Source organism: Arvicanthis niloticus, chromosome 14 (assembly GCF_011762505.2).
Source record: "Arvicanthis niloticus isolate mArvNil1 chromosome 14, mArvNil1.pat.X, whole genome shotgun sequence".
Lineage (NCBI taxonomy): Eukaryota > Metazoa > Chordata > Mammalia > Rodentia > Muridae > Arvicanthis > Arvicanthis niloticus.
In genome coordinates, this window is record NC_047671.1 from 54,708,731 (window position 1) to 54,780,819 (window position 72,089).

The following is a 72,089-nucleotide window of genomic DNA, read 5'->3' on the forward strand; positions in this document are numbered from 1 at the left end:
CCTGCACAGGAGCTTCGCAAGATCAATTCAGCCAATATTCTAGAACAAACTAGGGAGGGCCTCATGAGGATCCAACCATAGCTGAGGAGCTACTGGCGATTGATGGGGACGGGAAGGGGAGGTTGTCATTTTTCTTTGGGAAGCAAGGACACTGGTAGTTTTCTCACACTCCTGTGGCTGGCCCCGTATGCCACTCCTGTGGTTGGATATATATGCTACATGTGCAAAGTTGTCAAAATAAATAAATAAATAGATAAATAAATAAATAGCATTCTAAAATGATGCAGCCTTCAAATGTGAGTATTTTCAAGCCCAGGTGAAGTTAACAGGTACTGTGAGAATGTTTCAATAGGCCGATGAAAGCCAGCCTGGCAACACCAAGGAAAGAGCCAAGAAGGGGTAGGGCAAGAACTCGTCAAGGCAGCCTGTAGAAATGCACATAAGTACACATACAGAGATGCAGGGCATAGTAGTGCAGCAGCTATGGATGCCACATGTGAAGAGCTCCAAACTCCGGAGCCCCTTCCTCAAGTCTTAGGACATTGCGGCCACCCAAAAATCACAAGAAACCATACCTGGATGCAATCAGCAGAGGTTTATTAGGGGAGGAGCCGGCGGTCAAAAACGACAAGCTCTTTAGCTCCAAGAGCAGGGTTTTTGGCCCCGAGTGGTGGGTTAAAGGTTCTTTTATAGCATGGGGTGGGGGGAGGAAGGCATTTTCGCGCGCTTACACATTAATGGTTGCATTTTCGCGCGCTTACACATGATTGGTTGTTTTACAAATTTTGAACATAGCACTGGGAAGACCAAGGGAGGGGTAACCAAGAACAGTGGAACATTTCAGAGAATCTAGCCCAAATGATCTAGAATCATGTGAGATCACTCTGCACACTCATTCTTCTCAAAAATGTGGTTTTCACCATGCTATTGTGTCCTATCCTGCCATTTCAGATTACTATCTACTTTTTCCGGCTATAGGGCTATGGCCCCACCTAGGTGGTAGCATCTTTATCTGCAGTCAGGAATGCCTTCCTGCCTTGGGTGAGGCTTGGGGAATGTAATCCAGCAAGTGTTCTTCACCTGGAATGTGAAGGCCTGAAATCTTATTTTCAGTTCCGAGTTCTGTAAGGCGAAAAATCTACACATATTTCATAAAATGGCCTTTATAATTTTTCACTCTACACATGGAAAGCACCAAGTGTGAAAGGGATCCCTGTGGAATCCAATGTTTTACAAAGCTTTCATGGGTCGTGGGAAGAACCTGAAAGATAGCATGGTAGAAATGAGCAGTGTTACCCATTTAACAACTACCTGGTGAATCTCTGTAGTGATCCAGGTACCCAGCGCCAGGCAAAGAAACAATAACTATAGACAATTATGCCTTGTCCCTGTGTTACCCTGTTCAATTCATAATCCATCCAGGGAAGATGCTGCAATTATCACGGAAGGGAGAAGAATATGAGTGAGACTGGAGATGATGGAAACCCTTGTGTCCTAGCACAGTACTGTAGATTAGAGTTTTATAGATTCATTTCTCCCCAGATGAAATACTCCTTCTACAAAGACTCATGAGACTACAGAAGTAAACAAACTTCACAGGTCTGAAAAAGCTAAGTCTTAGGGCTTCACAATGACTGTGTCCCAGCTTTTAAAAAGAATCAAGCAGCCTCTGTGAGGATGCTGACCAGCAGAGTGGCGGAAGGGAGCCTGGGCAGTAGAGTACCGCAGTACTCTGGGCATACAGGCTTCTGGAGTCATCACTCAAGCTGGAGCAGGCTTTCTGGTGACACAGCTGCCTGAGTCACCCTTGCGTCTGTAAGTAGCTTCTCACTTGAATCCCTGTGAATAACCTCTGTGAACTCATCAGCTCACCGAGTTACACTGACGCAATCTTTCCGTCTGTCAGCTCACTATCTGGGGTCTCATGTCTGCCCAGGAAAAGTCTTAAGCAACTCAGAGTCCAGAGGACATCTGCAGAGATTTCCAGCTTCTTGCAACCTGCAACAAAGAATGGGATCAGAGATACAGGGATAATGGTAGACCAGAGAAAGTTTGTTAAGGAAGAGAAAGGCTCCCTCAGAATGGAGGAGGTCAGAGAGCTGGGAGAGGTCTAAGGCTTGGAGTTATGAACCATTGTGGTCAGAAACATAGCCCTTGCCCTCTGCATTTGCATATCCGGGCTTTTCTCAAGCTCTGTCCCTTCCTTATATGCAGGGAGGGAAGGACTTTTAGTCTTTCTGCCAAGTGGCTTCTTTCCTATGTTAATCTTTTTTTATTTAAATATGTTTGCATATCTGTGTATCTACTGAGTGAGTGCTGATGCTGGTGTTTATAGACAATTATAAACTGCCCAACGTGGGTGTTGAAAACTGAGTTCTAGTCTTCTGCCAAAGCAATGAACACTTGTAACTACTAAGCCATCTCTCCAGCGGATTCTATGCTACTCTTGATGGCTTTCTCTCTCCCTCTCCATCTCTCTCTCTCCCTCTCCCTCCCTCTTGCTCGCCCTCTCCCTCTCCCTTCCTCTCTTCCACCCCCAGTCTCCTGCCAGCATTTAATAGAAACCACTCTTTGAGTTCAGTTCAAATACCACTTAAATCTGAGGTTGAAGAAACAAAGAGAGCATAGGGTCATCTGAAGGTAAGTACATCACTCACCCTTAAAGAGCCTGCTTCCTGGGGAGCATAGTTAATATGTTGAGATACCTGGAGGAGTCCTCCAGGCCAGAGGTATTCTTCCTTGTAATCACCAATTAGTGCCCATCAAAGGTGCTATTTTCCTGGACAGCTGGTAAGGATCAGGATTCCAGTAGGCTGGAGGTTTCTCTAAAGCCCTCCAGTTACTAGCAGCAGAATTCAGAGCAGCATGAATAGTGCCTGCTTGGAATCCATCCCTTCTTTTATATAATCCAATTTTTTTAGCACCTGTATAGTTTGATTTTTTTTTATTTCACACCCAAGCACTTTAACAAGCATGTGATAGCAGTTCATCAGCAAACAATCAAGGTAATTTATTTTATTATTAAGGGAGTTTATGAAAGGACAATTAGTTTTGCCCCTTGGTCTTAGGTAATTCTCAGGCTTCAATCCATCTCAACACAGCCACACTGGCTCTTGTTGCTACAGAGAGTGACAACAGGCCCAGGTCCGAGACAGTAGCCAAAGTGTGTGTGTGTGTGGGGGGGGTGCTGCCCTTGGCCTTCTGCCCACTAGCATTTGGCCATGCAAGTCCATTAACTCCCATTTTCTATTAAAGAATCACTGTACTGTAATATCAGACTGAGGCAGGGGAGGAAGATGGAAATTCATGGCGCCCAGGGAGAAGGAGCCCTCTATAGAGTCTTGTAGAAGACCCATACCAACTAAGAAGCAAGAACTCCAACATAATTTATATTTGCTATGATGGTTGCAGACACAGGGGTGTGTGTGTGTGTGTGTGCATCCACTGCAACCCTGTTGAGTGTCCCTAGAGTTCACCTTGTGGACTGGAACCCTGTCTGTTCTCCCAAAGTATACTTTAACTACTGTAGTCCCTCAGTCCCCCTAGAGGACACCTCACTACTGTACCCTGTCAGTCTCCCTAAAGATCAATTTACCTCCTGTAATCCTGCTGAGTGCCCCTACAGTCCACCTTGCTGACTGTAACCCTGTCTCTTCCCCTCATGGACCACCTGTGATCTCATTTAGGTTCCTAAGCCACTGTGTGAAGAAGATAGTTTCCAACCCCACAAAATCCTATATATAAACGTCGTGAAGATACTGGATTGTGACTCTCTGAGAGGCCCACACCCATGCTCACTGTCTTCTGAATGACCTCTTTCTTTTTCCTAGCCCATGTGCTTAACAAAAAAATCTATATCCAGAAATCTGAGACTATCAAGATGGCTCAGTAGGTAAAATAATAAATAAATAAATAAATAAATACCAAAACCAAAACCAAAAATTTGTCACAAGGCTTGATGACCTGAGTTTGATCTCTGGAACAAAACTCACAGTGGAAGAAAATAAACAACTCCTAAAAGTTGTCTTAGCAGCTCCACAAATGGGACGGACACACACACACACACACACACAGACACACAGCACATATACAATGATAATAAAATACATACTCTTAAAATGTGCTTTAAGAACCTCAACTCTGCTTCATACTGGTTGTCAATGAAATCCTTTTCTGTCTCAAGGTGAAAGACTTGTTTTTACCAGAGAAGAGGGGAGAAGAGGGCCTTACAGGACCACTGAAACTCCTTGGGAGTCTGCAGGTGACCCTGCGAAGCTGGCTCTCCATCCCCAGGACCAGACAGATCCTTCTTTTGTGAATCGCCTCCGTATCCTGTGAATTAATTGATGCCAAGAACTGTGAATTAAATGATGCAACTCATGAGTGAAACTGTCCTGAGGGCTAGGGAGATGACTTACTTAGCACTCTGCAAGCATGAGGACTGAATACAGATCTCCGTGATGCATAGAAGTCAGGTGTGTCATTCGTGCTTATAAACATAGCGCTGAGAACCAGAACTTCCTGGTGATCTCCAGAGCTTGCTGGCCAACCAACCTAGGCAACTGGTGACTTTCAGGTTCAATGACAGTCTCTGTCTCAAAAAACAAGGTGGAGAAGAATTGAGGAAGACACCCAGCCTCAAATTGTGACCACTCTATGAACATGCACACATGCACTTGTGTACACACACACACACACACACACATACACACACAAATAAGCAAGTTAGGGAAACAAACACTACTAGAGTCAGCGTGATCTGATTTGTTGGCTTGCATCTGCTTCTGTTTCCGGATGACAGCACCTAAGAGGTTTAGAAGGAAGCAGCCTTTTCCTGTTGTTGACTGCAGCTAAACTTTCTCCAAGGCAACAGGGTGGAAATGAAAAACTAGCAGTTATCTCAGCACTCTTGGAAATTAGTCAGCATTGGCCACAGCACCTGCTTGCTGCCGAGGACAGTAAAGGCTGGGACTCACCTTTCACTTCCTGGGAAGGAAAGTTCCTCTCTGCACAGAGCCTTCTAACATGGCAAACTATGGTGAACATTCTTACTCTTTACACAGAAGGTCTGACAGTGATGAGGAAGGTGAGGAAACACGGGCCAGTGCTTCTTCCCCAGACCCCAGCCCTGGAGCCACTAAACACCCTGTGATTTCTAAAGCACTTTCTGTGCTCCCCTTTGCAACACTGTTCTGCTACAGACTGATGCATAACCAGTGAACCAGTGGCAGTGGAAGAATCATCCTGGAGAAGCTATTGACAGTTGGTGGCTGTTAAGAGAGGGGTCAGGTTTCTCCCTGTAGGCTTCAGAGATGGTTTAGCAGTTAAGCAGACTGCTTGTGAAGCAGACCAGAACTCAGTTCCCAGCACACACAGCAGATGGCTCGTAACTGCTCTAACCCCAGCTCTAGGTGATCCAATATTCTCTTTGGTCTCTGCAAGCACCCATGAACATGAGGCACACACACACACACACACACACACACACACACACACACACACTAAATCTTTAAGAAAAATCATCTTGCTTTTATTGTCAAAAAAAAAAACCAATTAACTAAGGATTGCACAAATAGGAAGAAGAGATTTTTTGTGTGTGTGTGAATTTTCATGTTTGTGTTTGGTTTAGCCCACCTCATGCTCCTATAAAAATTGATATGATTGCGAGTATTAGAATTTAAACTGCTTACAGCTTATTCAGAGCAGTCAGAAGCTTAGTTAGTCGCCAATTATTATGCTAAATGATAAGGTATTGGCTTACACTGATGGGGGGGTAGTGGCTTTTGAACCAAGAATCTCATACACATTAGGTGAGCACTCTACCACTGAGCTGTATTCTCAGCAAGTTAGTGTTGCATTGTCTGAGGAAAAGCAGCCACCTCTCATTTACTAAGCACAAGGGGTCTCTGTGCCTGCCCCTGTAAGTCTCTTTTGGCCCCTCCTTCCTGGTCCTTGTACGGACAAAGCTTTAGTGGTCCATCTACTTCTCATTGAATTCTCACTCTAGAGAGTATCCACGGGCTGCGAACCACCCACCATCTTCAGCACTGACTTGAGTAAAATGTACACTCATCCCTACCTCCAGCTCTCCTGTCTCTTGGACTCCAGTGCTACAAGGCCAAGCCCCTTAGAAAACAGCTCACTTTCTCTTCTTGGCCTTGATCACACCCCACCCACCACTAGCTCCAGGGTCCACTTACGATGTGGTAGGAGAACAGGTCAAAGAAACGCACCAAGAAACTCATAGCTAGAAAAATTGGTGCTCTGTGTGCTGTACAGAGTGGCCTATGACAGCTGCGTTTTCAGTTTGGGATGAGTGAGTTTCTTAAGCATATAGCAAGTAAAAGTGAAACAACAAAATAACAGATAGAGGCAAGAAAAACAATACCAAACGTCATCAAATCAGGACTTTATCACATTCTGCAGAGGCTAGGGAAGCCACAAAGCAAGGAAATAGGTTCTGCAGAATCCTGGTCAGGCTGGACTGGAGGGGCAAGGGCGGGGTGGGAGGGGTAGCTTCTCTGCCGATCTTTAATGAAACAGCTCTCTGAGAAAATCTTAGCTTGTGTGCATTCCTTTCCTCAGGGTGGGCTTGTACTCATACACTTTCAGGGTGAACCACAGCTGTGTATATGAACCTTGGTGAGTAGGAAGGGGTTTTTCTTAACATGAAGTTTCATTGACTAAGGCTTAAGGTATTGGAGATACCTCGTTTGCATGGGGAGGTATTCCAGGAAGTTGAGCCTGTAATTACACTAGGGGGATTGCATAACATTCCCCAGGTAGAGTGTGGGTTGGGCTCCCAGGCTAAGCAGAGAAGAGGAAGCCCATTAAGAAAAGGGAGGAGCCCTCAATGGACTCTTGTAGAAGACCCATGCCAACTGAGAAGCAAGAATTCCAACATAATTTATATTTGCTGTGATGGTTGCAGACACAGAGTTTGTGTGTGTGTGTGTGTGTGTGTGTGTGTGTGTGTGTGTGTGTGTGTGTGTGTATTCCTAAAAGAACCAGCTTACGGTCTGTGTATACATGAACTCAGTTGTGCAGAACATTGCTCATTTCCCACATACTGTCCAGGAATCTCAAGCAACTCCATCAACTTTGTTTATAGGAGACAGAGCCGGTTTCCTGTACTCCTGTCGTGTGGAGTTCACCTCATCCACTGCAACCCTGTTGAGTGTCCCTAGAGTTCACCTTGTGGACTGGAACCCTGTCTGTCCTCCCAAAGTATACTTTAACTACTGTAGTCCCTCAGTCCCCCTAGAGGACACCTCACTACTGTACCCTGTCAGTCTCCCTAAAGATCAATTTACCTCCTGTAATCCTGCTGAGTGCCCCTACAGTCCACCTTGCTGACTGTAACCCTGTCTCTTCCCCTCATGGACCACCTGTGATCTCATTTAGGTTCCTAAGCCACTGTGTGAAGAAGATAGTTTCCAACCCCACAAAATCCTATATATAAACGTCGTGAAGATACTGGATTGTGACTCTCTGAGAGGCCCACACCCATGCTCACTGTCTTCTGAATGACCTCTTTCTTTTTCCTAGCCCATGTACTTAACAAAAAAAATCTATATCCAGAAATCTGAGACTATCAAGATGGCTCAGCAGGTAAAATAATAAATAAATAAATAAATAAATACCAAAACCAAAACCAAAAATTTGTCACAAGGCTTGATGACCTGAGTTTGATCTCTGGAACAAAACTCACAGTGGAAGAAAATAAACAACTCCTAAAAGTTGTCTTAGCAGCTCCACAAATGGGACGGACACACACACACACAGACACACAGCACATATACAATGATAATAAAATACATACTCTTAAAATGTGCTTTAAGAACCTCAACTCTGCTTCATACTGGTTGTCAATGAAATCCTTTTCTGTCTCAAGGTGAAAGACTTGTTTTTACCAGAGAAGAGGGGAGAAGAGGGCCTTACAGGACCACTGAAACTCCTTGGGAGTCTGCAGGTGACCCTGCGAAGCTGGCTCTCCATCCCCAGGACCAGACAGATCCCTCTTTTATGAATCGCCTCCGTATCCTGTGAATTAATTGATGCCAAGAACTGTGAATTAAATGATGCAACTCATGAGTGAAACTGTCCTGAGGGCTGGGGAGATGACTTACTCAGCACTCTGCAAGCATGAGGACTGAATACAGATCTCCGTGATGCATAGAAGTCAGGTGTGTCATTCATGCTTATAAACATGGCGTTGAGAAACAGAACGTGCTGATGATCTCCAACCAGGGGGTTTTGGATGAAACAAAGAAAGTCCTCATCATTTCCAGACTCTGCTTTTATCGAGCTTAAACAGCACATGAGCATTTCCCAACGTAATGTGACAGGCTTTTTCTTCCCCTCGGTGAGCCGGTTATATGTCAGTTTAGACCAGATTAAAGGTAGATAAAGGCAGATTTATTAGGAGGCAGCTCTCGGTGGGTTCACCAATCTCACAGATGGAAGTCACTAAAGTTGTGAATCAGGGCTAAAGCAAGGGGGTTTTAAAGAGTTTAGGTGAGGACTGATGACGTGCCAGCTAAGAGCTGAAACTATGTCCATACATGGTCAAAAACTGAGCCCCTCAGCGAGCACTCTTGGGTGGATTGCTGGAGACTCGAAGACAGGAGTTTTCTCTGAGCAGCAGGAGAATTTTCTCTTTGCGGGTGGGGTTGGGGAAAGGGGGACAAACAAGGTTTCCCAGCTTGTGCAGGGATGAGTAGGGGTTCCAGCCTAACATAATATACCACCCTAACCCCACTAGGGCTGCATGCAAGAACAGAACATATGCAAAACAACAACAATAAAATGTGATGTCCAAATGCAGGAGAAGGCTGGCCTTGTGTAAATAACGCACAAGGCCTCACTATACTCCTAGCTGGAAAGCTAAGCTTTTTGCCATTCTCTGGCCAGGTTCCATTTTCAATATTGTCTCTCTATATATTGCTAAATTTTATCCGTTACTGTCCATGTGTGCCCATGTGCTCATGTGCCCACCTGTCTATGGCATAAGAAACAGGAAATCTCAGCAGGTGCCCTATGGACTGAAAGGCTCATCTTTAATAATGCCGCTTCTTCCTGACTTTTATCCATGATCTCCTGAGTCAGGAGTCAGAGCAAACACGGCAGGGCTCAGGCAGTAATGTGTTTTATACTTTCTGTGAACACATGAGCCATGGCACACAGAGCATCATCCACAGAAGAGAACACGCTCACCATTCGCATGGCATCCAGCTGAGATGAGCACAAGCCACGTCATAATTGGAGGAGCTGAAGTGTAAGCAGAAACCTTGCCTGCAATCAGACTTGGGGGTGGACAAAGAAAGCTCTCCTGGAAATCTGCAAGAACAGCCATAGGAGTCAGAGAGGCAAGCAGTAGCTCAGCAGCCAGGATGCCTGGATTTTACAACAGGCCCCACCGTCTGTCCTGTGGTTCTGATGGAGTAAATCAGACTCTCTATGTCTTATTTGCCAAGGCTTTAAAGTTGTTACCCGATTTGTTTCTCTTTGTGTATTTTAAAATTGCATGTGTTTATGTGTGTCTGTGTGTGGACTGTACCTGTGACCACAAAGGTCAGAAGAGGCTGCTGGCTGCTTCTGAACTGATTGACTTCAGTACTGGGAGCGCAACTTCAATCCTCTGCAAAAGCAGCTTAGACTCTTAACCATTTCTCTAGTTCCCTTCCTTGACTTTAAATGTAGCAAATGCCGGCACCTACAAAGAGCCCCTGCCAAGATTGCCAGGAGCCTTACATAGAGATAGCACTAGGAAACGCTGTCGACCTGGAAGCACCCATTGCAAGCAGCCACGATTTCCCCCATAGCTGAGATTATTTTCCTCAACTTCGGATTGGGTCTTGGCTAAATCTTAGCAGTTTTAGTGGCATCTGAGAGCCATAATGTCTCACATAAAACTCATTCCTATACATCATCCACTCCAAGGCTGGGGGTGCAGTGCAGAAGAGGAGTTGGAAGGAAAGAAAGAGTTAGAGGGTTGTTGGCACATGGTCCAAGAATGGAGTCCTGGGAGAATTCTGAGTGCTTGGGAGAAAACTCCAACAAGAGTCTTGTGACCGCTTCAATTTTTTTTTTCCTTCAAAACACAGAACTGTTCTTGGAATATGTTTTCATGCTCCTCCCAGGTGTAGTGCACAGGAATAAGTTTACTCCAGCTGATTTTATTCATGTGCCTCTATGGAAAAACATGTTTTTGCTTGTGTGTCTTGTCCTTGTGCTTGAGCACCTTACTCGTGTGATTCTTCTTTGCTCTCAGAGTATAAATTGCCTGGTGCTCTGAATGAAGTTAGCTACTGCATGAGACTTTAGTCCACCTCATTTTAGACCCCGCTCTCCCAGGTTCTTGCTGCCAACTAGAGAGGTAAATTTCCGTGGTCCTAGGAATGACTTCTTGTCCAAGAGTCTGAAAGTAAGCATGTTGCAGAAAAATAAAGGGCATGAGAGTAGAAATATTATTTAGGAATTGTTAATAAGTTATTTCTCAAAAGAAAAGTTATTTCTCCATCGGTGAAATGAGCCAATTCAAATCAGATTAGATTAGATTAAATGCAGGTTCACTGAGAAGCTGCCCTTGAGCTAGTTCACTACCCTCAAGGACCTATAGCTAAAAGATTTATTGATTAGCTGCTAGCAGGATGAATAATCTGTGAGCTAAATTCGGGATAACCATGTAAAAAGAGTTAGTTTAGGGAAGGGTTTTTAAAGGGGAAAAACCACAAGAAGACCTTCAATATCTATGCAAGCAAACAAAACCAGTCAGCTCTGTCAAATTAAATAGTTAAGGCAACTGAAAACAACCTTTGGATATCTGCATAAGCAAGTTACAGAAGCAAAAAAGCAGTTAGTCATATCATAACATGTAGGCAGTCAGGGCCGGACATCTTTGGATGGGGGGTGAGGGGGGGGTCACTAAGTCAGGGTTATTGGGATCTTATCTTCTAGTGTCTGGAGTCAGAGACAGTCGGCTGGTGGGTACCAAGATGGATACCTAGCATAAAATGGAACTTCTTTAACAGCAGCAACAGGAAACTAGATGTCTGCAGATAACAGTACAGCCTTACATCAGAATCCCAGAGGCCTTTTCTGTGATTCACGCACCTTATAGGCGCCTTCCAAAGGCTCCAAACCTGTTGAACAACTTTCTCCTATTCTAAACCTGACAAAAAGTAAGCAACTTTCTGATTTACTTTATAGATGAGCCAGAGTAACATACCTAAATGAGAACTATGCTGTCTGTAGAATCCAAGTAGGCCCACTAGGATTTGTGCTTCTTTCTTGATGGTGGAAGACCCATGTGTCCTTCTGGGAAGGAGGAGAGAATGGCAAGCAGCAAAACTCTCTCAGGCATCTTATCAAGGTCCTTCCTCAGGAGAATAAGCTGGTTTCTAGACTTGAGCTAGTTTACAGACCCAGAACCACTTAAATGAAGAGACACCCAGGCTGCCCTGAGAAAGGAATATCTCTGAATGCCCCACACTACTGGACTCTAAAATTTCACTGAGGTAAAAAGCCCTTGAACTTTGTTTGGATATATTTACCATCCCCTGATGAACATAAGCTTTACCCACAAATCCAAAGTGGTTCCTTCTAAAATTCCACTAGTCACCTGACCTCTGTAATTCCTACCTTAACTGAAAGACCACAATATTTTGGAGGAGTGTCTCTCAGAATCAGCTTCAATTCATACCAAATAGACCCTTGAAAGTCTGATTGTTTCCTTTATCTCACTGTACAGTTCCGACTGTGTAGGTCTGTACATCCCTCTGGGAAAAAAAACTAGAGAAAGGCTAACAGTAAAACACTTAATGTATTTTATCAGGATCCTTCTTCGGGGGAACCAATCTGTCTGTTTATTAAAGGGATTCTGGGTCTAACTGACACAAATCTGGAAGTTGGTTCATTGACCAATTCATTGGTTCATTACTTTTTTTTTTTTTTTTTTTTTTTTTTTTTGCCATGAGCCAATGTAACCTTTCATTTGTTTGAGAAATTTTCTAACTATACAGATCAAACAAAAATATTCTAGTCTTCTTATCTATTCATGGCTTCTGGGCTAGTCTCAAGAGTTCATTTGTGTCATACCATCTTAAAAATCACTTTGCCTGTGCTGCCTATAATGGGTCAGGCCATTATGGACATCCCTTTGTGTATGCTGCCCATTGAGATAACTGACCCCTGCTACTCCAAAGCCCAGTTAAATCCATTGCATTTAATTATCCATTTGAGCAACAGCAACCAGCAACCCTAGGGTCTGGCACATGGACAAGTACCATGCCAGAGCTCTTCGTACATTCTGGTACCCCTCTTACAACTTTGTGTTTTGTAGAATTAATGAAGGGCATATCTTCTGGACCTTCCTATTGTGGAGGATTTGGTTTCACACAATGCACCCACCCTAGTGTTTCAATGTCCCTAAACCTCAAAATCCCTTCATCACCACTAAGCCAAGGGACAGCAGGCATCTCCAACTCCTTCTCAGTAGGCCATCTATGACAAATGCTACAGCCAACTATTCAAACTTTTAACACCCTTTGAACCAAGTGAGCTTTCATCATAAACATAGAATCTCCGCTCAGTTGACCATATCAATAAACTCCAACTTATTGCATTTTATGTTCTACCCATCATATCCAGTTTTATGTTCCTTCCATCATCATCCCACACCCTTAAAATCCATCCCTACACTTATTCCCCAGATTTCTGCTTGAATGAATTAGCAGACTTTTTAGTATTGTAGTTCACCTCCTCATAGGCTACACTATCCATCTCCCCTCTAGGAGCCTGTTTAACCCTTTGTCTGGTTATAGCCTAGAGGCAACCATTGGAATGCTTGGGAGACATCAGTATTGTCTTGCTTGGCACCTCCTTTAGAGATGGTTACTGCTGGCTTAACAGATGACAGGGATGAATTTCCTTAGAAAGTGGGGTTTGATATGCACCCTCTGCTAAGAGTGGAGAGAGTACTTTCTTAGGCTAGATAATCCTCCAGACCTTCAATTTCAAAATCCACAGCCTCAGTTGGGTCCTCTGACAGGCCCCAAGTTACAGCATCCCATTTCTTACCAATCAGAAACTCTGTGAGGCTGGGCCTCTTTTCTCTGTAGTTCAGCCAATCTTATTATGAGGACTTCAGTTTGATTTTTCTGTACCTTGAGCTCTGCGGCTGCTGGGGAGAAGACTCTCTTTCGGGGCACACATAGAAACCTGTAAACTGTTTTTGTAAGTTGGACCCGGACAGTTGTTTCACCAAATTCCCCATTTTCCTTTGCTACTGTACCATGAGCTACCAGAATTTGGTTAATGTTGTCCCTAAACTCATTTTTTCCTTTCATCAGTTTGTCCAGCAACACTAGAAGCAAACAGCCAGTATCCTTGTTTTTCTTATTTCTCCACAAATTAACCAAGTTTTATGTACAGAGTCACTAAATTCCTTGTTGCACATAGCAAGACTTCCTAACATTTCTAACCAACTGTTCTCCATACTCCCAGGGGAGCCTTCAATGACTGTGGGTACTGGCAAACTGACAAGCCTGCTCCATGTACTGAAGAAATTCATCTTTATAATTCTATTTCCCTATAATTATCTGTGATACCACAGTAAATATTAGTCAGGGTTCCCTGGGGGAATGGAACTGATTGTATATATACATTATACAATTTCTCATATATATATAATAATTTCAGAGTGTCTGAAGAGACCCCTAGCTTCCACCAACAGCAAAGCTGAGAATGTCACCAGACAGCATCTGAGGCCTACAGCTGCTTTGTTGTAACTAACACATTTGACATTCCTGCCAACCTTTTCAAATATGTGATTGCTCTATACCTTTCTTTCTTATGTTACACTGAAAACGTCATTACATTGTTACTAAACTGATGTGTGGTATTTGGGATAACTTAAATTTGTGTCCCCAAGCTATGGTTACTCATATTTGGCAACAGGAGTTCTTGATTTTCCACAACCAGAGACTCATCACATCTCATTTGTTTGTTTGTTTGTTTGTGTGTTTAAAACAGAATCTCCACTGGTTTCCAACTCACTGTACAACATAAGACAACTTCACACTCGTAATTCTCTTGTCTCTGCCTCCCATATTCTGAGCTTACAGCAATGCATCTCCAGCCTTGGCAGCCAACGAATAATATCACTTGGGTTGGCTCAATGCCTCAGCCTGTGAAGGCACTGGTTGCCTGGCCTGACAATGTGAGTTCGATCCCCAGATCCCACAGGGTGGATAGAGAGGATCAAACCCACAAGCTGTTCTCTGACCTCATCAGACACACTCTCTAAATAAATGTAAAGAAAATTGAAAGAAAGTGTCTCCCAAGTTGCTGAGCTTCTGTGATTTTGACCTGTGCTGCCTTAAGCAAGCCAGTTGTCAAGAAGTCAGCTCAATGGTAGCCGCGTTCTATACTTACACTAATGCGTTTTTGTTAGTACAATGAAATACCTGGGCCTAGGTAACGTTATCCGTAAGAATATTTATTCTGTCCATTAGATGTTCATTTGTTTGTTGTTTGTTGGCTGGCCTCAAGCTACTGGGTCCCAGAGGATGACCTTAAACTTCTGATCTTGCACTTCTTTACTGCTAGGAGTACAGATATTGCCATGCACCAAGTCTTTGTGTTATAAGGGTTAGACCAATAGCTTGACCCTGACATCCTGAGACAGGAGGTCTAGAGCTGTGTCTGCTCTTTTAGTAGCACCCGCCTGGAAACAACATGGGAAGATGACATTTACAACCACTCAGAGCACTTTAGCAACTTTCTTGAAAATATAAGTGAAAATTAGTTATATAGGAAATACTGGCATGAGGCAAACTGTGCAAAATAAAGAGAAACATCTCAAGGGCTGATTACTTAAAGGCATTTTTTTCATCAGTCACACTGGTAAATGAAAACTGAGGGTTTCATTTACCCTCATTTCATGAGCCTCTCTCAGCTCTTGATGAGCTTGTGCTTGAGTCCGGTGGGGGTGGAGGTGAGGTGGCACTTTGAGCTCCAGAAAACTCTGCAACCACCAAAACTGCCCGAAGCCAGTGGCTTCTGGAGTGTTGTTTACAAACTCAAAGAATGAAACTCAGGCACCACAGAGGGTGAGTTTTAGGAAGTTTATTACAGATGCATGGGCGAAGGCACAGGAGAGAGAAAAGGCAGAGCTGTGCACAGCAGCAGTAAGTCCCTGGAGACCGAGCAGAAGAATTGCTCTACTGTGGCTTTCTAAAGCACTTAAGGAAGAAACATGAAGTGGTGGGGGGGGGGGTCAATGCAGTTGGCTCAACCTGCAAGGTGTCTAATTTTAGTGACACCCTCATATACAGCTTCCAGGCGAAGGGTAAGGGCTGAAAAGGAATCAGGGAGCAGAGCTCTCCCTGTGTTTCTGGACTCCAGTAAAGAAGATTCTTAGAACTGCTGCTGTAGACTCTCTAGCCTCCTGATAAGTTTCCATCTTCTGTTCCCAACAACATGATTGAAATTATAAATAAATACAGAATCAAATTACAGGATATGGGCTTTAGGAAGCACAGAAGAAAACACAAGATCTTGGTGTTGGGTTATAGATGGATCCGGTGGTTCAAGGGGACAAAGGATATGTTACTGGGAACTACATAGTTTATTAGAAGAGTTATTCATACCACAGACAGACAGACAGAGGAGCAACAACATGTTGGGATCTCTGGAGGCAGCCAGAATGCTTGCAGCCAGGAAGGGAGTGTCCACTGGCACTTTCTGAGGACTGGAAAGCTATAGAGCAAAGCCTGAAGTCAGGCTTTCTGATTTGCAGGCAGGATGTAGGTAGTGCCAATATTGCCAAAACCTCACTTCCAGGCAATAAATCCTGTCTGTGCTAGCTAGTGACTCACGGGCAACATCTCAGTAGGATGTGAGCCTCAGTGTGTGAAAGGAAATCTGAGCAGAGGCCAGACTTCAGCATTGCAAAGTACAATGAAGCGAACACCCTCAAAAATGTGGTGATTAAGCATCCAAGATTTTAACACTGTTTCTGGAACTGGAGGTGGAGTGCAAGAAGAGAGGAGGGAGGAGAGGAGGGAAGGAGGGAAAGAAAAAGGGTGGGATGGAGGAAAGGAGGGAGGAAAAGAGAGAAGGAAAAAGACAGAGGGGGAAGGGAAAGGGAAGGGGAAGGTGTGGGAGGGGAGGGGGAAGGAAAGGGGGTGAAAGGAGAGGAGGAGGGGAAGAACCACCTGTAGAAACATCAGCGCTTGCTACAGCCATAAGAACAGGCAAACTTTAATATTAATCAGCGTTCAGTGCAAACAGGAGCCCGGGAGAGCCTGACAGACCAGCAGTTTAAGTTAGTGTAAGTTCTGTGGAGTCTTAAAATACATAAACTAAGGCTCCATTCCAGGATAGATCTCAGCCTCAGGGCGAAACTACTGTGGACAAAACCCACACTAGAAGAGAAGTAAATGAAGCGGAAGATAAATTTTTTCAGAAAAGTAAAACTTTTACTTTTCTTCTTTTTACCTCTTTCAAGAAATGCTTTCCTTAAAACATTTACCTCTGGGGTTCCCCAGTGTCGGGGTCTTCCTAAATCTTTCTCTCTAAACCCTCCTTCCCCACCATGTAGCCACTCATCTGCCATGTGTCTGACTCCAGCTTAAACAGTGTCTGGCCTTTCCCTTCTCCCCTCATCCCCTCGAGGAAGCCACTAAGTTTTTCAGTTTACCTGCCCTGAATTTTTTTTTTCCTAATAAAACTGTCCTTGAGCTTTGAGTCCATTCTTAAGTTCTTCTATTGACCAATTTAAGAGCCTCAAGAGGGGACCCACATTACCCTGTGTCAGAAGATTTGAGAAAATATAGTAGAATTCAGGGCACTCTAATAAAATCATCTCAGAAGCAAAAAATATAATAATGAAAAGAAGACAAGAAAAAATAAGCATAAAACAACATGACTTGTGGTTAAATTCCTTAGAAAGTAATGGACTGGAAGCAAAGCCTATACAGAACAGATAGTAGAGATTGACTTAGGATTTCAAAAGTAAGCAACAAATGAAAAAATTACTAAAGATATAATTCAAGGAAACTTTTCTGAGTCAAAATATTACATGAATCTACACAACATCTTTCATGCCTATAAACTGTTACCAGAGTGGTTAGAGTCACAGCCTGGTCCCTGGTAGCCCCAGAAAGCTAGGTTTAGCTACCTGTTCCAGACAGGCCAATTGGACAGAGATTTAGTCATTGTGACCACTCTGACAAGCCGAATAAAGAGGCCCAGTGACTCTTCACCCCAAGTTTATCTCTGGGGTCTGGACATGAGGCTTGGGTTTAAATAGACAGAAGTATGCATAACTAAGAAGTCCTGGCCAAGGTGTGGTCAGGCAACCATCACTGTCTTTGCTTCAATCCCTAGTGGCTTGACAAATTGTCAGAACTGTGTGAAGTCTCTTCTTGGGACAACAGTCCCTCCTTTTGTTTCCACTAGCATTCAGCCTTTTTCTTCTTCAAGTACTAGATTTCTGGAGAAATATGAGTTTCTTAAAAGCCATTGAATCAGTCTGATAACCAGATGGAGGAACACAGTGTCTCTTTAGATTATCTTTATTCTTGACAAGATGAGTATAAAACTATAACCAAGAACACTAGCAGATGCCTACACATTATGTGTGTTATAGTAAATATTATTGTAGTAAAATTTCTGTTTCAAGTGTGGTGGTTTGAATGAGAATATCCCCCAGTATCCTCAAATATCTGAACACTTGGTCCCTAGTTGGTAGAACTGTTTGGAAAGGATTAGGAGGCGTGGTCTTGTTAGAGATGTGTCCTGGGAGGCAGGCTTGGAGGTTTCAAAAGCTTATAGCATTCCCAGTCACCTCTGCCTTCTGTTTGTGGATCAGATGTAAGCTGTCAGCTACTGCTCCAGCATCATGCCTGCCTGCTGCCTGCCTGCCTGCCTGCTACCTGCCTGCCTGCTACTTGCCTGCCTGCTACCTGCCTGCCTGCCTGCCTGCTGCTCCACTTCCTGCCATGAGGGTCAAGGACCCTAATCCTCTGAAACCCTGAGCCATTAAATGCTTTCTTTTATTAGTTGCCTTGGTCATTGTGTTTTGTCACAATATTAGAAGAGTAACTAAGACACCAAGTAAAGGAAAAGGAGAAGGAAGGAAGGAAAAAAAAAAGGAAGGAGAAAGGAAGGAAGGAGAAAGGAAGGAGGGAGAAAGGGAAGGAGGGAGAGGGGAGGGAAAGATTAGAGGGAGGGAAGGAAGGGAGGAAGAAAGGAAGGAAGGAAGCAAAGTATGGAAGGAAATAAAGAGGAACTAAGAAGAGATAGAAGGAGGGAAGGAGCAGGTTACTTGGGGATTTCTGGCAAAAGTTCAAATAATATAAAAATTTATATATTACATATTATATATAAATTATATATAAATTATATGTAGCAATTGCTGCACCAATTGGATTCTTTGACCCAGAATTTTTCATCAGAGTATTTTTAAATGTTTAAGAAAATAAAACCAGTGATTGTATCTAGTCCAACTAATCTGTAAGTTGAACATCACTGGTGAAACTTGATTCTTATGCAAGAATACAGGGAGTGGTGTTTTCATGATTCTCCCCTGAGAATCTAAGGAGTGAGCTTTAAACAGCCTGGCTGAAAATCCAGCACCACACAGGGTGTGAATGTACAGCTCTGGTACGTGGCCACAAGTCATGGCTGTAAGGAATGCAGGACAGTGCACACTCATTTCTGGCTGTGACAATGGGGAATTATTTTCATTTTAAAGTAAGTGGCAGAAGTGGGTGGAAAGACAGCTCAGTGGTTAAGAGCATGTATTATTCCCCACCTCCCAGAGAATCTAAGCTCTGTTCTGAAAGTCAACATAGTTTTGTTTTGTTTTAAATAAGCACTTGTAACTCTAGCTCCAGGGGATCCATGTCCTCTTCTGTATTCTGTAGGAACTACATTCAAGTGTGTACACACACACACACACACACACACACACACACACAAACAATTAAAAATGAAAGAAATCTTTTTAAAATAAGCAGACATTTGGGCCTGAGAGATGGTTAGTAAAGTGCTGACTGCACAATTGTTAAGAGCTGAAGTTAGATCATATAATGTCACATAAAGTCACATAGTGGCCTGTTTGATGCCATGCACACCTATAACCCCAGTGCTATGGAAGACTGAGGCTGGAAGACCACTAGAGCTAACTCCAGGTTCAGTGGTAGACTCTATCTCAAAGGAATAAGGCTGAGAATAACAGAGAAGGGTACTGATGTCCTCCTGTGGTCTCTGCAGATGCACAAGCACGTGTACCTCTAAACAATATATGTATACAACACACACATACATACACACACATATACACACATACACATATAAATACACACACACAAACACATACACACACACACACAGAGGTGTGACTAACCTACACACACACACACACACACAGAGGTGTGACTGACCTAAGGGTAGTGTGGTGACTCAATGTTCTACTGTCCACAGAAATGGTAAAAATACTGGCAGGAGTAAATTAATCATCGGCTATTTCAGAACACTGGAAAACATGTTCATCAGCTCCATCTTAGGTGATAAATCAGCTTAAGAGTGGAAATGTTTATTTTGGTATAGAGCTGAAAAGAATTCACAATTGTTGCATCATTAACATTGGTAGCTAAGCATGTCATAATTAAACATATCTGGAAAGGTCATTAATTAACTGGACACTATTAACAATGAAAAGAGAACCAAGTAGAATAAGTCACTCACAGGACCAGAATGAAAACCCAGGGCGATTCTAACTAAATTCTAACTATAAACAATCAGCTATTTCCAGAGCATAAGGGAGCCTACAGATATGACAGCAATTAGGACACAAAATGCATGTGTCTATGTGGAAACCAAAGGATTTTGAGTGTCTTCTGCGCTCTCTCTCTCTCTCTCTCTCTCTCTCTCTCTCTCTCTCTCTCTCTCTCTCTTTCTCTTTTCCCTTGAGACAGGACCTCTCACTAAACCTAGAGTTTACAGTTTTAGCTACACTAGTGTCTTAGGGTTTCTATTGCAGTGATGAAACACCATGACCAAAGGAAACTTGCAGAGGGACCGGGTTGTATTTTAATCTTACACTTCCATCACAGAGGAAAGTCAGGGCAGGATCCTGGAGGCAGGAGCAGATGCAGAGGCTATGAAGGAGTGCTGCTTAGTGGTCTGCTTGTTTAGTTTGCTCTCTTATACACTCTCAGGACCATCTAACTGGGTGAGGAAAGACCCACAATGGTCTGAGCTCCCCCATGTCAATCACTAGTTAAGAAAATGTCCCACAGGCAAGCCTACAGACCAGTCTTCCTAAGACTCGTTTCAGTTGAGAGCCCCTCTTCCCAAAGACTCTAGCTTGTGTCAAGTTGACATAAAACTACCCAGAACAACTATCTAACCAGTAAGCCCCAAGAACTGCTGGTTTCATGGCTGTCTAAGAATCACACTGGCAGACCGATAGTATCCATGGGATAATGTTCAGTGAGGCATTTTTAGGTACACAGAGGCCAGGAGAAGCAGAGGTATCTCTAGAACCTGTGAAGAGAATCCTCATTGCTTTGTCTATCACAGTTTTATTTTATTCTGAGAATATTACAAACTATGATGGCTAGCTGGAGGGTGGTGGCACTTGGGCATCTCAGCACTTGGGAGGCAGAGGCAGGTGGATGTCTGAGTTCAAGGCCAGCTTAGTCTACAAAGTAAGTTCCAGGACAACCATGGCTACACAGAGAAACCATGACTGAGAGATGTGGAGAGAGAGGGAGAGAGAGAGAGAGAGAGAGAGAGAGAGAGAGAGAGAGAGAGAGAGAGAGAGAGAGAGAGATTGACTAGAGTCATAGAATTGTTCTGTGGCTATCTTCTTCAAGTAGAAACTTTCTCTTCTGGAGAGAAGAAGGCTCAAAAGCCTGGAGAAGCTAATACAGCTCCTGAGCCTTGGGGCCTCAGTTATAAGATTCAAAACGTCCCTCCCTTAGGTTTCTCAAGGAGAAATTATTGCTGGAGAAAAGGAGACTGTCTGGTGGAGCCTCCCCCAAGTTGTGCAGTGAGCTCTAGGAATCAGCTTTGTGAATGGCCCATCCCCGTCTCTAGAGTAACACTTGTCTTTGAGTTGTCAACACTCCTGTAAAGAACCCAATAAACTCACTGGATCAGCAAGCTAAACTTACTTGAATCATTTCTTTGTCTTTTCCTGGTGCCCTATTTGGGGCAAGCAGAATTTTTTATGTCTCCCCAGAAAATGTCATATGACAGAGATATTGATGTAGAAGAAGAAATAATTTACAGCATTGCACTTTAAATTTTCCACAAAAATCTTCAGAGCCCAGGGGCAAAGTTAGGTATTTGTTCTGCCGCGTCTGTTTTGAATTGCAGAAAGTAAAGCCCAAATATTCTTAGAATGTTTTAATCTATAAGTCAGCTGTGTTTCAAGTAGAAGAGGTGATACACAGAGGATGAAGAGCCCTGTGTAGGTATGAGGAAGACATTTGGAATCAGTTGGGCATTCCCTCTCCGTACATCAGGAACAGTACTGGGATCGCATCTAGCTTTCCCTTCCGTGTTTCTTCCAGAGCATCCTTCCTACGGGGCTTCAGGTTGAATCCCTTTCTTTTCTTGTAATGACTTTCACTGATTGTCAATGTCTGTACTTTCTCACTTCATTGCTGCTCTAACCATGCTAGCAGTAAAGAGGTCATTCTAGAGAGTCACAGATGCCCACTTGCTCCTGTTAAACAACAGACCACAAGAAATAGGAAATTTCTTGAAGTCTCTTTCTAGAAGAAGCTAAAGCCTGGTACCAGCCAGAGGAGGATGTGGTGGGTTGAATAGAAATGTCTCCCATAAGTTCACATATGCGAATGCTTGCTCATTAGCAAGTGGCACTACTTGACAGGGAATTTAGGAGGTGTGGCCTTGTTGGTGAAAGTGTGTCACTGGGGGTGGGTTTGGGGCTTCAAATGTTCAAATCAGACCCAGTGTCTCTACCTGCTGCCTGCAGATCCAGATGTAGAAATCTCAGCTCCTTCTCCAGGCATGCTGCCATGCTTCCTACCATGATGGACTAATTCTGAACTGTAAGTAAATCCCAATTAAATGCTTTTCTTTATAATAGAGTTGCCATGGTCATGATGCCTCCTCACAGCAATAGAACACTGAAGGAGGCAGAGCGGCTTGTCTCCTAGGAAGAGATTTCACTCATCTTTAATAACTTATCAAACCCTCTTGTGGGAGAGACACAGACAATGTTGGGTCAATGATGGAAAAGACTATTCTTTACAAGGTCCTCTAAACTCTGTACACTGGCTTAGGGGTAGGGTATTGATGGACTTTTAAATTCCTCTTCCCAATGTGATCATGTTAAGTAAATCTCTTTTCCAGAATTACTTGTTGCTCACAAAGTACTCAGTGTCTTTAATTGGCAAGCAACCAATCCCAACTTAATAAGGCTTCCAGCTCAGGCTCTGACCCTAACAACCCTGGCAACATCTATGTCCTTTCTTCCTTACACTTGCTCCCATGAGATGCAGGGCATAGTGACAAGGCCCATAGATTTCTCACGTCCAGAAACCAGAGAAGCAAAGCACCCATGTGCCCTCCATGTTTGAATGGATGGCTCACAAAGCCTCCCTTAGCTCACAGCGAAAGGTAAACCAAGGGCAAAGCCAACCTCACCACTTCCCTCTTCTCCTTCCCCTTCCTTATTCCTTCTCCCTTCCCAACTCAATGTCTCTGATCCCAGTGCAGGAGCGTGTGGAATTTACCTTTCAAAGCCTCTTTGCTGTATTCCTTATGATATTGGCCAGAAATTAATAACCCAGAGAAATGGGTGGAATGGGATGTCTTTGAACACAATAGAGATTTTCTGGCTTTGGGTGAGAATAGCTTATGGGGAAGGAGGCCAGAGTGGCAGATAATCAAAGAACACCAAAGCTACTCCAGACAAACAACTTATAGGTCCTTTGTCTGACAAACTTGAAGAATAGTTTCTTTTTCTGGACAATAGTTCCAGAACAGTTTTGTTATAGGTAAGGACTTAAGAGAAATGAAGCAAGCAAGGCTCCCATAAAACAGTAACAGGTCAAGAAAGGGTTGCCACTGGAAGTCTCCGTTTAGAGATTTAAAAGTCTTTAGTGTGCAGAGACATAGGGAGGTAAACTAGTAGATCTAACAAGTCCAACCACATACTCTACAAGCTGTTCACTCAATTGAACCATCCTGGTATCCAGGCTGGAGTTTGGGGTGTATCTTTAAGGGTCAATGAAGTACCTGATACACATAGCTTCCTGTAATTGTGTTCATTAGGTTGATATGTAAAAAGATAAGAAAGATGAAAGATAAGAAGTTAAAATGTGAACCAATGCGACTCAATTTTTTTTTGACACAATTGTCATAATTACCAATAGAATCAGTGACATTTCTGGCTTCTATTCAAGACAAAGCTACTTGTCAAGGACGAGAAGCAGAGTTGCTCGTGGTCAAGGTCTGTGCCACAAACTGAATGGTTTAGATCCTTATAAACTCATCGCATCTGACAAAGCTTGGCCTGGAGCATTCAGTGTAATTTCCCAGATTACGATGTTTTATTTTTTAAATCTATGTGCCTCCTATAGATGTCTTCATTCCACGAGGTGTTCGGGAAGCTTCTAATAACAATCTTGTAGGAAAGTGGCATCAGACGAGACGTTGAATGGGGCTCTCAACATAACTATGGACTTGACTCTCCAAAGCACTGCATGACATAGTGAGCCCTGTGAGGGGCCGTTTAAATCATGCCATCGTCCACTCCAGCATCAAACGGAAGCACGAAGGCATGAGACTTAGTAGCTGTTACTAAGTAACTTGAATAATTGAAGGCCTATCTCTAGACTCACTCTGCATTCCACAGTAAGATTCCCACTGCCAATAAAAAATAAGCTTCTAACTGTAGAAATCTATAATAATAATATAGAATCATGGGATGGTGTTTTCCTCTTTTAAAGGGGAAGATGTTATACCTAGTCGAAGACAGTTTGGACCTGAATACTTCACTGACAAAGTAAAAGAAAATGTGTTTGTTTGTTTGTTTGTTTGTTTGTTAAGTAACCAGACAGATATTAGTAGTCTTGGAAGCCATTAAAGATAGACTCCTCTCTCATAACCAGCTTAGACACCATGTCTCCTTTCCCCAGTAACACTAGAAAGTGAAATACTATAACTGCTCTCAAGACTTAAAATGTATAGGAATCCGTAGAGGTATCTGGGCTTTATTGAGCCATATTATGGGAAAGCTACTTTCTCCTGGTCAAAAGAATAGATTGGCATTTCTGTCATTGGTCTTAGGCAGAAACACTATGTTCTAATCTGCCTCAAAGATTAGAAGATTATACATTATGTGTCTCCTTCTTAAGAGTTAATCCAATTGAGTCTGTCAATCACCTGACCAAGAGAACACCTCAGGAAAGCTGATTCATAATGAAGTCATGCTAAGGAAAGGGGAGAAATAATTATTCCCCTGATGAGAGTGTCTTCCCCCAGGTAGTTCCTGACTGGTTTCCACTGATAAACTCAAAAGCCATGACTTCGACCCTTTCACCCCTTCCTTGAACACCAGCCATTTTTCTAAGCATGCTTTCCCTGACACTGTACTTTCTCAGTGTTTCTGTGAAAACTCTCTCCCCCTTTACTGCGGACACTAGCTCAAAGGGTATTTCCCTTCTCTCAGGAGCTTCTGGTATTTACCGTTGCCTGGCCTGTTATTATTCTATTCAAAAGCTCTAATAAATGGCTCTGGAACTTCTTTTTTTTTTTTTTTTGTTATAAAACTGCTTTAATGGAAAGTCTTCCTCCTCCCCCAATACACCATCTGGGATGGGGTAATGTGGCCAGGGCTGGCCCCAGGACAATACTGAGCCTGTAGTCGGTACCAAAGTATACATCTGTCACCATAAAAAACTGCTGCACCGTCTCAGCCCCATAGGTATAAAATCATAAATATTTACACTCTTCCACGCCTTTCACAGAACCAGGGTGCAGGGAACCCCTCCCATAGAAACAGGCTAGGATGGAGGTGGGCGTCAGGGAGGGACATTAAGGCCTAGAGGTCAGCCCTTCAACTGGGCAGCCAGAGGCGGGCAGAAAACTTTGGTCCAAAATTTGAAGGTAGAAACCCACAAGCCTCAGACCTTTTTCTCCAGCCCTGGCCTGGGCCCACCTGCAAGTTGGTCACTGGAAGGAAGGGGCACAGGGGGACACAGAAGCTTAGAGTACACACATACAATTGTATCACTGCTATAAAAAGTTACTTAAAACTATATCTCTTGCATATAAATGGAAAAGACTCGGGTATTTGGTCAAGTGGAAATATTGCTAGGCACAGGTGTCTGTGACCACACGGAATAGAATACAAAGGTCACATGAGGCTCGGCAGCTGAGGACGGCCTGGGCCCTCTGGGCTGACCAGGGACATGGGAGAATCATGTCACTTGATTATAGGGTGTAGGGGAGTGGCCCCAGCTCTTGCACAGCATTGGGGAGCCACCTGGCTCACCTGCAGGTCTAGAGACAACTGGTGGTCTTAGAGGGTGGGTGTGCGGCCGTGAGGCGCGCTAGTTTGTAAGGCACAGAAAGCGGCTGTGTTCGGGGCACCGCTGTGGCCTCACGCCTGAGCCCCTCAAGGCATGGTGCCGGGACTGGCTGGGCCTCTGTGGCCCAAGCCATTCCTGCCACGGCAAAGTGGGCTAGATTTAATTTTTTTAAAAACAAGTAAACTGATCTCTCTTTAAAAAAATAAAATCTCTGGTCTGTAAGGTCACTTCAGCTGCTTTTAAAGTGGCTTTCTTTTTTGGAATGGTGGAAGCGGCTGCGGCTGCAGCTCCTAGATGGTGGACTTGGAGAAGGACACTCGCAGGTGGTGGTTCTCGCCCAGGTCATGGTTGTGCAGCTCAATCAGAGCCTGCACGGCCTCCTCCACAGAGCCCATCTGGATCAGTGCCATCTTGCGGTCCTTCTGGAAGAACTTGAAGCCTTTGACCACACCACCATTGCTGGAGAAGAGGCTCTTGAGGTCATCCTCTGACACTGGAACTTCTAAGTCACTTTTCAAATGATGTTTTCTCAATAAGACTTTGAACCTGCAACAAAGAATCCTTGTGACATATCCATACATGTAGATGTGTCTGGGTCGAGACACTAACATTGGCTTCCACATAGCAAACTGATTGCCTTATTTTATTTATACTCACTTACGGGTAAACAGGAATGTTTGCAGAGAGAGGTTACACAGGACTCTGGAAGTTTTCATTTCTTAATCACTGGGTCTGGGTCAGCTTGGATTTACTAACTGAGACAATTTCATTACATTAGATAAAAGTTAATCCATTGTAAATTGCCCTGGTTTTTTATGGTTTGGCAGAAATTCATTTATAGTAACTGAGGAGGAAGAGGAGGAGGAGGAGGAAGAAGAGGAGGAGGCAGAAGAGGAGGAGGAATAGGAGGAGGAGGAGGGCACATAATAAGCACACTAACCCTGATGGTCACCATGATGGGAGAAGGTAGCATGTACATTTAGAAGAAAACTAGACAATCAAAGCACATTCAAACAGAAGCACTGTACCTGCCCCTTTGCCTTCCTAGATATCACCACATCAAAAGTCTTTGCAGAATTTCTACCCTGGTTTCCCTCAATGGACAATCCCTAAAATGTTCCACCAGAGGGGCTGAAGAGATATATCAGTCCATAAAGTAATGGCCATGCATGCAAGTCTGAGAACATGACTTTGAACTCCTAGCACCCACATAAGAAATAGCAGTGATGGTGGGTGTCTGTAACCCCAGAACTTGGAAGAAGGAGGCAGGTAGATCCCTGGAACTCATCTGCCAGCCTTTCTCGTAAAATTGATAAACTTTGGGCTTGATGAGAGACCTGTCTCAAAATATAAGGTTTAATGGTTGAGAAAGACACCTGTTTATCAGTCTAGTTGGTGGTGTGAACCTGACAGAGCAGGCCCTAAAATTGGGGCAGACTAAAGTCTCAGGCAGTAACCAACTTCATTCAGAGCATTGGAAAATTTATACACTGAGGGTTAAGAAGAATCACATGAGTAAGAATCACAAGGAGAAGCCACACAGGGCAAAAACATCCCCTCCCCCATAGAGGCACATGAAGAGCAAAGGCTGAAATAAACTCACTATTTATTATCTGCTTCACCCAGGAGTATTATGAAAGCACATTCCAAGAACGATTCTGTTTCGAAGAAACTGAGGTCCTCTTGTTTTCTTGGAGTTTTCTCACAAGCACTCAGAATTCTCCTCACGTGACTCCATTCTTGGACCATGTTCCAACAACACCCAACTATCCACTTCTGGCTGCCATAGCCATGTGCACACACATACACATGAAAGTGCACCCATACGTACATGAACATATATACATATCACAAATACATAAAAATATCCCATCAGAATGGGCCATCTGTCCTGACTGTAGATGGTTATATGCAGTCACTTGATAGGGCCAACACATTTCATGCCTACACCTTTGTTGTTTCTCATTCCTCCTACTTCTTAAATTGTCTTTGACCATGAGCCACCCTCAGACAAAACCTTCAGAGAGTACACTCATGTACTCTCATTTAATGCTCCACGTACAGTTTATTAAGCTCTCTGCAGTCAATAGAGTTCAAGCATTAAGGCATGTAGTTAATTTCTCTGATTGCCTCTTTTATGCGTGCGGTGTGTGTGCATGTGCACATGTGTGCAGGTGTGATCATCTGTGTGTGGGGTGTGGAGGCCAGAGGTTGACTTCATATATCTCCCTTCACCTTATTATTGAAACAGGGTCTCTTACTGAACCCAGAATGTCACATTTTGGTTGCACTGGCTGGCCAGTAAGCCTTGGGCGTCCGTCTGCCTCTGTCTCCTACCCCTGAGCTCTGTGGTTACATGCTGATGGTATGCTGCACTCTTTACATGGCTTATGGGGATATGAACGTTCTCATGCTTGCACACCAAGCACTGTATTTCCTAAACCCCAATCGACACTTTTCATCACCACTCTCAAACTCTGCTTGTCCTTCAGTGAAATTTCACGAAGAGTCATTTGGGGTTATTGAAAGTTAGCACAAGCTGAAGCAATCATCTTACTTAGAACCCCATGTGTTCCCTTCCCATCTTGAGGCAGGCACATGACTGCAGGAATGCAGATAGGAGACAATAGTGCTGGTTCCATTATTCTTACTCGTCTCCTTTACTGGATGCTGAGCAACCCTGAATCACTGCTGGAATTAGAAGTGGATCTTTGTCTGCTCCATTCTGCTTTACGCTTTGAAGGCTATGTGCTCGAATGGCTCATGACACTATAAACACCACCCTCAGGTTTCCAGTTCTCCATTCCAGTGGCCAGGCTTCCTACAGCCTATCCATCTGAGATTCCTACTGTTGTGTAGTGCCCAGGTAGTTCCATGAAGCATGGCCTCCCTGCCTAGGATCCATCATATGAAGCTCATGCTGTTAGGGCCCACGCATACCTCCTTAAACACCTGATCCCAAGCTGGTTCACCCATGTCATATGTGTGCATCCATTTCATGTGTGTTTCAAAGGCTGATCCCATGTTAGAATGACTTCCTGCCCCTAGAAGCATTGCAAGTATGGCTGCTGTGTCACATGTGCGTCAGTAGGTGGCATAGAGGAGAGAGGCTATGTCTGTGCTCAGTGTTCTGACCTATGAGCATCTGAACAATAGCTTAACTTTTCCTGGGAAAAGCAAGCCTGAAATGACCACAAGTCTCACACAACACGGACCCCTACAGCTTCCAGGACTGGGAACAAGCCAGAGATTAGAAGAACCCCACCTGGGGCTGAGGGATTCAGGCAGGAGTGAGCCTGAGACAGAAAACCTTTGCAAGGGGACACTTAGGTTGGCCTGGGGATGAGCAAGCCCAAGATGACCCCCAAACCCAAACCATAGGGCCAGGACAGGGAGCTAGCCCAAAATGATCTCAAGTCAGCCATCACACAGGCTTGGGGGTGCAGATCATACCCGAGATGACCCTTCCCAGTACCATAATGCAGAAGCAGGGCTTAGCACTCCTGAGACCACTCCTGAGACAACCCAGGCACTCAGAGATCCTAAGTGCCAGCAAGAGAAAGAAGTAAGTGTTAGAAAAATGGAAGAGAAAAAAAACAAGGATGTGGGCACAATGAAGACAGGCAGAACTGGATGGAGACTCTAGGAAGTGATACTACTTGGCGCCATGATGGGGTCCTGGCCTATGCTGCCACGGGGACTGCATTTGAGTCTGTGGCCATGCAGCAGCAGAGGTCTGTGGCCACCAAAGGCCAGGTGGATGTCCCTGATTTAGCCTGCCACCTGGGGACATGTTGATGTCTGAGGGCTGTGCAGAATTGTCCCTACCGCTCACCTGGGCATTGTGGGAGAGCTGGCCCTGGAGGCATGAGAGCTGCAGAGCTGATCCAACCACTAGCAAGCTGTAGTACATGGAAGAGCAGGCCCCACACACTGTGGGAGTTATGTGTGAACCAGCCGAGGATACCAGTGTGTAAGATGGCCATGTCGCTCATCTTCCCTGTGGTGGCGTGGATGAGGGAGAGATCCCTCCTCCCTTGCAGATAACCACCTGCAGCAGGCAGGAAACCTGTTCCTGGTGTCATGAGAGCAGGAGAGCTGTCCCTGCACCCTCACTATCTGCAGTACTTGGGCAAGGAGAACAGTCCCTGCACTTCTCATGGGAAGCACAGTAGAGCTGACCCTGGTGGGGGGGCATAGGTCGGCTGGTCCCAAAACACGAGCATGGCAGAGTGGGCCTCACCACTTGTCTGCTGTGTGGTGACAATGGCAAGTGGGAGATGAACACCCACCTCTCGCCCCTTGCCACCAGTAACAGGTAGGAGAGCTGGTCCTGAGGTGATCAGAACCAGTGCTCTCTTTGCTCCTCCTATGCTGCAGCACACTAGACCTGGCCCTGGATGTGGAGGTTGTGGGTGAGGTAGCCCCAAGGGCATGCGTATGGGTGAGCCAGCTCTGCTTGTCTTCTGGCAGGCAGGAGAGCTGGCCCTGGGGTCATAAGATTGAGAAAATTGGCCATGTCCCTTACCATATGCAACACAGAGAGAATGGGCCCTGTACCTCACCTGTGGAGCAGGGTAGAGCTGGCCCTGAATGTGGGAGTTTCTAGTGAGCCAGCCCTAAGGGCATGAGAGCAAAAGAGCACAGATACTTCTCAGGCTGAGATCCAGGCCTTTGAATTGAGCCACCCCAGCTCAATTCCATCTATGAACTGCTGGAGCACATGAAGGGCCAGTCCTACAGATTCAAAACTATAGGATCTCCATGACACAGGGCAACAACAGGATATCTGAGAGGAGTCCCAGTGAGGATCCAGTATCAATAGAGTAAGGGAAGCCAGAAGCCTCTTACCAGACCAAAGAGTCATTTGAACCTTGCAATGAACATTTGCAAGTAAAGTATAGACAAAAGGGTCTACTGTGGGACACACTGTGACACACTACAGCTTCCACGATGAGATGTTTTTCCCCTCTGTTGGTGGGAAAGGTTGCAAGGGTAGAAGATGAGTATGAGGAGAGGGGGAGATGAGAGGGATTTGGGTGCACAATGGGAAATTCACCAAAAACCAATAAAGTAAAAAAAAAAAATGAATATCATGACTTTGCCTTGTGCCACAGTGGGCTGCTCCTCTGTAGAGTCTTGCCATCCTCCTTGCATATTTTGGTCATCTCAAACTTCCTCCATCTTATCAGGAGTAGGTGTCGTGTTGTGCTGTGTGCCTACTATGTCCATCTTCCTGAGAATACAGTGCCTTTCTTGAGACCATTTTCTCATGTTAGTATTTAAATAAAGAAGACAAAGACTCACGAAGAAGACAATTCTCTGTGCGTGTCCACAAGGGAGTTTCTAGAATGGGTTGACATAGGTATGTGTAGGTGGTGTCACTCTGTGCACTGGGTGTCTGGACTGAAAAAAGGAGAAAGTGAGATGGGCCCCAGCAATCAATCATCTCTCTGCTTCCTGATGTGAAAGCCATGTGACCACCCAGCTTACACTGCTGCTGCCATACCTTCCTACCATGATGAACTGTAACCTCAAACTGGAAGTCAGAATAAGGCTTTCCTTCCTTAAGTTTTGTTTTTTAACCAGGTATTCGGTCACAGCAATGGGAAAAATGATTCACATCCCATGCAAAGACAGTCCTGCATAACAGGTGCTTACTGTCAATGTGTTGAACAAACAGAGAGACCACTTACAACCCAAAAAGGATGAAGAAAGTCATCTGGACCCAGGTGGATATGGTGGAAATTGTGTCGAGACAGGAAGAACAGGTAGTCAGAGTGGTGAGTGAGATGAGTTGAGTGTGAGTAGCAAGGAGACACTGATATCAGAGACTTTAGGCAGAACCAACGTCTGGCACTGGCTGATTAGGCTATTGAGGCACCACAATTATCATGTTCAACTTCAAGACATGATTTACATTTTAAGAACATAAGCACATCACAATTTTTGAGCTAAATATGATCTCTATATGTATACTACATATGTATACTAACTGTGCTACTGAGACATAAACATATAAAACATGTAACATTGCACAGAGAAACAAAACTCTTGCCTATAACAAGAGCAATCTCATGGGATGGGAAGCCAACTGACTTCTCTACAAGCATAATGTAAGGGTTTCCAAGAGGTGCCTGACCCATGTGTCATGGCGTCTAAAGTCAATAGATCTAGGCTGTAGAGTCTAGATCTGTTAAAAAGCATTTTCTATTCATAGTATTCTCTATCTTTTGTATCACATTTGCCTTCATTTCCCATTAGATTCTAGGTGTCACACAGAACAGGGTTTCTATTATAGCCCTAGGGGTACTAAGTGTCAGCCCTTCTAAGGAATGTTTCCTTGAGGAGACTCTTTCTTGAATAAACAGTCATTGCCTTTCTTCCTGGTTATGACTCATTGTCCCAGAATAGGAAATAACCTGAGGCAAAAAAACAAAAAAAAAAACAAAAAAAAACAATCTATTAGAGGAGGTCACTGTGAGACAAGCCCAGGATGTTCCTCAATTTAGGATGAATAACACAACTTGGTCCTTGGGTTAGACAAGTGTGATGATATGATCCATCTGGATAACTCAGTAAGAGTGGTTCTTAGGAATACTGAAGTCATTCTCTAGAGTTGCTGAGAGGATTTTCAATCCACACTACTCTAGATATTCATGTCCTATCACTTGAACATGAATCTCATTTGCTGAAGCTTATGTTAAAATGTGCTCCTTACTGTAAATTGTCATGATGTAGCACCAAGTGGAACCTTTAAAATGTGGTTAGGCTCTGCCATTGTGAGCAGATAAGTCTATGGTTTGATGGATGAATGGGTTAATGGGCTATCTCAGGAGGGGGTCTGCTGTCAGTCACACCCAGATGGACTATCTTCTCATGTGCTTCACTCTATACCCATGGGGTTCTATAAGCCATCTTGGGTCTTGATCAGCAAGTAGAAAATCATCACACATGGCCTCTTGATCTTGGACGAGAGCTATGGGCTCAAACAAGGTTCTTGTCTCTGTAACTTACTCAACTTGTAGTTGTGTGTAATTTACAATAGGTTAAAATATCAGACTACCTTAGGATCCCCAAGGCTTGGAAATACCATGACACAGAGGAACAGAATCCACGAGAACTGAAGGGTTTTCATTTTGTAGCAATTTCATCCAAATGGAAACATTTCTTCCTGTGAGGTGGATGACATCTTATGAGACTAGGAAGTAAATTGACATCACAATTTCAGGATAGTTGGTACTAACAAGAGTTTTAATATCCTCCCACTCCCACCCCTATGGTTATAAAGCAGTATGATATTGCTAGGGATGGGAGACTCGTCTCTGGAAGAGACTCTGATCTGATATACTTCTTTCAAATTGTGCAGTTAGAGTCTGGTGTCACTGCTGGGATGCCTGAGCACCACCAACAAGATCAAGGAAGACAGATTAATGCAAGATTCTGAGAGGCTCCGGTCTGGCTGGAATGGCCAAATTGTTACAGTGTTGGATTCTAAAGATCCAAAACCAGCTCCCACCCCCACCCCCTTGAGACACTCACAGACAGGATTCGCTGCAATAACATGAGGATTATTGATGATAAGATGATAAGATGACAACCAGTATACTGGAGTTCTCCTGCATGCAGGCAAGAAGAACCCCGAATTAAAGCTGAGGACAGCTTATATACTATTTTTACAGAATTTATGAAGGCAGTTATACAATTACTTCTTAAACATTAACCATAAAGGCCAAACTCCAACAGCCATTCCCAGGCCTGGTTTCTAAGTAACTCAAATTTGTACCTTATCTTTTACAACAAAGAGAGTCAGCTTAAGTAGCTTCTGTTTGCCCAGGTTTACTGTGTTAAGGGCTCATAAACTCTTATCTTGGGTCTTTCTTTCTGGAATGTTTGTTTGAGTCTTTGGAATGTGCTCTTTCTGGGATGTGCCTTGGGAGCAGCTAATATTTGACTCAAATTTAAGGATCATTTAATTTTAAGTTCAAGCTGAGACCTGAAATTCTTGCATTTGGTTCTTACAACAGCTCTCAGAAGGGAAGCCCATGCAGGGCAGGTAGCCAGGGTCTTTCTGCTATCTCTATCATTAGTTAACAGTGCTGATGCTAGCAGCAACAGCAGCAGCAGGTGAGCAAGCCACTAAGCAAGTGGCTGGGAATAGTTACAACTGACAACAAAGGGCAGCTAGTAGTTGTAGGCATCTGATAGCCACAGCAGCAAGTAGATGGGGGAGGAGCAGATTCGAGGTCCAGTGATAAATGCTTTGGGGAAAGAAAATTCTCCCCCAAGTGTTACAGCTCAAAAAAAGTCACCCTCAGACAATTCTTGGTGAAATAACTCGTACACTTTATTCCATGTGTATCAGGACCTTATAAACATTTTGGGAGTAGGATGGAATCCAGAGGTAGATGCTTCCCATGGCTCAGTCTGAGATGTTAGGATGCTCTATTTGCATGGGGGAAGGACATCAGGTGTTGTCCCTACATGACTGACTGTCTTGACCCTCTTAATGGAGTGTCATGGTTATGTGTTCCAGGACAGGTAGGTCTTGGCAGGGAGCTGGTTCTATGTCTGCTGATCTCAATTCTGAGATTCCCTGGAGTTTTGAACCTGCTAAACTTTACCAGGTCTTCTGTCTGGACTCATGGTCCACTTGCCTCACTGTCCTGTCTGGTAAAATTGTAACTTTGGTGTGTCTTTCATTCCCTTCTGGGGATGAGTCAAACAAATATCACGCCAGGAAAAGTCTCACATAACAGACTCTCTTCAAATAGAGTTAACAGATAAGACCTACACCATCTAGTTTACATTTGAATTTCAGATAATAAGCAAGTAGTATACAAGTGTACCTATGGTTCATTCTATTGTTAATAAAGTTGAACTCTTTAGAGTTAACTCTAAAGTAATGTTTCCTATGTGAAGAGGAGTGGAGATTCATGGCTGAGAAGTATAGAAGAATCTGGCTTGGAGTAACCCTCACATTCAGACTCTCTCATGAAACACATAATAGGAAATACCAAAGGGACACTAAGGTGAAAGTCTCAGGTGTGGCCTGTCTGGGTGGCTCATTCATTTCCTGTTGTGTTAAGTGCTAATGTTGACCTTTTAGGTCTCACACAAAGTTCAGTGGAACAAATGGAAACCATTACAGGTTTCCTCTATGGGCTGGGTGAGAATGTTTTGCCTCCAGGATGTGGAGACTCTACATCCTCCCCAAGGCTTCTTTCTCTCAAGAAAAGCATAAATTCTTGCTCTGTGGAGATGCTGAAAGAGAACTACTGAGCAACTGGCCTCAAGGTATACATTAAAAAACATGAGGACCTCTGATGGTGATTCTCTATCGAGGAAGATCACAGGATAAAAGCACACTGCTGTGGCCTGGGGAGAATTGGTAAAGTCCTTGACTTATAAGCATAAGTACCCAAGTTCAATTCCCACATGTGCATGCAGGCATGCACTTATAACCACAGTGTAACAGTGATGCAGGTACCACGTTAAGAACAACAGCTCCACATGACTGCTCTCATTTTAGATGTCAACTTCAAGTTTTGAGTGTCCCCTCAATGACTTTTCTTATTGTCAACCTAAAAATCACAAAGTGCTCTTTCTACAGTGTTCTCTCTACACAGCCTTTCACAACAGTAGCACCCTTGCAGCTGGCAAATCTCTAAGTCCCCTTGTGTTGGGAGCTGACTTTAAGCAGAAAAAAAAGCAGCTAGAAAGCAGGTATCAACTTTGCAGCCATCTGGAACCATATACCCTGATAGAGACTTGTTTTTCAACAGCCTACAACTGCGAAGCACACTCTGATAAATATCTTGTTTATCCCACATAGCTTGTTTTGCTGTTTAGTGACCCCAGCTGCATGGTGCACGTGGTAAAATGTTTTCACCTGTGTTCTCCTGCTTGTGCTTATAAATACCCAGGATTTCCTTGTAATAGGAGAAATAGGAGTATATAGGTGGCAGTCAGTAGGAGGTGTGATATAGTCTGTGGGAGACAGTAAACTTGACTTGACTACAGACCCTCTGGCTTGTCTCTATTCTTCGAATCTCTTCCCCTTCTTCCCCCCACTCTCTCTCTAGCTAGACCTTGACCTGCGGAACAAATCGGGCCGTTACACCCTTGTACTTCTGATTGGCCATCTTCAATTTCCAGCCTTCTACTCATCTTCTATGTCTTCTAATTCATTCTAATTCATTAGTTCATGTTTTCTAATGACCGGCTCCATTTGTATTCTAAGGGCTGACTATGCATCATCTGACACAAAACAAAAGCTCAGGATATCTCAGGTGTTTTGTTGTTTGTTGGTTTTTTTTGTTCTTTGATTTTTGGGTTTTTTTTTTTTTTCATGTTTTGTTTTGTTTGATTCTCTGTTTTGGAAACTGGAGAGAAAGATTAGATAAATTCTTTATTTACAACATTATTAAACAAGAGACAAAACATTACTAAAAGGAAGCCTTCTCACCCTTAGAGAGGCAATGAAGTGAGAAAGGAGGCACTGACTGGCTCTTCCTGAGGTCCGTGGGTACTGACTGCCAACACACAGTGTAGGATTAGAAGCACAGCTCTAGTTGAAGATGGCTGTACTAGCTGGTTTTGTATGTCAAGTTGACACTGTTGAACTCTAAGATCCAAAACTGGAGGACACACTCCCGCAGAAACACTCACAGACAAGGGATTTGCTGCAAAAAAACATGAGGTTTAAAGATAATAATCAGTGCACTGGGGCTCCCTTGCACACAGGCAAGAGCAACCCTGAGCTGAAGCTAAAAACAGTTTTTATACAGTTTAAGGGGTAGACAGTGACTAGGCACAATATGATTGGCAGAACAGTGTGACTTTTAAACTGGTCTTTGGGGATTGAGGTGGCAAGGACCTCCCTTGTCTGTGTCAAGGGTTGGTCCATCTTGGGGAATGTGTCTACTGTGCTCTGGGTCTTCCCCACCTGCAGGTGGGTTCCCTTCCCTGTTGTCTGAGGAATGTTAATCAGCCTCTTCTTCTTCCTCTGAATGTTAATCCATCAGGGTAATCCAGCAGGTGTCCTCCCTGGGTCAAAGGAATATGCTTCTCCCAGGATGTGTCCTGGGGCAGTTAATTTTTAAGTTTAACCAAATTCCTACAACACAAGGTGGAGTTGTCACAGAGAAAGGAACCTCCCTTGAGAAAATGCCTCCATGAGATCCAGCTGTAAAGCATTTTCTTAATTAGTGATCAAGTGGGAAGGGCCCAGCCCATTGTGGGTGATGCCATCCCTGGGCTGCTAATCCTGGGCTTTATAAGAAAGCAAGCTGAGCATGCCAGGGGAAGCAATTCAGTAAGCAGCTCCCTTCCTTGGTGTCAGCTCCTGCCTCCAAGTCCCTGTCCTGACTTCCTTTGGTGATGAACAGCAATGTGGAAAGTGTAAGCTGAATAAACCCTTTCCTCTCTAACTTGCTTCTTGATCATGCTGGTTTGTGCAGGAATACAAACCCTGATTAAGACAAACTGGTACTTGAACTGGATTATTCCCGTGACAGCCTGACCATGTTTTGAGAAGGACTGTGGAAGGACTTTGGAACTTTGAGCTAGAAGAGCCATTGGGATGTTAAAAGCTCTGTGGGATGTTCTGTAGGAGCTTGGAAGATAATGTTGAGAACAGTAGCTTATGAAATTTCAGAGAGAAAATTAAAGACTCTTATCAGGGTCATTGCTATCTTGATTGTGAAATTTTGTTAGCTGGGGCTGAAGAATCAGCTGTGATTAACAAGATACCAGAACTACTAAATGGAAACCTTTGAGTTACTGGGACCATTGATACTGGTTAGCTGGAACTAAGAGATTAGCAGTGATTAAGAAGAGATCAGCATCACTAGGGGGAAATCTTTTGGGAAGTGTTTTCTGAGAGCACAGAGAAGCTGTGTTCCAGAGGCAACCATGGATGTACCTTGTATTGGCAGCCATACTTGGTAATGTATAAGAGTCATCCGGGTAGTATTGGTTTTGAAATATGAAGGGGTAGCAGCTGATGCTTGGCACTGTGAGAGGTCAAGAGAGGCCATTGGGGAAGGCATAGCCTCAGTGGCATTTGAAGGCCCAGCTCTGAAGGAGTCATGCAGAGAAGTTGAGGCTTAGCACCATGAAAAGAGCCTAGGAGAGGCTATTTGTGAAAGTGCAGTCCAGTTGCAGCAGACGACAGCAGTGTTTTGGAGATGTCAGTACCATGAGATGACCACCAAGAGCAGCAACAGCAGTGGAGTGTGGGCAGCTGGAGCCTAGAATACAGGATGTGTGCTACAAAGGACAGCTGGAGAAGTGACCCAAGCCCTTAGAGGAGCCCAGAAGTTGTGAGTGGATCCCAGACATTGAACAGTTAGAGTTTGATTTTGCTTTTGATTGTGACTCTGCTGATATTTTTCCCTCTTGAAAGAAGAAAGTATTTTAGTGGAGCCCACAGTTAAGAGACTTTGAATTGTAAAAATATTTTGAATTTCAAAAGAGATTGGATAGTTTAAAGGGATTTAAATTTTAATATGTAAGAATTTGTAAAGACTGTAGAACTTTTAAAGCTATTTAGATCTTGGGTATGACAAGGAAAGCAAGGGTTGAGGCTTAATAGTGATGGGTGTGTGTGCAAACCCTTTCTGAATAAACACTTTCCTCTCCAATTTGCTTCTTGATCATGCTGGTTTGTGCAGGAATACAAACCCTGACAAAGACAATGACCTTGAACTTCTGCTCTTTCCACCCACAATCCCAAGTGCTGAGGACGTGTGCCGCCACACCCAGGTTATTCCATGCTGGTGGGGAACCCAGGTCTTTCTGAATGCTAAGCGATCACTCTGCCAACCATGTTCCATCTCCTTTCCCTGAAATGGGTTATAAACTGGTGTATCTAATAAATGTTTTGTGAGCACCTACTATGTGTCAGGCAACCTTTCTAATACTAAATATGCAGTAACAAGCTGAAATTCCTATACTTTTAACGTTTTTTAAATCTAATATGACCCAAGTATACACATATACAAACACATTTAGAATTTGTAGCAGTCCTCTTGTCTTCAGCTGACAGGTCCCAAGACCCCACCCCCACCCTCTCTAGAGGCTTAAAACCATAATCACTGCTGAATTCCACACTTGATGCACTTTCTTGTGTACACACATGCACAAATGTAAAGGCTTTTTTTTTTTTTTTTTTTGTCCTTGGCAGGTACTGTATCACACTAATGTTTACAGTGAAGGGTGGAGTGGCTATACTAGTCAAAGCTCAATGTTTCTCTTTCTTTCACAAGTTCTTGGATGGACAATCATCCCTATAGTAAATCTTAGAAACCTCAACATTCTTTTTTAATTTTTTGTCTTAATTAAGTCAATAACCTCTACCTGTTTACACATAGAAGTCACTTTACATTTTCTCTCTGACGCCATGTTGTGGAACCACTTAAGTACAAGTATGACATCTCAAGCAGTCAACTTCGTAATTAAAAGGGGTCTAAGTGAATAACAGGTAGGTGGTGTATACGAGTGGAAACGCCAGACAAAAACATCATTGATAGCTCAGGTAGAACAGAGCCATCCTTCATATGATCCAAACCACATTAGAACCCAGATAATGGGCTTGGGAAAATCACTGTATCTCTATTCCTTTTCCCAAGATGTTTACGTAGAATAAATCTTTCTCTTCTCTTTACTATTAATTTCATCTGTAACTGGCTTATTGTGGATGAGTGGTCAAGTTGATGTTAGCAGTGCCAGGACCCTTACCTAAAAACTCCTATAACAGCCTTGTGTTGAGAGATGCATCTAAATTTGTCCCTGTTGTCAGACAGAAGCCCAGCTATTAGTAGGGTTTTGCCTCTTTCAGAGAATTAAGCCTTCTGTTAGAGAACCAATGTGCCACTCAGTGACAAACAGTAGCATATCTGGGTCTCCAGGGCTCACATATGCATAGGTTTTTTACCTGCTCAGGGGGTCTTTCTGTGCACACAGAGCCCAGGCACACACTCAGTAGAGAGTGAGGATATTCATTAGAAGCAAGTGTGCAGTGGACACAGGGACAGAGAGAAGAGAAGCTCACCTTATTCCCCCTGAGAAGCTCTCTCCTCTCTCCTGGACTGACTATGAAAGGGCAGTCAGGAAGAGGAACAGTGTCGAGAAAGTACACAGACTTCTCATTTGCTTTATTGGCATCAAAAAAAAAAAAAAAAAAAAAAAAAAAAAAAAAAAAAAAAAAAAACTGAGAAAGAATCTACCACCTATGATTCTGGCCCTGATTGCAAAACAGTCTGTTGTTTAGTTCTGGGGCTGTGGTTAGCACAATGTCAGGCTGGCCTGCAGTGCAGCCACAGCCAAAGAGAGCAGAGCATCAGAATCTGTGTCAGATGCCTGTTAAAAAGGAAATGGCTATGGAAAGAGATAGCAAAGGCCAATGTGATGGGAGGGAAGAGGGGGTGGAGAGGAAGGGAGCTGGAACAGAAAGGGGGAAGCTGAAGAATGCCATGAAGGAAATGGACAGGCTTTCACACAGAGAGATTGTTGGTCAAAGTGCCTTTCACTACAAAAAGTGTCAAGTAGGTGGTAGGCATGGTCATTGCTGAGCTATTTTTGGGGGGGGAGGGGGAACAGGATGTCCATATGAACTGAGCTCAGTAAACATAGACAAGTACCAAGCCCATGCAGCTCCACCGCCCAGCACAGATTCCAAAGCTACATCTTAGACCCTTAAGACTTAGAGGAAGGAGCTAGTTTCTTAAGTAAGTGAGAGCAGTGCCCGAGGAGGCCAGAAGAGGGTGGAAGATTCCTGGAACTGGAGTTGTAGGTGGTTGTGAGTTCACCAGTATGAGTACTGATTCTCTGCAAAAGCAAGTGTTCTTAACTGCTGAGCCGTCTTTCCAGCCCTAACTGCACAATTACAGATAACGTCTGTCAACATCAAAAGGTGGCACAGCCACTCAGGGCATTTTGCTAGCTGTAGATAGATACACCAGCATCAAGATGACATTAGCATGACCCATTTCGTATCAGAGTAATGATTATAAGAGAAAATTAAAAGGCATTGTATAATATTATCAAGAACGCAGGCAGGCGTGGTTCTTGCTCCATAGGCCTGTACAATGGGTAATTAGATAAACCAGATGAGGTAGTAACAGTTCAGAAAAACCACTGGGAATCTCAAAACTGAGGGTAAACTTCACATGCTCTCAATGCAAAAAAGTAATAAGTAATAAATATGCAATGTCAGATGTGTTAGTCAAGGTGCAAATGTATACATATAACAAAATATCACATACCTCACATAAATATAAACAATAATTTGTTAATTATGATTAATTATTTTTAAAACTAAGTAATCTCTCCTTGTTGGTTTTCCTTTTGATATTTTGATCATACTTGGTCACTTTAAATATTTATATATAATTGTATATTTTTCCCATTTATATTGCTTTTTTATTTTTTTTCTTTGACTATCAAATTCTTTATTTTGTTTTACAGTATTGTCTATTCTCTTTGGAGACAGGCTTTCATGGTGAGACTGAGTAGGGCAATGAGTCAGAGTTGAGACACAGAGACAATGAGAGACAGAGGAACCTGGGGCCTGGCTTTATTGTATTCTCTCTATGGTGGTTTTGATCCCCTTCCCCATGGGCTTTTCAAAAGAATCAACGAAAGAAATACCATAAAGGGAGATCTGGTCAACCATGACTGAAGAAGGAAAATGGGTCACCTTATCCTCATGAATATGCTTCCTGCATCATAAATATTCATAAAGTCACAACACAGAACCCAGTAGGCTACCACATATCCCCTTTTGGACAGTCCACTGTAATCCTCCTCTGAATTGTGCTTTACCTTGTTACTTTTCTGTTTAAATTGTCTGTGTCAGACCTGAAAAGAGGGTTCAGTGATTAAGAGCTCTTGATCTTCTTCCAAAGGACCTGAGTTCATTTCCCAGCCCCACAAATCTGATGTCCACAACCACCTATAATTCTAGTTTCAGGGGATCTGATACTTTATTTTGGTCTCTGTTGGTACAAGTTACATACAACCAACAGATACAATCAACATACACATAAATTTAAATTGATATGTGTTAGTGTGTGTGTGTATCATCTATGTCTTTAGCATGGATCCTTTTCTTTGATAAAACAAGACCCCAAATGAAACCTTTAGCCAGTAATAATTGTAGGTCCCAGGTTAATCTTAGGCTATGTTTCTCTTACCTCAAGCTTCCAAACTAATCTATAAACTAGACTGGAAAAGACAACTTCCATACTCATTCTATGAATTCAAGGCAACCAGATGGTGACCAAGTGTTCAGACATATGAGTCTGTCAGGAAAATTTACATTCAACCATTACTTTTATCCATAAGTCAACACAGCATCATAATGAAAAAGTCAATCCAATATCCAATATCCTGACAAGCTAACAGTGCTAACACTATTCAAAAGTCTAAAATTCAAGAAGAGACAAAGGGAATCTCCTAGCCATAACTCCAGTAAAAGCAAAGCCAAATTATATATAACCAATCGACAGCAGCAAAGAACAAACATTCCCATTCTAAAAGGGAGGGACAGAGACATAGCAAGGGCAGACCAGAATAAAACAAGACTAAAACCAGATGCTGCAGACACCAAACCTTTTAACGCCAGGTAGAGCTCTGAGGCTTGTGACAGCAAACCCAAGGCTCCAGTGGGCTTTGAAAGACTTGTACTTACAGCTACAGCTATACTGCTTGTAAACAGAATTTAAGTGAGATCGCTACAGAGATATCTGTTGTGTTCATGACTTTTTGTATCACTGGCACAAGATATCTGGAAGAATCTACAGAGGAAAGAGGACCTGCCTTAGCCCTCTGTCTCGTTTCATAGTGGGGAAGAAATGATGGTAATAGATATAGCAGAGAGTGGGTCCTGTCCATGGTATTCATCTCTCCAAGCCAAGCAGGAAACACATAGTTCAGGTTGGAACTCAGGTTTGCATATTGCACTCTACCCAATCTTTGGGATCTGCATCTACTAGCCAAGATCCATGTCCAAAAGTTTCAAGTTCAAATACATGGGGAGGGAATATTTCACATCTAAATCATGACATTCCATTATTATTCCCCAATAATTTCTCAGCCGTCTTATGATGAAGAATGCATTTTGTCCAAGCCCTCATAATCTTACGTATCCAAAGTTCAAAGCCCAACTCTCTTCTGAGACACAAGGAAATCTTTAACTATGAGATCTTTATTGAAAACAAAACAAACCAAAAACACATTGCAAACTTTAATATACAATGACACGGATTAAACATTCCTAAATCAAAATAGAAGAGTCTTGTAATTGCAAGGGACCAAAGCAAGACTGAAAGTCAGAGGAGATAGTGTCAAACTCTCTAGTTCTGTGTGACATCATTTGGGCTCCAACTTGTATGTGTTACCTTGTCCCTCAACTCTCCTTCCAGCTATATCTATGGCCTCTCTGTTGGCCTGGCTCCAGTGAGTGCCTAAATCCTATATCCCTGCTATCTATGAGATTTTGTGTTCTCCTTTGTTACTTAGATTTCACCTTTATGGCTTCACACAGAGTTCACTCAGGAGCTTCATGACAGGAATGATCATATTGTATTTCCTGTCTTTCTAGAACTTTGAGCAAGGCCTCCATGACACCATAAATGATTGTAAGCCTGCACAGCCATCAAGCCATAGACAACGATGATTTCTGATGCCTGACAGGCCACAGCTGCATGAGCATCTGGGTGTCTTTGTGACCGAACCTTGGAAAAAGTCTTCACTAGGTGGCTCTTCTCAGGAGACAGCTGCCTTTCATGTGAATTCACACTTTCATATTTGTATTTGTATATTTATGTCTGTGTGCATGTGAACCACAGTGTGGATGTGTCTGTGGAAGCTAAAAGAAAATGTTGGATCCTAAAAACCTGGAATTACAGATGCTTATGAAATGACTACTGGGAATTGACCATGGGTCCTCGAGAAGATCAGCACATGCTTTTGGCTGCAGAGATTTCTGTTGTGCTCCATGGATCTACGTTTTAATGGGCTCAAGCCTTCAGAAGGTGAGATCTGACCTTCAGCACAACTTCCCATGTGTCCCTGTGAGGAGCTCCTCATCCCTCTTTAATCACGGCAATCTCCTCAACCGTCACAGCCTACTGTGGATGGAATTTGTAAATTCACTCATATCCTTTTCAAGGCCAAACGGCCCGTTCTTACATGTTTCTGCTCTACCTACTGTTCTATTTTCAGTATAAATGTCAGGAAAAGTTGTCCACATAGCCTGGGTATTGTGCTGTCTTGAAATGTTCTCCACTGAACAAATTAGCACATTACATTAAAATTCAACCTCAGTCAACTTTTCAGGAACCAGGCAAAGAAATTCAGAGAATGATACATGAGGGTAAAGGGGGCAGTTAAAGGCACACATGAGGATAACAGGGAGTGAGTCCAATCAAAATACCTTGTTTACATATACTAATACATAATGATAAAACCTATTATTGTATTTAATTAATATATGTTGATAAAATTATATATATATATACATATATATATATATACATCTAGATCACAGAGCTAAATGTTAAATATAAGACTCTGAAACTTTCAAAGACATATAGATTATTGTATAAGCAAAATATTAGATACTATGTCTAAAACATGATTGACTGAAAAACTGTAAATTAGTTTCATTTAAGTTGAGAACATTTAACCTTAAAGGGAATACTTTTAAATAAATAAAAATTAAAAACACATATTAAGAAGAACATTGTATTTAGATTTGCATTTCCCTGATGATTAAAGATGTTGAACATTTCTTTAGGTGCTTCTCAGCCATTCAATAGTCCTTTGTTGAGAATTCTTTGTTTAGTTCTGTACCCCATTTTTTAATAGAGTTATTTGATTCTCTGAAGATTCCACCTCACACCAGTCAGAATGGCTAAGATCAAAAACTCAGGTGACAGCAGATGCTGGCAAGGATGTGGAGAAAGAGGAACACTCCTCCATTGTTGGTGGGATTGCAAGCTGGTACAACCACTCTGGAAATCAGTCATAGTATTGGACATAGTACTACCTGAGAACCCAGCTATACCACTCCTGGGCATATACCCAAAAGATGCTCCAACATATAACAAGGACACATGCTCCACTATGTTTATAGCAGCCTTATTTATAATAGCCAGAAGCTGGAAAGAACCCAGATGCCCTTCAACAGAGGAATGGATACAGAAAATGTGGTACATTTACACAATGTAGTATTGCTCAGCTATTAAAAACAATGACTTCATAAAATTCTTAGGCAAAGGGATGGAACTAGAAAATATCATCCTGAGTGAGGTAACCCAATCACAAAAGAAAATATACAACTTGTAAGCAGAACAAGTTACCCAGGCAGAAAGTGTGAACACAATTAATCATTGAGGAAATTCTCATTGACTGCCCAATAAGAGTCTGTGAAGGTTACTTGAGGGCTCTGGAGAGGCAGCTCAAAGGTTAGAGCACTTGCTGTGCAGTCATGAGAACCAGAGTTTAGTTCTCAGCATCCACAAAGCCAGATTCACATCCCATGGACACCCATAACTCCAGTTCCAAGGGATCTGAAGCCCTCTCATGGATTCTGTGAATGTGTGTGTACATGTGCATTTGCAGGCTCAAGTGCACACAAAGAGTAAAAGAAACCATTTAAAAAAAAAAAAAAAAAACCTAAGGTATTAGAGTACCGTCCCCACAACATGACAAAGCTGTGGCAAAACCAAAGCTTCCTAAACCCACATATATTTTAAACACGTGACTTTGTCCTCCCAACTCTAGCACCAGTGTGACTCTGCTCTGTACTTCATGTGTGGCCTTTCAAAGTGCTTCAGTCAATGCCAAAGGCTTGAGAACCAACTATGCAGTTATCTTGTTCTCTTGGCTTCTATGGTGACCAAGAAAAGAGTTTGTCTTCATGGACTTGATAGTTTCCAAAAGAGAAAATAAACCAGCAGAACACATCCCAACCCACAACAGACAAGCTCCTGGCAATGCAGACTCAGGAAGATAAGTGATTGCTTTAAACAAGCAAGTTTAGAGAAGTTGAGTTGCAATGTATACTCAGTTAACCAATAATAACATATAAAGTGTTCTGATAAACTGTAATCAGACTGGAACAAAAAAGTGTAATTGAATCAAGATATGTGTTCAGAAGGCTGCAGAAAGAGGTCAGTGGTTAAGAGCATTTATTGTTCTCATGTTGGAATTCAGATTTGGTTCCCACAGCCAAATGGCATCTCACAGCTGGTTATAACTCCAGTTCCAAATGCCTTCTGCTGATCTTGTTTGACTCCTGTACAAATGTAATATACAAAACCTTATGGAGGCACAAACACATACACATCAAAGTAAGTAAATAAACGATAGAATAATAGATAGGTAGATAGATAGATAGATAGATAGATAGATAGATAGATAGATAGATAGATAGATCAAGCTTAAAAATAAACACATAAACTGAAAGAATGACTTGATCTGTGGTCATGAATAAAATCTCTTAGTTTTTGTTATTGTTACTTTGTTCATCAAATCAGATACCCTTGTATAGTTATGTGATGCAAGAATCTGGAAAAGGGTGAGAGAAAAGAGATCTTACACATAAGGAAGAGGGTGAGATCTTACACATAAGGAAGAGGGTGAGATCTTACACGTAAGGAAAAGGGTGAGATCTTATATATAAGGTACATAACAATGTTGGTGAGATTAGAGATGAAGGAAAAGGACAATTGGAGGCCATCAGTTGTATTAGAAAGTAACGAAAAGGTAACCAGGTGTTTGTTGACTTAACCTGATTGAATTTTGAATTGATTCCGGAGAGGAATGTCAGAGCAAGACACTGCTAATAAAGGTCAGATAAAGTAACTTCACACATCAGCCATCTCAGAAACCCAGAAATCAAAGCAAATATTAATCAAGAGTGATGGGACCTTTGCAGAGCTAAACATACTGACAGGAGACAAACACTACCCAATAGCAGAACAACATGCTTTAGTCATTGTGTGTGTGATATGCACATGCATGTGTATGTGTGTGTACACACCAGACCATATGAGGATGACCACATTATTCCTTTAAGATGAGTTCTCTCACTGGACCTGTAGGCTGTAGCCAGCAGGCTCCACACCCATTCTTCTCTCTCTGTTCCCACGGTGCTGGTGTTAGAGATATGTACAAGCATGCTTGGAATTTTAGAATTATTTTATCATTTTTGTTTATATGTATACATATACATTTGAACGTGCAGAAGCTAGAAAAGAGTATTGGATTCATTGGACAGACAGGTGTGAGCAGCCTAACATGTGTGCTAGAAACCAAACTCAGGTCGTCTGCAGCTAGTACTTCTAACCATCAAATCATCTCTCCATCTCCCCATGGCTAGCTTTTAATGTGAGTACTTAAGATCTGAGCTCAAGCCACCTTCTCTGTCAAATGTTTTTCACTCTTGTGTCACTATTCTGCCAACAAACATCTCATAAAACTGAATGTGGTGGGATAAATCTGTAAACCTGATACTTACGAGGTAGAGGCAGGCAAATCAGAAGTTCAAGGTTATCCTCTGACACATAATGATTTCAGGAATTGTGTGGGTCTGTCTCAAACAAACAAAAATGCTCAGATTAGCTGATTGTGATGTTCCAACACACACACACACACACACACCATTGTGTCTAGCAGAGGTTAAATGTAAGCCTTCAGAAGATCAACTCACCCTGTGCCTAGAGGCAGTGCAGGTGTGACTGCTGTGACAAGTGTTTATCAGTAAGTGGCAGAGAGGACTATGTCTGTGCTCAATGTTCGGGGCCTGTGAACATCTGAATTATTAGCAGCCTAACATTCACTGAAAAAAATGGAAGCCTGAAAGGACCACCATCTTGGCACCATTCAGGTCCCGGAAGGGCTCCCAGGGTGGGGAGCAAGCGAGAGACTAGAAAAACTGTAATTTTAATTTAAGGATATAAACCTTATGTGTTCCTGTTAGCTTCCAAATGATTGACCTACTAAGACCTATTAAGTTTATTAATAATCTGCAGGCCTAGGCTGGGCAGATATTCATCTATTTGAACCCTCTAAACTATCCATTTCTCAGCCATGTCGTCCTTTCCCTTCAATCTGAGTCTCACTCTTGCTTGTTCTGCTTCATGTGTGTTCTCATGGTGCATCCTTTGGTGAACAGCTCATCACAACTCCTCCTGCTCCCTCTGCCTCATGGCCATTTCTTGGTCTTTCCATGTGGTATCCCTACTTCTTCTTCTTATGGTCCTTCTTTTTCCCTCTCCCTGGAACCCCTAGCTGTGATCCAAAACCCAAACTCTGCCCAGTCATAGGATGAATCAGCTCTTTATTAACCAATCAGAGATAATTGGGGAGCACTTTTTATACAACATTGATACAGGAGATGGTTCAATACTCATGCCAAAGTTGATGTCCTTACTATAACCAGATCTCTGGGCACAAAAAATCAGCATCTGAATATACAGTGCACAAAACCAACCCCCAACAAAGAACCGTGGCTGGGACCATAGTCCCCCAGGTACGAGTGAGCCGGAGACCAACAACCTTTTTGTGGGGCCACTAGTGTGGGCCAGGTGAGACACAAGCTCTAGGTGATACTAGACTGGTAGTGCCATGGGTTCTGACAAGGGATGACCACCAGTCAGGTGCCAGGCAGGCCTTGGGGTGCAGACCTTGCCCAAGATGATCCCTATCTGTTGCCATAATGCACGAGCAGGTCATAACACTTTTGAAACCACTTTTGAGATGACTCCTGACACTCAGAGACCTCAGGCACCATGAAAGTTTGCAAGTAGGTAGCAAAGAAATAGAAGAGAAACAGAAACAGAAGGATGTGGGCACAAGGAAAAGAAACAGGACTGGAGACTCAAGGGAAGTAAGGAACAGCATGATGTGAGTAGTGATTCCACCTGGGACCATGGGCTCCTGTCCTGTCCAGCCACTGGAGTCCACATCTGGGTCTGTGGAACCACAGCAGCAGGGGTCTGTTATCACCAAAGGCCAGGCAGATGTACCTGGTCTGGGTTGCCACCCGGAGGCATGTCTGAGGGCTATCCAAAACTGGCCCTTGGGGCATGAGAACAGGAGAGCTTCCCCTGCCCCTAGCCAGCTGTAATACTCAGGAGACTAGTCCCCACCCCTGCACTTTGTAGGAGTTGGGTGAATCAGACCCAAGGGTATAAGTGTGCAGGAAAGCTAGCCTTGCCACTCATCTCCTGCGCAGTGACAACGACAAGGGAGAGATACCCTCTTCTTGTTATCCCTCACCACCTACAGCAGGTGGGAGACCTGGCCAAGGGGTCATGAGAGCTGGAGAGCTGGCCTTGTCCCTTACCTGTTGCAGCACTCAAGAGAGTAGTTCTTGCACCTGCCTGGGCAGTACAGTAGAACTGACCTTGGATGTAGGGGGTTGCCAGTGAGCTGGCCTCAAGGTCATGAGTGCAAGAGCTGGCCCTACCTCTCATCTACTGAGGAGTAGGAGTAGCAACAGCAAGGTAAAAACTCCCTTCCCCCTTTTTGCCAAATTAACAAAATAACAAAATTAGAGATGAAAAGGGAGACATCATAACAGGCACTGAGGAAATCCAGAGAATCATAGGAACATACTTTAAAAATCTGTACCCTAAAAACTAAAAATCCTAAATGAAATGTGTAAATTTCTTATTGTTTATGACCTACCAAGGTTAAATCAAGATCAGATAAACAACTTAAACAAACTCATAACCACTAGTGAATTTGAAGCACTAATTAGAAGTCTGTATCCCTGCCCCCACCAAAAGCCCAAGGCCAGATGATTTTAGCACAGAATTCTACCAGACTTTCACAGAAGAATTAATGCTAATACTACTCAAATTATGCCACAAAATAGAAACAGAAGAAACATTGTCTAAGTCTTTTTATGAAGCCACCATAATCATAATTGGCCCAAGAAAGGAAGATAATTATAGATAAGTTGCCCTTATAAACATAGATGCAAACATTCTCAATAAAATACTTGCAAATCAAATTCAATAACATATCCAAAAGATTATCAATTGTAATCAAGTAGGCTTCATCCCAGAGATGCAGGGATGGTTCTACATACATAAATTGAAAAATGTAATTTACCATATAAACAGACTGAAAGACAAAAGCCACAAGTTTATCTAATTAGATGCAGAAAAGGCCTTTGACAAAATCCAACTTCTTTCATGATAAACGTCTTGCAGAGACTGGGGATACAAGGGACATTCCTCAACATAATAAAGATTATTTACAGCAAGCCTATAGCCAACGTCAACCTAAGTGGAGAGAAACTCAAAATATTCCACTAAAATTAGGAAGAAGAGGTAGATGTCTAGTCTCTCCATAACTACTTTAAATAGTACTTGAAGTCTTAGCTAGAGTAGTAAGAAAACTGATACAAATAGGAAGGGAAGAAGTCAAAATATCTTTATTTACAGATGATTATATTGTATATATAAATGACCCTACAAACTCCACCATGACACCTCAATAGTTAATAAACACTGTCAGCAAAGTAAGGAGATATAAATTAACACGCAAACCATCAGTATCCTCCCTATATACAAATGGACTGAGAAAGAAACAATACTTGTCACAATAGCCTTTTCTGTGGAAACTAACCAACCAAGTGCAAGACTTATACAATGAAAACTTTTTAGGATACCAAGGGTTAAAAACTGCAGATATCATAAGATAGAAAGCTCTCCCATGCTCATGGATTCATAGAATTCTTTATGGCCATCCTACCAAAGCAATCTGCAGAGTCAATGCAATCCCCATCAAAATTCTCACACAATTATTTACAGAAATTGAACAGGCAATTTTCAGCTTCATAAGGAAACAAACAAACAAATAAAAATCCAGGATTGGTAAAACAAACCTAAACAATAAAACATGGAGGTATCACTATCCCCAATCTTAAGTTGTATTACAGAGATAAAGTAATAAAAACATCATGGTATTGGCATGAAAGCAGACACAATGATTCTGTGAGAGAAACAGATCGGAACTGCTACTGGCATCCTAAAAGATCCACTCATCCTGAAGAGATATCCAATCAGGTAAAGCTGGGTCCTTTACTTCATCATAGAGAAAAATCGGCCCAAACCAGTATGAAGCAGAACTAGAATTTATTAAAGGGTATTTAAAAATAGACCTTAAGAACCAGTGCTAATAGAAAAAGTGGTTCTCAGGAAGAACAGCAAGCAAGGCAGAACTCTCCTTTGGGAACCACAAAAAGACATTATATTCAGGAGTTGTGCTTTGCAGGCAGTCCTAGTGGTGATTGTTCACAGGATGTTAGAAGCTGTGGGAATTTCATTGCTCCGTGGTTTGTAAAGGACTAATCCCTCCTCTACCTCTATTTACCTTTTTGATACCTGAGACAATATGGTGGCTCCAGAGATATGTTGTATACAACTACAGTTAGATAAAATGAAAAACAGGGTGTTTTTTTTTTTAAATCAGGAACCATGAAAACAGTGTCTTTTTACTGTAAATGAGGTTTCTGGAAAGATTCTTAGAAAATTACAGGTTTATATCTGGGAAGGAAGAAGAGCATTAAGCCAATGTTAATTGTGTTATAGATCCTGATTTTCAGCTAGTGAAATAAATGCATGCTTCAGTCAGACTGCAGAGTGAGAACCCCTTCTCTTCCCAAGCCCCTATTAGCTCTCTAACCTGCTTCAGAACAATAAATGTAACCCACAAAATGCTTACAGAAAGAAACTAACATTTCCCCTATACAACAGATCTATCCACGATGATGGAATATGATGTGGTCAACTGACCAAAATCAGAATCCACTCCACAGAGAAAGAGGCATCAGAAAGCTGGAAATACTGCGGCTTAAGTAGTGGATGGAGGAATAACAGTTTCCTTCCTCACAAACACTTAACCTGATGCAGGCAAACAGATGAGGAAGGCAGGCAAGTATTAGGGGGACTGGTCTTCCAAGGATGAAGGGTATAGAAGCTTTAAAATGCATCTTTCATAGTGTCTAATGTTTTATAGTTTTAGTCTTAAGTTAAATAAAAATCCAAAACTGTTTGTAGACAGAGGGCTGTGCAGTTGGGGGGTGGGGGGGATGAAGAGTGGGGAGGAATGAGGGAAGAACCCAGAGGGAGACAGGAAATGGAGGTTTCAGTCATCATGCTACTAGTCTCGGTTATATGAACGTCTTGTCCTAGCTTTAATTCTGTCGGTCTGATAAATAATGATGAAAGAAGCTTTGAAGGCCCATCCAGCTCAGGGTCTCAGATCACAGCCCATCATTCGGGTAAGTCAAGGCAGCAACCTGAAGCAGCCAGTGGCATGTCCACAGTCAAGAGAAGAGAGAGAGTGTGAGTGCATGCTTGTGTGCTCACTTGTGCTCAGCCCCTTCTCTACATTTACACAGTCCAGGACACAAACACAGGCAGTGGTGCCACTCACAATGGGTGAATATTTCCTATTTTAGTGAGCACAATCCTGAGAACGCCCCACTGATAAGCCCACAAACCGATCCTGTCTAGACAACTTTTAGTGAGACTCTCTTCCCAAGTGATTATAGGTTGGCTCAAGTTGACAATTAAAACTGATCATCAAGGTATAGAGAGATGGCTCAGTGGTTAAAAACGCTAATTGTTCTTCCAGAAGACCCAGGCTTGGTCTCCAGAACCCACAGAGAGTGAACAGCTAGCTCCAATTCCAATTCCAGAGGATCCGATGCCATCTTCTGACCTCCATGAGCACTGCATGTTTTTGATACAGACATGTATGGAGGCAAAATATCCACCCACACAAAATAAACGTAAATAAAATCTTAATTTAAAAAAACCTAACCATCACACATTGTCCAGATAGAGATTATGTTTTAAATCAACATTACTTTGATGTATTAATGCTCCAGATGTTTGAGTTATGTCTTTGAGGGTGGACTGTAGTAATTCTTTCTTCAAAGACATCCTTGGTGATTCTAATGCCAGCCACTGTAGGTCTGGCAGGGAGGACCCTGAGCTGAGGGAATTCTCTCCTCTCTGTGTGCATGGATGTCAGGCACTTCTTCCTCAGCAGTGGTTTCTTGATAAACAACCCATCAGAAATCCCTCTGTCTAGTAATATGCGGACTTTCCTCTACACACAATGCATTGGAATAAACACAGTTGTCACAAAAAAATTAAAATCCATATTCTTTTTATATATTTAATCCCAACTGCAGTTTCCTTTCCCTCCACTCCTCCCAGTCCCCTGACACATACACCTCTCTGTTCCTTCAGATCTACTCCTTCATTTCCCTTCAGCAAAGACCAGGCCTTCCTGGGATATTTCAAGGCATTCCAAGTTACAATAAGACTAGACACAAACCCTCATATCAAGACTGGATGAGATAAGCAATCCAGTGGGAGGAAAAGGATCCCAAAAGCAGGCAAAAGAGTCAGAGACACCCCCACTTCCACTATTAGGAATCTCACAAGAACACCAAGCTACACGACCATAAGGTATATATAGAGATCAATATAGGCTCTATGACCGCTGCTTCAGTCTCTGTGAACCACTATGGGCCTTGATTAGTTGATTCACTGTGTTCTCATGGTGTCCTCAACCCAGGGTTGGAAGCAGTACTGCTCTTGCAGAGGACCTACATGCGGTTCCCAGCACCAGCATTGGGCATCTCCCAACTGTCCATATCCCAAGCTCCAGAACATTCAATATCCTTTTCTGGTCTCTGTGGCTACCTCTATCCTTACACACATACCCCCACACAGATACTCCAGAATTCATAAAATTAAAAATAGATCTTAAAGAAATCATCAAGCTGTTAAATTCCTATTCTATTAGCAGTGATTGGTGAATAGTCAATCTTCAGTATAACTTCTCTAGAGGCTACAGCTTTCTACAAAGCATATTTTACCAGATCCACCCAGAACATACCTGCATCTGCTCAAGACAGCCAATTGCACTGTCTATGGGATCCATCTCAAAGCACTTACTCTTCAAAGCAGCTGTGTTTGCACTCTGGATTTAATTCCATTCTGAAACTATTTCGTCCACATTGAAACACTCCTTCCTTGGAGAGGACATTCAGGAGACTCAGGAAGTAAACAAAACTCATAAGGTCAGAAAGCTCCTGAAATTTATAAGTCCCATCCCCAAGTTTATAAAAACAGTAGACAACTGCTAGGGATAGGACATCCCCTGACAGCTGCCTGCAGGTTGTGCGGCGGGGCTCTAAGGATACAGTTTTTATGATCATCACCCACGCTGGGTGGGATGATTAGTGACATCACCCACGCTGGGTGGGATGATTAGTGACATCACCCATGCTGGATTGGGATGCTTAGTGACATCACCCATGCTGGATTGGGATGCTTAGTGACATCACCCATGCTGGGTTGCTTAGTGACACAGCTATCTGTGTTATCCATGCTGAGTGACCCTTCACCTATCTTTTAAATCACACTAATAAACTCACTGGTTCCTCAAGCTAGATTTAAGTGGAATCTTCTCTTTGATTTGTCATCTGGACTGAATAGACATTTGTTCACATCTCCCCAGGAAAGTCATACAACAACCACCTAACACATTTTTATGTAGTTTAGTTGCATAAAAAACATTCTTCAATATATTATGCAACAAAATTTTGACTAAGAAAATCTACAAAATTCTCACATGGATATATAGAGTAATGTCAAGTTCAAGGTTTTTTTTGTTGTTGTTGTTGGTTTTTTTTTTTTTTTTTTTTTTTTTACAATTCCAAGCTCATACTTAAACATCCTGGAACTACTTGCTATTTTATTTCATGTTTTATAATTTCACCAGCAATCAAGAAGGGTCACTGACATAGTGCAGTGATATTCATTGGAAGTCATAGAGTCTCATAACTGTTTATATAACTTACACGGGTAAAGTGTGGTCACAGACTTATACCCTGAACATCTAAACGCTGCCTGTGCTCAGCCACAGCATGGCTAGCATGCTCAAAGTGGCAGTAGTGAGTGACAATGCTGCAGTGACAGACACCATGCAGGAGCAGCTACAGTGGGACGTGAGCTTCCTGGTGACTGCCCAGCATTTTGCACAGCTGTGATGCTCGTACTCTGGAGAAGCACAGCCTCAGGGGCTCCGTCCCAGGATTGCTTCTGGCTATGCTGTGCCTTCTCATGTGTCATACTGTGTTCCTCATATATCTGGCATGGTGTGATTGGGCATGGGGAGACCTCACTGCCTCTAGCCTAATGTGATTCCTTCCTGGTTGATAGCCTACTGTGTTGGGCAAACCTCCTGCAGATCAACATGAAGATGAACTGTCATGAGATAATGCTGTTTGCATGAATTAATGATTTTATAGAATTCCTGATTTGATCTAAATAATTTTAAGAAGTTAGAGTAGTTGATAGAAAGTTAAGGAGATGGTTTAACTTGTTTTGTTATGAAGTTATAATAAAGTTAGAATTAAAAACAGAATGTGCCCCTCCCTTATAGAATAGTTGGAACTGCCTAGGTTAGTAAAGAGGTACACATGGAGGGACCCATGGCTCTAGTCACATATGTAGCAGAGGATGGCCTTATCTGACACCAATGGGAGGGGACACCCTTGGTCCTGTGAAGACTTGATGCCTCAGTGTAGGGGAATGCTAGGGCAGTGAGGTGGGAGTGAGTGGGTGGGTCGGGGAGCACCCTCATAGAAGCAGGGGGAGGGTGGATGGAATAGGGGGGTTGCAGAGGGGAAACCAGGAAGGGGGAATAACATTTGAAATGTGAATAAATAAAATAACTCATATAAAAAGAAAAGAAAGAAAGGTAAAGAAAAGAGAAGAAAATGAAAGAGAAAAAAAGAAAAGAAAAGGAGGGCAGTGAGCTTTCATGCATTACAACCATGGAATTGTACTTGGAAGAGACAAATAGGCTTGGGACAAGTTAATAACCAAAAAAAACATTCATTCTAGGTTGCCGCTGAGTTCCTGGGTCTTGTGATCTAGGGATGTGACCACAGGTTTCAGTGTGCACCGTGAAAAGACAGGGTTATGAGAAAAGAGTAAGCAGTCCTGTTGTGAAAATAAGAACGAAGAACAGATGATTCGCCAGTTTAGCCAAACAGGACTTCACAAGTAAGATGTAACGTAGATGATGATCTGCTTCTTGGTAAATACAAATTGTTGTCAGCTATAAATAGAGAAAAACTTGCTTCTGTAGCTTGGCATGTTAAACTTTATTAATCAATATCAGAAGAATTATTGCTTTGGGGCTATATTGAACTTGTGGAGAGAAAGATGGGAAATATTTAGTTAGGTATAAGTTTCAAAAGACAAATACATAATCAATCACCCTGCTATAATTTTCTTTTGTGTAATGATTTTAATCTTTTTTTAAAAAATATGTTTTTGTGGTGATTGTTTTTAGAGGCTATGTAACTTGTGGTTATGAGGTAAACTTTTTATTATATAGACAACTTTGTCTTAGATGATATAAAAGGCTAAAAAAAGAGCTGGTTTGAGTGTGCTCCATCCACCAAATATGTACATGTGTATATTTGTATATGTGAAGTTTGTTGGAGCATGTTCACTGTCGTTTGTTCCATCTGTTCAACATGTCTGTCTGCATGCATGTATATGTATGAAGTTGTTGGAACTCGACTTACTTCATCCACTCAGTGTGTGTGTGTGTGTGTGTGTGTGTGTGTGTGTGTGTGTGTGTCTTCCTCCCTTTCTCTTTCCCTTCTTGTTGGCTCCCAACGAATTTAAAGAGTTCAGAGAGTTTCTCAGTGATCACAGGGAGTGCCAGCTCCAGTGAATCAAACTTTATTCCCTCAGAGAAAAGTCTATTGAGTGATCAATCACCAACTCAGTCCTCCTCAATTTACCCTGTAGGGTTGAATCTGGCCTTCAACGCTGCAGCTAGAACTTACTAGCTGACACTGACACATAGAAATAACCATACTGGTAAGTAAGGCAATGAAGGAACTGAAAATTAAGGTCTCTAGTCCATAAGGAACTTGGGACAAAAGAGCCGAGCGTTTTCATGTGCAAGGTACCATGCGGAACATAGAGATAATGAAGGGATTGCTGTGACCCATTTTGACTCACAAGCATGGTGTCGGGAGTGAGGGGCATCTGTTCTCATCACTTTTAGAGTCAGAAAGCAGAGTACTGCCTGGGCTTAGGGACAGGCTTTCAACCCTCAAGTGCAATGGCTTGCAGCATAAGCCTGGCCACCTGAGTCTGATCTCCAAAGGCCACATAAAGATAAAAGTACAGTATAATCCTGACAAGGTTGGCCTCTGACATTCATACATGCATTGCAACACATATGTTCATTCGCGCACACCATGCAGACATATATAAAGTATATTCTGAAGGGGCTTTAACAACCCCAAGCAGAGCAAACAGGCCTTTGAAAGGCCTTGACCTTCCTCCATTCCTATTCCTTGCTAAAAACAAAACAAAATATTAGATTGCATACCTAAAGCTAACCACCAAGGTCCATTCTCTTGGTGGCTACTTCCACTCAAGGTCACTTGCTCCTCCTGAGGGTAACCACCAAGGTCTAGCTATCAAAGTATTGGAGTCCAGCAATCAAAGACCTGATGGAAACACACAGCTGCATCTTAGCCCATTCTAACCCAGACACTCACCTTTTCCTCTTGAAAATCACACCTATAAGGTCATTTGTGGCTGGTTTTCTTCCTGAATCAGTCACTTACAGAAGGCTCTCTCTGTGAAAATAGGTGCCTAATTTGGGGTCCTGGAGAGAGCACCCACTGTGGGTGGGTCCCTTCATATTTTTCAGTTATTCACTTCTTCACAAGGTCCACAGGATTCCACAACCTTCCAGAACAATACCACCAACTAGGAATCAAGTGTTCAAAAACTCAGCCAACCCATGGAAGATAGTTCATATTTAAATCCTAGTACTGAGGTTTCATTTAACTGACGCGCTGCATTCTACATTTCCTGTGAGGTAAGGAAGACTTAGATTGACTGGGAAACTGTTACAGGCAGTGACACTGACAAAAGAAATGTAAGGTCAACTTTGAAGCAACTTCTGCTCTAGTTCCCAATCTTCACAGGCAATCTAAACAAGCTTATACTTTAAAAGTAAGTTATTTTTGGAAGAACTTAGTAGCTTAGGTGATCTCTCACTCGGTAAAATGCTTACCTTGCAAGCATGAGGGCCTGAGTTCAATCCTCAGGACCAGTGCTAAAGACACAAATCCAGGAATGATGGTTTGCCCTCATGATCCTGATGGTGGGAGGCTGAACCCTGCCCCTCACTGGCCAGCCAGCCTAGCCGACCTGGAATACTCGCTGCATTCTAGGTTAGTGGGAAACCATCTCAAAGCATAAAGTGGGTGGCATGTTAGGAACAGCAATCTATTGATCCTTTGGCTTACACACACACACACACACAAACACACACACAGAGGCATACATGCACACGCACATACACAGAGGGAGAGAGACATAAAGACTCTGAGAGACAGAGACAGAGAGAGAGACAGGGAGACAGAGAGACACACACAGAGAATTTATCCCTTACAGAAAATGAAAGTGACATAAAGCTAGTAAATCAAACAAAGCATTTAATTTTTAATGTCTTTACTTATTAGAATGACAAAATTATTTTTTAAAAATGTAATAGGGATTTTTGCAGTTTGCATGAGAATGTCCCCCGTAGGCTAATGTATCTGAACATTTGGTTCCCGGTTGGAGGAACTGTTTGAAGAGGTTATTGAGCCTTTAGGAGGTGGAGCCATGTGGAGGCAGTATGTCACTAGGTGAGGGCTTTAAGAGTTTATGATCTCACTCCACTTCCTATTGTCTTTGCTTCCCCCACGTGGATGAAAATCTGACTCAGCAGCCACCTGCTCTGCTGCCGTGTCTAGTTCTGCCTGCTGCCATGCCTTTCTCTCCATGATGGACTCGATCCTCTGGAACCATCAGTAAAAACAAAGCCTTCCTGCTTTAAGTGACTTTTAGTCCTGGCATTTTATCCTAGAAACAGAAAAGGGAGGTTATAAAACTGGGCTGGAGAAAGAGCTCAGCCATTAAGAGTCCTTGCTGCTGATCCAGAGAACCCACAGCAGGTAGCTCACAGCTGCCTGTAAGTCTGGCTTCAGGGGATTCCATTGCCTTTTGTGACCTCCAAGGATACACGCACACTCGCGAGCGCGCACACACACACATGAATGCTCAGAGAGGGAGAGAGAGAGAGACACAGAGAGAGAGAGAGAGTTCAAAAACAAACACATATTTTAAAAAAATTAAACACTTTTGTTTTACCCAAAACAAAATTTTTAAATAGAACAGGCTGGTAAGACTGCTTCCTTTTCCCATGTTTTGTGTCTTGCTGTCCAGGACTGGTGGCATAGCTTTGAAAACAGAGCTCTCTGTGGTTGGCATTCATCAGAATGAAGTGAAATCCAAGCTCTGACACTCACTAATAGGGGAAACATTCAACTCTTTCCAGAGTAAGCCATAAAACTAAAAGTCTCTAACAATATGGGCCTAGGAGACAGAGTTTGATTAAGGTTTGCCTTGCAGGTATGGGGACCAGACTCTGATCCCCAGATGCCACATAAAAAGCTAGGGGTAACAGCACTTATACTCCCAGGGCTGGGGAGGCAGAGACAGGTAGATTATTTGGGATCCCTGGTTAGGAGCTAGTCTAACCTAAGTAGCAAGCTCCCACCCAATGAGAGATCCTGTTTCAGAGGAAGTGGCTGAGGTTCCCAGCAGGACACCCTAGGTTTCGAACCTCTAGCTTTCGCATACACAGACACATATGCATTTGCACCAGCCCTCCCCCTTATTAGAAAAGAATCTAAGCTATGACTTCTCTATCATCACTAAATGCTGTGGGAAGGTGGAACTTTGCTTTGTTGACGGTTGATTTGAAAGGTAGGAGCTTGTCTTCTCACTCAGAGAGGGCTTGAAGGGCCGCCGGGTGACTCTGGTCTATGAATACACTGCCTTCTTTTTCAGTTCACATTATGGTTTCATAGGGTCCTCAGCTGCTTCATTGCCTAAGGCTATAATGAGACATCACAGTCCACAAAAGATCCACTCCCAATTTTTAAAATGTGGGTTCTGGGGATTGACTCGGGTCCTCAAGCGTGTAAGGCAGGTACTTTGCCAACTGAGCTATCCCCTTAGTTCCCGATGAGCATCCGCAGTGCCCTGCACCAAGGCTCATCCACGTGCACTGCACCAAGCAAGGCACATTGTTCTTCACTTTCCTTCTCAGCATGCTTCTGTGGAAAGCTTTCGACCTCTTTTTTCCCCCCGCAGGGTAAGTTCAAGTGGTAAGCATGGGCCTCAGCAACCACATCCAGGTTCCTTCTCCACAGAGGCATCTGGCTTGTGAGGATGCGGGGCTTCAGTATGTCTTGTTCACACACCTCTCAACACCTCCTTATCAAAGTAGTTAGTGACAAAACACATCTTATCACATATTTTATTGCTATTGGTATTCACTGTCAAGCACGGATGATTAATGGGCCATGAGTAAATCCTATCGATCCCCAAACAGGAGTATTGTGAGGACCAGGGAACAGCCTCTTTTTTTTTTTTTTTTTTTAACCAGGGAGAAGTGTGTCCTCTGATCCTTGCTAAGCAGTTACAGGCTACTAGAGATGTATTTTATGATCACAAAAATTACAACTCCATGTTTTATAAAATAGATGAACAATATATAATTTCAGCCACACGTGCGTGGCAGGGGGGAAAATGTCATCCATTCATCAGTTATGTATGTCATTTCTCAGCATCAGTCCCTTTGACATATGATAGGCAAGTAGCAGATTTTACAGAATGTACAAGCTTCTTTTATTCCAAAAGGAATAACATTTTTTTTACATGACTTCATAGCATTAAAGAAATCTCTTTGGTTGAATGGAGTTTTGCTGGATTCTCTTAAAAACTTATTAGAAATATGTAAAAATATCCTTGTGATGGCTATTCCCAGTTATCTATTTGACTTATCTGCAATGAATTACAATCCAGAAATGGAGGGCACACATGTGATTCAGATCATGAGACTGGAAGACACAGGCTTTTGATCTGGATCTTGAGGCAAAGTGGCCACGAAAAGCTTAGACCCAGGCAAGGTAGCCCATGTCTTTAATCCCAGGAGACAGAGGCGAGCAGATCTCTGAGTTCAAGGCCAGCCTGGGTTAGCAAATTCCAAGTAAAGAACAGCTTAGGTCCAAGCATGGTGGTACACACCTTTAATCTAGGCCATACTTTCTGATGGAGACCTACATAAGGACATTGTAAGAAGAAGGAGCTCTCTTCTCTGCCTGCTTGCACTGACTTGCCAGCACATCTGTTGGAACCTACTTCTTAAGGATTCCAGTTTATACAGAAGACCAGCTGAAACACTCAGCCTCCTAAGACAGATTAACTACTCAATTATTGCTGCCCATTGTTGGGTTAGCTGGACTGCAGACTGTAAGTCATTCCAATAATGTCCTTCAATATAGAGAGACATTTCATAAGTTTTGTGACCCTAGAGAACCCTGACTAATACAATCCTGTAACCCCTGAAAACCTTGAATTAAAGATTCCTGGGGAATCTTCCTGTTTTCTCCTGTTCTGGAGTCACACCAGAATTACCTCCCCAGCTGGTAAGCATGGTGACAGGTGAAGTGTGATGGTTAAGACTGTCAACTGGACACGAAGGAGATAAGCCTCTGGGCATGTCTGTGAGAGTCTCGGGGCTAGGCTGAGATGAAGGACTCATCTGAAATGTCCATGGCACCACGCTATGAGCTGGGGCCCTGGGTTACATAAAAAGGAGAATGTGAGCTGGCCTCGAGCAGTCATCTCTCTCTGCTTACTAAATTCTGACATAACGTGGCCAACTGCCTCTTGCTCCAGCCACCTTGCCTTCCCCACCATGATGAGCTACAGTCTCAAACTGAGAGGCAAACTAAACCCTCTTTCTTAAATTGTGGTCGTTTAGGATTGTGTCATAACAGTGAGAAAAGTAAGTAATTGGTTTAGACATTGAGGGATCCTATTGATACTCAAAGATGACACATATTGTGTGTCCTAAGTATGAGCCAGGAATAGGGGACTACCCACCCTGAGCATCCTATGATGAAAAGTTCCATGAACCAGCAGAGAACATCAAATGCCCTCAACCAAGTCAGTGACTAAAGATCCAAAGGGACAGCAAGCACAGACATAACAGTACAAGATTTTGAAGGAATCCAGGCGTGGTGGTCAAAGCTGTAATCTTAGCTTCTGAGAAGCTAAATCAGGAGGAATACCCTGCGTTTGAGACCAGTATGGGCCACGAAGTGAGGACACATTGAGCTCACTCTACACATAAGTCTTACCCCAGGGGAGTTGGGTGGGGGTGAGGGTAAAATTTTATTAATAATGATACAAAGGAATACAGTTGGAGTCCAAAAACCTCCATCAAAACAGACATTCACATTTTGATGAATTGGTGGGTTGCTGCTTCTCATACATTAGCAAGGAATTGTAATCAACTGAGATTAGTTTTTAATTAAAAAGTGTTTATTTTTCTCTCCACCAGTCCAAAGACATTCATGGGAAAGGGGTAGGTTGTGAATAAAGAGATATTTGCTCTGCTCACCCGGACAGTGGCATAAATGACCAGCAACCTTGCTGAACACCTATGATGCTTCTGTTCATTTATGTGCAGACAGACATGTGCCACCATAGTAACTATTTGATACGCTGTGGATTAAATAATTTCCACCCACCCCTGTTTTGAAACTAGCTCATGTACCAGAGACCTTTTGCTGCTGCTTTTCTCCTGCAATGTCACCATACCTCAAGATGGTGAGACTACCCTGTGGTACAGAGGTAAAAGCGAGACTGGAAGACTTATGTGCTACACACATGTAGTAATGTCTATTCACTAACAAAATCAAGATTCCAAAGGATATCTGTCAGGCCACAGACGTGCTGTGCATACTTGAATGGATCCCTTGTAGGAAGCTACATGGTAGGGAGAAAAGTGGGTAAAGAAAGGGGAATGTGGAATGAGCATTCTCCTCTGGGAAAGATAGAAAGTGAACACCATGGTAGTGATTGGAGGTAAGTAACTTAGAAAAGGAGAATTCCAGAAGGTACAAGTGGAGACATTTCAGAGGATACAGCTGCCAAAGGAGGCCTGATCTTGCTGCCTGCTCAGCCGGTGGATAATGTAGGCAGGGGGTGACAATAAAATCTTTTACATCTAGGCAAGCACAGTTCCCTAAATTAAAGAATGACTGAAGCTGTGTCAGCATATTAGTCTCTGTCCAGATCCATCTATCTGTCGAATCCTATAGACAGCATGAAGATTAGAAAGGCATGAAGGGAACGGGGGATACTTTATGCTTTCCCAGTAATGTGTGGGTGGGTTAAACAGTATGCCTTTTCTTGGCCTGTGGCTCTCACAATGGTTAGATTTAAGCAAGAGAGTAATCAGATTTCTCTGCAATCTCACAAACATCAGCAGACACCCTAACTACAGCTGTTGTCCTGGTTAGTTTTTTGTTGACTTGACACAAGTTAGAATTATCTGGAAACAGGGAACATCAACTGAGTAAGTGCCTTGATAACATCAGCCTGTAGGCAAATTTGTGAGGGCATTTTTCTTGATCACCGATGGATGTAGGAAGTCCCATTCCTCTGTTGGCAGTGTTAAACCTAGGCAGGTGGTCCTGAGCTATACAAGAAGGGCCGATCGTGCCTGAGGAACAAGCCAGCAAGCAGCTTTTCTTTTTGGTTTCTGCTTCAGTTCCTGCCTTGAGGTTCCTGCTCTGATCTTGATGGACAATCATCATGACATGTAAGCTGAAACAGGCTTTTTCCTCCGGGTTGCTTTTGGTCATGGTATTTTAGTGCGGCAATAGAAACTCTAAGACAAGTATGTCTAAATCTGTAGTGGGCCCCCTGGGTACCAAGACTCCAGGAAAGAAGTTAGAGTTCCAACAATATATAAAGCAGCCTTATCTACTTCTGTTGGCCCAGTCCTCCTTGTTGACCCTGAGATTCCTCAGCTACAGCGGGAGATGATCAGTCCTCTACATTTGTAAAGCAAACTTGCTAAGTATCCAGATTTGAGGAGTAGGTGCCAAGGAGCTAGTGGACCTCAGAAAGAGCTAGGGGCATCCCCTTCAATGCTTCCCCCAATCCCAATGAGTATGTATTGATGTGCTTTTCCTCTACGTCTCCCAACACTGTCTAAGTCATACACTAACTAGACTCCTTTCCCATTTCCCCATAGTCAAGATGCTCTCCCTCTTCCCTTCCTTCAGCCCCAAAAGACTTAAAGAGAAGGTTTTGTTGTCTGATGGTCAGAAATCCTTTCCTTGCCTACAATATCTGACACATCCACTCTAGCATTAAAATTCTCAGCCTGAAGAAAGATTCTGTCAGTGTCCTCTGTTTCATCTAAGGTCATATAAAAATGTAACCACCATGCTTTGTAGCCACACATCTCCTGCTGGCCTGGGAAGGCCTTTGACTCTCAGAACTGAGCACTGAGGGATTTCAATCAAACCAGTTTCTTACAACATTGGCTCTGTCTTGGTGCCTGTCAAACCTGTAACAGGAGCTCACCTCATGCTCTAATCCTAAAAGATGCACAAGAGATAGGCCTCAACATCTCACATGTGCTAGGTTGGAAAAGCACAAATGGTGAGATCAAATGAGTTTGCAAGGTGAACTAAGGGAACATGTGATCAAACCACTTTCACAACTCCGTTTCTACCTGGCCCTGACAGGGCTTTTCTAATGCCCAGTTCCTCCCTCTAAAATGAAAGTAATAGAATCGACTTCATTTTGCTCTTCATGAACAAATGGATTCATTCCAGTGAGTAGTGTTAGTAAGCTGTTCCTTCTGATAAACTTGACGTTCATTGAGATGGCAGTAATTCCTTTAGAAGTAGGCCCTGGGCCCTGGTGGTTGATGGCAGAATGTGGTGAGAAATGTAGGCTTTTGTTCCAAACATCAGCATTCCACACGTGCAGTGCATTTTGTTATCTTGGGTACAATTTAGTCTTCAGCAAGAACCACAACCTCACTGATCCATGATCCTTCCACTGAGAAATTATGGATGGTGTAGTGCCGGGGACCTTCTCCCACTAGTTGTCATTGCTAACTGGGCTGCCCTGCAGAGATAAGGAGAAGGAAAAAGGAGGGAGGGAGTCAGGTGTGATGGTGGTCAGGGGACTCTTGCAGTTCTGACTGACTGGCAATCAGGTGCTTCTTTATTGATACAAGTTTCACAGAACAAAGACAGAGTAATGATTATCCAAGAAGTATAGATTATGTGTTTAAGTTTTCATTACATGTCCAGAGTTACAAGTTCAGTCACAATTAGAAAATACAAACAGAACAGATTTTATTTTTAATATCAACCCTATAACTCCAATTTAAAAAATCTAAAAGAACATCTCCTCCTAAGCAAACACATATATTTGTGGGACCATGAAAGGATAGCTTGGTTCCTGGTTGAGCTCAGGCCTGGAACCCCAGACCCCAATGAGACAATAGCAGGTGTTCGGCCATGTCCCCAGACTCCAGGCTCTTGACACATGACCAAGACTTCCATTGATCAGCGCCTTGCAGTCACATAGGGCAATGCCACTACCAGCCCCTACACAGGTAGAGGGTGTGACTACAGGCCTCAGGCCCTCAAGAGATTTCCATATTAATGAGATACTTAAAGGCCAGAGGGCATAGCCAATTAAGTATTCTTTCCCAGACCCTCCTCCTCACAAACGATATTTAACCAAAGGCCTATCCTGGGGGTGCAGGGAAATACAATCAGATTCATCTACCTTCCGCCATGACATTAAAGCTTTTCAAAACCATGGACTTCCTCATCTCTTTGGGGCCTGCTGTGGGGAATCGTGGAGAAGGTCTCAACTATCAAGCCCTAATCTCCAATGGAGGACTTCTCTGCATTCCAGCCATGAGGACCCCCGATTCAACCAAGCTAGCTGAGTCTTGATCCAGCCAATCGAGTGCTACCTGCAGGACACTGCCAGGACCTACCTCCTCCCTTGTTCCTCTCGAATCTCTGTTTGTCCATGGCCCCCCAGCAGCATCTGGGAGCCCAGAATGGGGACCACCAGCCTCCAGGTCCACTCAAAAGCCCTGTCCCCAGCAGAACTTCAGACTGAGACCTCCCCAACCTTAGGTGGTGCTCCGTAGCGTCCACCAGGCACCGTGTGGAGTGAACTCAGTCAAAAATCCCATGCTTCTGTTCCCCAGAGCCATTCCTCCCTGAGCTGCCCAGTGCAGAAGACACACAGGACCTACAACACCACCCAACAGGATCCACAGCACACCCACTCGTGAGCTAACAACCCTGCATATATTATATTGTATTATATTATATTATTGTATTATGACAGCCTGCTTTTAGGTTGGCACTGTTTGCTGTTTGAATGCATTCAAGACAAACAGAAAATATCTGAACTGGTCTTTTTATGAGTAGCAAACACTAATACCTAACTTTTTATGATATTGTTTCATCATCTAAGTTATAAAGTAGGAAAAGTTTATTTTAGTCAATTTATTTTATTTACTGGGTTTTCTTCCTCCAGAGGTGTACCCTGTATGACCCCCATCTTTAAACTATGTTTTCAGAGAGCTCTAAGCATATTGGAAAGGGAGACTTTCAATTTGTAACCTGTTCTCCTGACCAGTCAGACTTTGTCAATTGTTTGTATTTACCTGCACCAATTATACTGCTTGATTTTTCTCAGGAGAAGACCCCCAAAAAAGATTCCTGGACTAATGGCCTCATCTACCTAATGTGTTTATCTGTGCTTAGTGATCTTCAGGGAATATGAAGGTTTCCAAATAGGGCCAGGTAAAGTTAATGCTAGGATTTTCCTAGAAAGACTCAGACATAATTTTCTCAGGAAGATACACAAAACGGATCGTGATACAGAAAGCCCTCAAGAATGCAACACACAAAGACCAAAAGCCTAAAAGTAAGAGACAGAATGACAGCAATTGCAACATTCAGCTCAGCTTTGCTGCATTTGTTTCAATCAGCTGTGCTGGCTTCATGACTCTCAACATTCAGTGGACATGGCTGGGCCAGTATGGTAACTTGGGACTCATGACCAGCCCATCCAATTACAGATGTGAAATATTAGGACCTATGTCAATTTCAAAACATTCTGAAGAAGCTTCTGTGCAGTTAACCACATTCCCATTCACGGCTGCAGTGGAGTGGAAGCTCTGATTAAGCAGTGAACATTGGCTACAGTGAGCAAAGGCTCCTGCTGCTGTCATCTAGGTGTGTAATATAAGGAATAACCCTAAGCTAAATTAAACTAAAAATAGGACAAGTGCCAGACACTGTTGATGCATGAGTGTAATCTAAGACTCAAGAGGCTGAAGCAGGGGATTGATGCTGCCCAGGACACATGATGATAGTTCGTCTAAAAATAAGAGCGCGGGGAGGAAGGGAAGAGAGAAGTGAAGGAGGGAGAAAGAGAGGGTGGGAAGGAGGGAGAGAGAGAAGACACAGGAAGAAGAGAAGGTGAAGGAGGAAAAGTATAGAAGAGGAGAAAGAAAAGGAGATGGTGGAGAAAAAGAGGAAATAATAAAAATAACTGTTTAAAATAAAACAACTTCAGGCATATTAATATGTAATTAGAACAGCAGAAGGAGAAAAGAGAGTGAAAACAAAAAATAAACATTTGAAAAAATGTGTAAAATACACAAATTGAATGTGAACAATAAATGCACAAATCCTCTAGGATTCTTGTAAGTTCAAAGACTAAGCCAAGAAAAAGGGACAGCAATGCGCATCATAGTTGAAAATCACAAAGCCAGTGATAGAGGAGACAAGTCTCATCTCACACAAAGAAAAGAATCACAGGTGTCTCCAGCTGTGATAACGGCATGCTGTAACCTGTCACCTTCTGATTAGAGGTGAGGCATGTTCCACTAGAAAGGATTCATGCCTAGTACAGTAAACTCATCAAAAGACCATTGCAGGGAAGGTCATGGGACCTAGGGAGGAGCCTCCTGTTATTGTTTGCTAAGCAGATACATTTTACATAAAATATACAGTATTTTCTACATTCACAGCTGCTTCTCTCAGCCTTGGTCACAGAAGTGTCTTTTTGCAGTGGCCAGTGCTTAATGCAGAGATTAACGACTCTGCATCAGAGTCGTTAGACTCTCAGAGTGCTGAGAATAAGAGACTTTTGAGTGCTCATCCCTAAACAAGGTGTGCCTATCACACACTCCAAGATGCGGAAATACCATGGAAGAGGCAGCAGGAGAACTGGAGAAGCTGGAAGGTGGGAGGAGTGTTATAAAATGCTATAAAAACGTAAAAGAAACACGAAAGGGCAGATGTTTCCTTGTTGTTGACATCTATTGAGAGTAAATCAAGGTCCTTAAGTGCTAAAAGGGAAAGAATGTTAACGTACTCTAGAAACTTTAGTAAGTATATATATGTATATTTACAAAAAGTTAAATATCGATTTTTAAAAACATATAAAAACAAAAGGAAGTCATCAACTTGCCTCTACTATCAATACATATATATATATACATATATATATATATATATATATATATATATATATATATATATATATATATACAGTATAGCCTGTTTGGGGGCAGAAGGGAAATTGTCCCAGAGGAAAAGCTTGACAGAAATTATAAATGTGAAGGGTTTTTCTTGTTACTGCTGCTTGTTGGTTTTTCAAAGAATCTTGGGCTGATGAGATGTGTTGGGATAAAGGCTCCTGCCACCAAGACTGATGACTTAACTTGACTTTATCCCCCAGGACAACCTGAGAGAAATTAACTCCCACAGGTTATCCTCTGGCCTCCACCCAACGCAGTGACATATATATGCATGCATACCCACACATCAGACCACATTAATAATTAAATTGAAACATAATGAAACTTAAATAAAAATGAAACCTGATTCATTACTAAAATATTTTTGAACGGTACCCAATCATTTAAACCAAAAATACTCAGGTGTATTGGAGCGAGGGCTCTCCCAAAAGCTGTTGCCTGCATTCGGGACATATTCCTCTAGCTGGGCTCCCTTGTCAGGCCTCAGGGGGAGAGGAAGTACCTAGACTTGAAGTGCCAGGGTGGGGGGATTCCCACCTGCTCAGAGGAGAAGCAGATGGGGGAAGGATTGTGGGAGGTGGTGACCAGGAAGAGGGCAGTGAGCAGGATGGAAACTGAATAAGTATAAAACTTAATTTAAAAAACTATTTTTCAGAAAGGAACAAAGAGTCATGTGAAATAATAGTACCTGAGAAATTTTCAAAATTATGGACTGGCACCAAGCCCTGAATGTAGTAAAGTGAGAGAAACCAAGAGAAACAGATACATCACTCAGATACAGAACTATAATATTCTAACTACATAGCATAAGGCCAAGATTAACTACTGGGGACTGAATCTAAGACCTCAGACGGGCTAGGCAGCATCACCAAGCTGCATCCCCAGTCCTCCTTTTATTTTTTATTTTGAGACAGATTTTGCTAAATGGCTTGGACTGTCCTTAAACTCTCCTCTTGGAACCTATAAAGACCTTGACCTTGGAATCTTCTTATCTCAGGCTCCAGAGTCGGTGGGTGGCTGTCCAGGTTAGAAACTCTTGGAAGAAATAACAGAGGAGAAACACCTTGTCAACCCAGGAACAAAGGTTAAGAATAACATTAGGTGTCTCTCTTGGAGTGAAACAACCAAGACGGTTGGAAGTAAACAGTGGCCATCAGATAGGACTTGTCCATCCAATGAGACTATCTTACAAATGGAAACGGGCAAAGGGTTGCATAAACAAAAGCAGAAAAACGGGAGGGTTTTAAAGAGCTATTCGGAATAGGGAAAATTAGAGAGATCAGAAACTTGGATGAGTCGGGGATCAAAAGACAGCTCAGAGGCTAAGAGCACTGGCTGCTCTTGCAGAGAATGGAGTGCGGTTCCGGGTACCCACGGCACCCACACGGTGTCTCTGAACCACCTCCAACTCCAGCTCCTGTAGAGTTGATGCTTTCTTCAGCCCTTCATGGGCCATGTACACACACACATAAATGAATTGAAAAACAAAAATACTTTTTTTGGAAGACTGTTAGAGAAGGAAATTGAGAGCTAAAAGGGTATTTTCTACGTGTTTGCATTCAACACAGAAACATTCTGTGGCCAAAACTACGGATTTTAATCACACCCCCAAATAATTCCCCAGGTCCCTGCAGACTACAGCTAGTTGCCCCGCATTCAGCTTGACTCTGCTACTTCCTGGTTAGTACAAATCCCATAGCACCATCTCCCAGAATGTATCCCACTGCAGATACAGACCTTAGGAGGTCTGGAGATTACACACTGTTTCTATCCAAATTACCTAAGCATCAGAGGTTTGCATAACTCTTTCTTGGGCTCAATTGTTCGCTGAAGTTAAGATGTTGTCATAGCAGCCATCAGCCAGCCTGGCGTGTTGGTTAAGTACTGTAACCTCCTCCCCATCCCCCCAGCATGAGGAGGAAAAAAAGAAAATGAGTTTGAAGACAGTCTAGGCTATGTGGAAAGCTCTACATTATCCTTGGCCTTACTGTGAGACTCTGTCTCAGCCACAGAAAGCTCGAAGGTAAAGAGCTTTAACCTTTTACACAGGTAAAGTGTCGATAGCTGCTAACAGTTCAAGGAAGAGAACAGGTAAAAATGAGCAGGCTCGTGGCAAAGACTATTGTTTAAGACATTGCCATGGGAGATCCACGACGCTGTATTTATCAGAACCTGTGGAACTTCGTGACCCAAGTCGATTGACCTTCCCTTACCATTTAGCTGCAAGTAAATTAGACTTTCCCTAATAATGATGCATCCGTGGCTGGGGTATGGCTTAGTCAGTAAAGTGTTTGCCTTGCAAGCACCTAAAACTCAGATTGATCCCTGGAACACACAGTTTGAAAGGTCACATGTACCAGTGCACATCTGTAACACCAGCTCTGTAGAAGTGGAACAGACAGATATCTAGAGCTTGCTAATCAGGCAGTCTAGCCAACTTGGTGACTTTCAGATCAGAGAAAGACCTTGTTAGAGAACATGTGGACAGAACCTGAAGAATGACAGCTGAAGTTGCCCTCTGACCTCCACACAATGAACACATATATGTGCACACCAACAAACACACAGAGATACATACACATAGAGAGAAATTATTCATCATATCAATTCATCAGTCACTACATGCAGCATACCAGTGCACACTAACAAGCCACAGAACCCACACAGAACATTCATATACACTAGCAAGTCAGAGAGCCCACACAGCCCATTCATGCCCACTAACAGACCTAAAAGCCCACGCAGAAGCTGGAGTTTTACCAGAACCCCTCTTCCCAGGGGCCCTGAATCCCTTTTTCTCTTCAGCCTCAAAAGAAAACTGTTAACTCTTTGCAGGCTTCTCAGCCATGACTGTCCACAAGCAAAAGCCTCAGCAGGAAAAGAGATGGCACATGTCAAATCTTTCCTTCCCTTCTTTCTTCAGAATCTCGGATCCCTCAAAATTGCCAGCTTTAATAATAAAGTTCTGTAAGCTCAAGCCAGTATTGTTAATGCTGTGTCTGAGTTTCATCCTTTTTTACACTCTATGCTTGTGTGTGTGGTGTACACATATGCTGTGTATGCTTGTGTGTGTGTGTGTGTGTGTGTGTGTGCAGGCATGTGCATACCATAGCACATGAACAGAGGTCAGAGGACAACCTCCGGCCTTGGTCTTCCCTTTCTACCTCCCTTGAAACAAGTTCCAACACACCAGGTTAGCTGGTTCACAGGCTTCTGAGGTCTTTCCTGTCTCTCATGGGAGCTCATGGATTACAGATGCACTTGCTGCTGCATCTGACTCTATGAGGGTTCTGGGAATATGCACACAAGGCCTCGCACTGTATGACTAAGTGTTCTACCCACTGACTCATCTCTCCAGTTCCTCAAATTGGGACTTCAATATACTAGAAAAGTCTAATTGAAAACCTCCAGTTGCCTGAAAGCTCTCAGTTATTTTAAAATTATTTACCCTGTACCCAGCAATTTCATGTCTAACTGCCTTTCAGAAGTCTTCGCCAAAGTACATGGAGACGGACTTCTTAACGTCTGTTGAGATTCCATTACTTGCCAGACATTACTTGCCTGGTATTTTGTATGAGTTATTTCATTAATTCTCACAGTGACATAGAGACAGTAGACATATTCCCGTGTAACCTGCAATAAAGTAGGAGGCTAAAGCCAGAAGAGGACTAGGCTATGGCACAATCTGCCACTGCCTCAGAGAGTTAATAGAAACTGCTTATTTTCTAAGGTAACATTTGGATATAGAGCAGACATGGTTTCAGAGGAGTGGTGTCTTAGTTAATTCTGTTGTTGCTGCAACAAAATACCTACCAGAAACAAGTTAAAGGATGGGGTTTATTTTAGCTTACATTCCAGGGGGTACAGGGGTACAATCCATGGCAGGGAAGATAA

General features: G+C 42.9%; 2 non-coding genes across 2 annotated transcripts; both read left to right on the forward strand.

Moving 5' to 3' along the window:
* The first annotated feature begins 28,623 nt into the window (after window positions 1-28,623).
* LOC117720309 (small nucleolar RNA SNORA17) lies at window positions 28,624-28,751 on the forward strand. The gene has a single exon (XR_004608320.1). It is a non-coding gene; the product is annotated as a small nucleolar RNA SNORA17 (small nucleolar RNA).
* Window positions 28,752-47,310: 18,559 nt separating this feature from the next.
* LOC117720253 (small nucleolar RNA SNORA17) lies at window positions 47,311-47,437 on the forward strand. The gene has a single exon (XR_004608277.1). It is a non-coding gene; the product is annotated as a small nucleolar RNA SNORA17 (small nucleolar RNA).
* Window positions 47,438-72,089: the final 24,652 nt, after the last annotated feature.